Genomic DNA, 61,469 nt, shown 5'->3' on the forward strand with positions numbered 1-61,469 from the left:
AGGCTGGAGTGCAGTGGCGCGATCTCGGCTCACTGCAAGCTCCGCCTCCCAGGCTCACGCCATTCTCCTGCCTCAGCCTCCCGAGTAGCTGGGACTACAGGCTCCTGCTACCATGCCAGGCTAATTTTTTGTATGTTTTTATTAGAGACGGGGTTTCACCGTGTTAGCCAGGATGGATGGTTTCGATCTCCTGACCTCGTGATTTGCCCGCCTCAGCCTCCCAAAGTGCTGGGATTACAGGCGTGAGCCACTGCACCTGGCCCAAAATTTTTTTTTTCAGACAGGATCTCAAAAAAAAAAAAAAAATCTCGAGGTTGCAGTCTAGACTTGAATGCAGTGGTGTGATCACGGCTCACTGCAGTCTCCACCTCCCTGGCTCAAGTGATCCTCCCACCTCAGCCCTCCCAGTAGCTGGGACTATAGGCATGTGCCACCATGCCTGGCTAACTTTTGTATTTTTTGTAGAGGTGGGGTTTCACCATGTTGCCTGGGCTGGTCTGGAACTCCTGGGCTCAAGTGATCCTCCCGCCTCAGCCTCCCAAAGTGCTGGGATTACAACTGTGAGTCAACGTGCCTGGCCCCACATCAAATAATTAATGTATGATGGAGCTGAGACCTGAACCAAGCATTCTGGCTCCAGAGTCCATGCTCTTTTTTTTTTTTTTTTTTTTTTGAGACGGAGTCTCGCTTTTTCACCCAGGCTGGAGTGCAGTGGCGCGATCTCGGCTCACTGCAGGCTCCGCCCCCCGGGGTTCACGCCATTCTCCTGCCTCAGCCTCCCACGTAGCTGGGACTACAGGCGCCTGCCACCTCGCCCAGCTAATTTTTTTGTATTTTTTAGTAGAGACGGGGTTTCACCGTGTTAGCCAGAATGGTCTCGATCTCCTGACCTTGCGATCCGCCCGCCTCGGCCTCCCAAAGTGCTGGGATTACAGGCGTGAGCCACCGCGCCCGGCCTTTTTTTTCCTTTTAAGATGGAGTCCCGCTCTGTTGCCCAGGCTGGAGTGCAGTGGCAAGATCTCGGCTCACTGCAACCTCCGCCTCCCAGGTTCAAGCACTCTCCTGCCTCAGCTTCCCAAGTAGGTAGGACTACAGGTGCACCGCATCACGCCTGGCTAATTTTTGTATTTTTAGTAGAGATGGGGTTTCACTATGTTGGCCAGGCTGGTCTCAAACTTCTGAACTTAGGTGATTCGCCTGCCTCAGCCTCCCAAAGTGGTGGGATTACAGGCTTAAGCCACTGCACCCAGCCAGACCCCATGCTGTTAACATCCATACTCTACTGTCTTCCAGGGTATCTCTGAAGGAGTGCTATTATTATTTCCAGTTTATGGATGAGGAAACTGAGGCTCAGATTGATGAAGTGACTTCCCTAAGGCTGCGTAGTGTGTAAATGGCAGAGCCAGGCCTCAATTTCTGGTTCATGTGTTTTCAAAGCCCATGCTGTTCACCATTGTCTCATATTGCCTCTCTTGGTCAGTTACCAAATGGCTACTGTGAACCCCGCTCTGTGCTAGCAGCAGCTGGGAGACAATGTAGGCGAAGATGTTGGAGAAGGATGCACCTGTCTTTGCCCTGGAGCTGCCACTAATTCACTGTGTGACCTGAGGCAAGTCAGAGCCTCTCTCTGGGTCCCAAGTCCCATTTGTAAGTGAGAGGCTGAGCGATGTCCCAGACTGTGGCCAGGACATGTCTGATGACATAGAATAAGGATATAGGGCTTGGCAAAGAGCAGAAGAGGAAGCTTTAAATGATCAGACTCCCAAGGAGGACAGAAGACCTTCAGGGTGGAAATGACCTGAAGCTTAAATCAGAAAAACCCCCTTTCTCCATCCCTGTTTCCTCACTTCTTCCCAGAGGAGAAAGATCAGAAAAGGAGGTGAGAAAAAAGGGCTGGGAGAAGGTCTATTAGTTTCCTGTGACCACTGTAACACATTTCCACAAACCTGATGACTTAAAACAAGAGAAGTTGCCAGGTGCAGTGGCTCACGCAAGTAATCCCAGCAAGTTGGGAGGTCGAGGCAGGAGGATTGTTTGAGCCCAGGGGTTCAAGACCAGCCTGGGCAATATAATGAGACTTGCTCTACCAAAAAAAAAAAAAAGTCAAAAAATTAGCCCATGTTGCAGCATGTGACTGTAGTCCCAGCCACATGGGAGGCTGAGGCAGGAGGATCGCTTGAGCCCAGAAGGTTGAGGCTGCAGTGGGCCATGATCATGCCACCGTACTCCAGCCCAGGTGACAGAGCAAGACTCTGTCTCAAAAAACAACAATGGCCGGGTGTAGTGGCTCATGCCTGTAATCCCAGCACTTTGAGAGGCCGAGGTGGGTGGATCACATGAGGCCAGGAGTTCAAGACCAGCCTGGCCAACACGGCAAAACCCTGTCTTTACTAAAAATGTGAAAATTAGCTGGGTGTGGTGGTACGTGTCTGTAATCTCAGCTACTCTGGAGGCTGAGGCACAAGAATTGCTTGAACCCAGGAGGTCAAGGTTGCAGTGAGCTATGATCACACCACTGCACTCCAGCCTGGGCCACAGAGTGAGACTGTCTCAACAACAGCAACAGCCACAGAAGTTTATTTTCTCACAATTCTAGAGGCCAGAAGTCCTAAATCAAGGCAGTACTCCCTAAGGAGGCTCAAGGGGTGAGTCTATTCCTTGCCTCTTCAGCTTCTGGTAGCTGGTGGCCTTCCTTGGCTTATGGCTGCTTTGTCTCTTCTCTGTCTTCACATGGCCTTCTCCTCTGTGTGGCCAACGTCCCTTGCCTTTCTCTTATAAGGTTACTTGTGATTGGATTTAGGGCCCACCAGGATAATCGAAGATAATCTTCCCAATCTCAAACCCTAAACTTAATTAAATCTGCAAAGACCCTCTTACAAAATAAGGTGATATTCACAGGTTTTCAGAATTAGGTTATAGTTTTTTTTTTGTTTTGTTTTTGTTTTTGAGACAGGATCTCAGGCTGGAGTGCAGCGGAGCGATCGGAGCTCACTGCACCCTTGAACTCCTGGGCTCAAGCCATCTTCCTGCCTCAGTCTCCTGAATAGCTAGGACTACAGGCATGCACTAACATGCCTGGCTAATTTTTAAATTTTGTAGAAATGAGGTCTCGCTATGTTGCCCAAGCTGGTCTGGAACTCCAGGCTTCAAGCGATCCTCCTGCCTCAGCTTCCCAAAGTGCTAGGATTACAAGCGTAAGCCACTGTCTCTGGCCTGGATGTATTTTGAGGGACAATTTTTCAACCTACTACAGAGGGGAAAGACAGAGAGAGAAATGAAGTTGAAAGATGGGGAAGGGCACCATGAGCACTGATTTAGGAGCTGCTCATCTCTGCCAAAATGCTGAGTAATTGCCCTCTACTACTTGGTCTTGTTCCTCAATCAACCCGTACAAATCTGTAGGATGCTCCCAGCTGGAAGGTCCACATTCTGCTCTTCTGAGTCTCCCAGTGCTTAGCAGCAGTTTTACAACACTGGCTGGGCTTGCTGCGGCGGGAATCCTAACAGACAATGTGGGATAGGTATAGGGGTTTGGAGACCTGGGTTCTGGGTCTGGCTGTACCACCAGCTCTCTGTCGGCCCCGGAGCCAGACACTGCTCTTCTCTGCACCTTACTCCTGTCCACACACCGTTGCCCATGCTGCTTTTTTGTCTTGGGTCTCCTTTCCACCCTCTCTCCCTTCTCCAATCTCAGCTTACCTATGTCTTCCGGAGATCTTTTACCTAACTCCCAGGGTGGGGCTAGCAGCTGACACCCTGACGACAGGCAAATGCATTTTGTTTTGAGTGGCTTAGAGAAACTAAATCTATAATATCCCTGAAATGGCCTGTTTCCTTGTCTGTCATCCACAGAAACCCACCAACCCATGAGCACCTCAAGTGGCCAAGAGCCTGGAGTCTGACTGCTTGGGTTCAAATCAAGGCTCTGCCACTTACTATCTATGTGGCTTTGGGACAGTTACTTACCTTTTTTGTGCCTCAGTTTCCTCATCTGTAAAATGAAAGTAACAAGAATAACATCTGTCATCCAGTGTTATAATCATAACTAAATGAGCTGTTATCTGTAAAGTGCTTAGGACTGGGCCTGGCATGAGGTAAGCACATATTTAATACTAATTATCATCATCATTATTTGTATCCTCAGGGTCAGGCACACGACGGGCACTTGTGAAAGTGTTGATGGAAATCAGGTGATTTCCAGGTTCTTTCCAGTTCTTTTTTTTTTTTTTTTGAGACAGAGTTTTGCACTTGTTGCCCACGCTGGAGTGCAATGGTTCAATCTCGGCTCACTGCAACCTCTGCCTCCTGGGTTCAAGTGATTCTCTTGCCTCAGCCTCCTGAGTAGCTGGGATTCCAGGCGTGCGCCACCACAACTAGCTAATTTTTTATTTTTAGTAGAGACAAGGTTTCTCCATGTTGGTCAGGCTGGCCTTGAACTCCTGACCTCAGGTGATCTGCCCACTTCAGCCTCCCAAAGTGCTGGGGATTACAGGCTTGAGCCACCGCGCCTAGCCTAAGTTCTTTCCAGTTCTGCACATGCTTTTTTTTTTTTTTTTTTGAGACAGAGTTTTGCTCTGTCGCCCAGGCTGGAGTGCAGTTGTGTGATCTTGGCTCACTGCAACCTCCGCCTCCTGGGTTCAAGCGATTCTCCTGCCTCAGCCTCCCAAGTTGCTGGGATTACAGGTATCCTCCACCACGTCCAACTAATTTTTGTATTCTTAGTAGAGATGGGGTTTCACCATGTTGGCCAGGCTGGTCTAGAACTCCCGACCTCAGGTGATCCACCTGCCTCGGCCTCCCACAGTGCTGGGATTACAGGCATGAGCCACTGCACCTGGCCTAAGTTCTTTCCAGTTCTGCACATGCCCCAAGGTTGTGCCAGTGGCAAGATGGAACAGGGAAAGCCAGGCAGCAGCTACAGTGGCGTAGACAGTGATTTGAGCACATGCAAGCTCGGACTGGTGGGGAGCGTGGCCAAGCGCCTCATCTGCGATCCTGGTTCTTTGCAGAAACCATCCTGCCTCCTCTCTTTTCAGCCTCAGCCATCCCCTTTAGGGGTTCGCTGAGGATCCACTGTCTGAAAGCTGTCATGAGTCTGAGCAGGTCAGCAGCTGACCAGCCCAGAGGAAGCCCTTTCTTCAGTTTCCTCAGGTGGCCACAGTGGTAAGTGGCACAGGAGGAGAGAGGCTGGGCCAAACAAAATGCCCGCAGCCTTGCAGGGAGACGTGGAGTCTGCTATGAGTGAACAGTTCCCTCCTTCCCATGTCCCTCCCCACACACGTTTGCCCACAGGTTGCAACCTTTTTTATTTTTATTTTTGCCTTCATGGACCAGTCTTAGGAACCTCTGGCATCAATGGATGGAGAACTAGAAACACACAAGATTTGGGAGGCCTAAAAGATGATTTTTGTTATTTTATTTGTATATGCTCTGCTTTAAAAAAAAAAATTGATTCAAAACACCATAAGGTTATTCTGAGTGACCTAGCCTAGGCTGGCACTGGGCAAAGTTGTGTTTCCATCTTCCTGCCCCCAGGACATACATCTTCCTAACCCAGGTCCCTAGATGGTGGCCTCTCTTAGCTGCGCACCAACCAAGCCCAGCTGAGGTTGGCTGGTCTAGTGATCTTTCTCAGAACTATTTGCATTTGAGAAGCATGGGAAGCCCCAGCTCCCCACTCCTTCCAGGCCACAGTTCCCAAGAGCCCAATGCTCTGGGAGATGGTACCAGATAATCTTTCATACATTCAGTCAACAAATGTTTGCTGGTGCCAGGGCTGGAGATACAAAAGAGAAAATAAGGATCTTGCCCTCAAAGCCTCACCAATTATTGGGGAGATGTGCAAGCTACAAATAAGATAATTATGATAATAGAAAAGGGAATAAAATGCCACAGAAGGCCAATAACAGGAACTGACATTTGCTGAACTCCCGTGGCTGGGAGCTCTGCTATGTACTTTTATCATCCATGAACACACTGAAACCTCGCAATGACCCTGTGAAGCCCCCATTTTACACATGAGCAAATTGGGGCTCCGAGAACTACAGAAATCTGGCACAGGTCCCACAGCTCATAAGTGACTAAGCCAGATCTGTTAGGCTGAACTCTGTCTGAAAAGACAGGGAAGCTTCACAGAGGAGGTAGCTTTTAAATTGAGACTTGGAGGATGAGTAGGAGGTGGCCAGATCGAAAAGTTGAGGGAGAGGAGAGAGAAAGATGAGTACTACAGTCGGTGAGAACCAACGTAAGCTCAGCAACTTTAAGGAGTAGGGGAGAGCGACTACTCCTTCTCTTCACCTCCCATGGTCCAGAGTTGCTCACCCCTGGTCCAGAGCCTGCCCAGGGCATTCACACCCACACCTGGAAGCCCATGTCATCTGCTGAGGTATGTTCTCTTCCTTGTTTCCCTAGCTGGGAGAATTTCTGGGAGGCAAAGTGACAAGAATACCTGTTCTGGGACAGCCATGATCTGAATGTTTATGTCCCACCCCCTCAATTCCTATGTTGAAATCCTCACTCCCTATATGATGCTATTAGGAGGTGTAGCCTTTTGGAGCTGATGAGGTTTGGGGATGGAGCCCTCATGGCTGGGATTAGTGCCCTGATGAAAGAGACCCAAGAGAGACCCCTCACTCCTTCTACCATGTATGAACATGTTAATGCTCTATTTAATAATATATTAAGATACATGCAGTTAGAGCAAGAACTAGTTTAATGTTAATAGCCAGGTATCATAATTATTATTACTTGTTACTTCTAGGCTTAACCTTGACTGAGGGCTCTGGCTAGGAGAGAAAATATTTCTTAACCCATTTTTCACCTCTTAACAGTCTAAAACTTCCTGAGATGTATCTCTAAATATCTCTGTGGGGATTAAAAGCACCTTAGCAATGAAACTCCTTATACGTGGCTTTCCTAAGGAGCCAATGGTGTCCTCATAGCCATAAAGTCTAATCTGAAGATATAAAGGAGGCATGATTGGGGCCTCCTTGCTGCATTCCCATCTGGGCACTCACCAGACACTGAATCTGCCAGCGCTTTGATCTTGGACTTCCCGGCCTCCAGAGGTGAGAGAAATAAATTTCTGGCTGTTTGTTTGTTTGTTTGGAGACAAAGTTTCCCGCTTGTCACCCAGGCTGGAGTGCAATGGCACAATCTCGGCTCACTGCAACGTCTGCCTCCCGGGTTCAAGTGATTCTCCTGCCTCAGCCTCCCAAGTAGCTGGGATTACAGGCTCTTGCCACCACGCCTGGCTAATTTTTGTATTTTTACTAGAGATGGTGTTTCACCATGTTGGTCAGGCTGGTCTCAAACTCCTTACCTCCAGTGATCCACCTGCCTCGGCCTCCCAAAGTGCTAGGATTACAGGTGTGAGCCACCTCACCTGGCCAATTTCTGTTGTCTACAAAGTATCCAGTCTGTGGTCTTTTGTTATAGCAGCCAGAACAAACTAAGACAGGGACCAAACCCGCCTTGGTTCAGATCCCAACTTTGCAACTTCCTAGCTGTGTGAGCAAGTTGCCTTCCCTCAGTGAGCCTCAATTACTTCATCTGTAATAGGGGATAATAGGATCTCCTAAGCTTGTTCTCATGATTAACTGAGATGAGGTAGGCACATCTCCAGGCAGTGGACATAGCACAGTAAATGGCAGCTGTTATTGTTATTAGGAGGTATGTGTAAGAACACTTTGACTCTAAGTAGTTAATTTGGAGACTGAAACATTTTCCATGTGAGCAGATGCCCAGTGGCACTAATGACAATCTGTGGGCAAAAAATCTCCGCAGGATACATCCAGGATTAAATCAAATGAGGTAATTCATGGATAGAAAGTGCTCAGACCAGTGTCTAGCACGGACTGGGTGGTGCTCCAAAAATGAGAGCTCTCCCTGATATTTGCAATTCAATAAGCTTTCTTATGGAGACTTAAAATGGCTTGAGCACAATGTAAATAACCATGGTTTACAGGAGATATTTTTTCAGGAATTCATCTCATGTTCTCCATCAAGGGACCCCTATCTTGTGCAACCAATTTATCTCTCTTTACAAACCTTATTAGGTTCTGTCTGTGTACTTTCAAGAAAAGTTACTTTTTGGCAAGCTTGAATGGGAAAAGGGATATGATTGCTTTAAAACTAGAGATCTGGTGTGTAAGGTTGCCATGGAGACGATTTAATGTAAACTTTATTTTACAGCATGCCCAGCTAAGTAATTGGTCAGGAGGGAAGGGGAGAAGCTACGAGCAATTTCCTCCAAAAAAAGAAGAGGAAAAAAAAATCACTGGAGAAAAGCTAGCAGATGAAGAGAAATCTTTTTCCACTCAGGGAATGGCAATTAAAAGGTTCACACTTCTGGTAAGAGCAGAAACTGCATGATTTGGCGCTTTCTTTCCTTTCTTGTTTTTTTCGTCTTTCTGTGGATTGAAATACAGGGGGAAAATAGGAGTAGAGAAAGAAGAGGAAATAGCAAAGCTGATTAGTACTCCCAATTGAAAGGGTGTAGTATTTACAGCTATGAATAGGATAGCATTGGCTCCTAAGGAAAGCCATGTATAAGGGCTTTTATTGCTAAGGTGTTTTTAAGCCCCATGGAGATATTTAGACATACATCCCAGGAAGTTTTAGACTGTTAAGAGGTGAAAAATTGGTTAAAAGATATGTTCTCTTCTGGCCAGAGCTCTAAGTCAAGGTTAAGCCTAGCAGTAATAAATAATAGGTAAGAATTAGCGATACCTGGCTATTTATATTAAATGAATTCTTGCACTAACTGCATATATCTTAATATATTATTATATAGAGTATTAACATTTTACTAGTGTTTTATTGGTCTTTTAAAATTCTTTATTCTTTATTTTTTTATTTTTATTTTTTAGAGACAGGGTCTCATTTTGTCACCCAGGCTGGAGCACAGTGGCACGGTTGATCAAAGCTCATTGCCGCCTCAAATTCCTGGGCTCAAGCGATCCTCTCGCCTCAGCCTCCTGAGTAGCTGGAACTACAGGTGAGCACCATTATATCTGGCGAATTTTTTTAATTTTTGGTAAAGATAGGGTTTTGCTGTGTTTGTTGCCCAGGCTGGTCTTGAACTCCTGAGCTCAAGTGGTCTTCCCACCTTGGCCTCCCAAAGTGTTGGGATTACAGATGTGAGCCACTGTACCTGGCTAGTCTTTTGCTTTTTATTTATGTTTTAGAGATGAGGTCTGTCTATGTTACCCAGGCTGGCCTTGAACTCCTGGACTCAAGGGATTCAGCCTCCTTAGCCTCCCAAGTAGCTGGGACTGCAGGCACATGTGACCACACCCAGCTCATTAGTCTTCTTTTTTTTTTTTTTTTTTTTTGAGACAGAGTCTCGCTTTGTCGCCCAGGCTGGAGTGCAGTGGCCCAATCTCGGCTCACTGCAAGCTCCGCCTCCCGGGTTCACGCCATTCTCCTGCCTCAGCCTCCTGAGTAGCTGGGACTACAGGGGCCCGCCACCACACCTGGCTAATTTTCTGTATTTTTAGTAGAGACGGGGTTTCACCATGTTAGCCAGGATGGTCTCGATCTCCTGACCTCGTGATCTACCCGCCTCTGCCTCCCAAAGTGCTGGGATTACAGGCATTAGCCACCACGCCCAGCCTCATTAGTCTTTTTAAAAAGCAAGTTTTCTCTATTCATTAACCACTCCATTCACTAACTAATATTCTGCTAAGCTTTTGAGCCATCAGTCAATTGAAAAATATTTATTGAGTGTTTAATGTTTGCCAGAGCCAGTGCTAAGCCTATGGGTATAATAGGAGGTAATCAAAGTAGGCAGGGGCCTTTCCTGAATGGATTTTATAGTCTAGAAAGGAAGGAAAATCATCGATGAAAAATTACATAATTGTATTATATTTGTGGTAAAGGCCAAAAAGCACAAATCCAATGATGTGCAATCCTGTGTGAGCAGAATGTGAGAAGTATGAGTCTAAAGGCAAGTATGAAACATCACTCTTTCCAAACGTGAGTCTCAGAACTAAGAACTGGAATCCTGTGCACATGCTTTCCAATTCTGCACATTTATTTATTTATTTATTTATTTTTATTTATTTTTGAGACAGGGTCTCACTCTGTCCCCCAGGCTGGAGTGCAGTGGCACGCCCTTGGCTCACTCCAACCTCCACCTCCCAGGTTCAAGTGATTTTCGTGCCTCAGCCTCCCGAGTAGCTGGGACCACAGGCGTGCCCGGCTAATTTTTGTATTTTTTGTAAAGACTGGGTTTCACCCTGTTGCCCAGGCTGGTCTCAAACTCCTGATCTCAAAGTGATCCACTGGCCTCGGTCTCCTAAAGTGCTGGGATTACAGGCGTGAGCCACCATGCCTGGCTTTTTTTTTTTTTTTTCAGACAGGGTCTCATTTTGTCACTCAGGCTGGAGTGCAATGGCACGATCATGTCTCACTGCAGACTTGACCTCTTGGGCTCCGGTAATCCTCCCACCTCAGTCCCCCGAGTAGCTGGGACTACAGGCATGCACACCACAATGCCCAGCTAATTTCTACATTTTTTTTGTAGAGATGGGGTTTTGCCATGTTGCCCAGGCTGATTTTGAACTCCTAGGCTCAAGCTATCTGCCTGCCTCAGCCTCACAAAGTGCTGGGATTATAGATGTGAGCCACCCTGCCTGGTCTAGCAAATTTAAATTTAAATTGTTTGTTTATTTTAGTGTCCATTATATGCAAGGTACAAAACAGACATGATCCTTGTCCTCAACAAGCTTGCACTCTAAGTGGGGAGACAGATATTGAGCCCTTATTATGGGCCTGGCACCAGGTGAAGCACTTACATATATTATCTCATTTAAACTGCACGCTAACTTTATCAGATAGGTATTATTATCCCCATTTGTCTTTTTTTTATTTTTCATTTTTTTAACAAGGAAACCAAAGAAGCCAGCCCATTTTTCTTTTTTCTTTTTTTAATTTTTTTGACGGAGTCTCACTTTGTCATCCAGGCTGGAGTGCAATGGTGCTATCTCGGCTCATTGCAATTTTCGCCTTCCAGGTTCAAGCGATTCTCCTACCTCAGCCTCCCGAGTAGCTGGGATTACAGGTGCTTGTCACCACACCCGGCTAATTTTTGTATTTTTAGCAGAGACAGGGTTTCACTATGTTGGCCAGTCTGGTCTCGAACTCCTGACCTCAGGTGATCCACCCACCTCGGCCTCCCAAAGTACTGGGATTACAGGAGTGAGCCACCGTGCCCGGCCACCAGTCGATTTTTCATATGGGAAATGGAGTCACAGATTAGTGAAGCAACTTGCTCAAGGTCACACAACTAGTTAGTGGTGGATCGGAGATTTAAATCCAGACAGTGAGGTTTCAGGGCCTCGCTGCCAGGCTGCATGCTGCCAATCAGGCTGTGTGAGCCGCTGTTTGAAACTTCTTAGGCTCTTGGTCAGAAATTTGGAAGCATCATACTACGGAAGTGGTGGGAATAGCTTGAATTCAGGACAGAACTCCCCAAGGTTCAGAGGGGTTCCTGGGCAAAAGGAAAATCCCTTCCATTCCCCAGTGTTGGAGTTTAGCATGTCTTACCCCATCATTTTTCAGATGAGCCCACCATTTGGACCTACTCTGGGAACTCAGAGGAAGCATTTAACAAACTTCATGCACTGGAGGGGAAGGACAGTTATGGGGCACCCAGATTAGCTGGGCAGTGCCAGGCCTGTTTCCAGGATCACAGGAAAAGAGCAGCCACCAAGCACATATGGCCCATGGGGATGGGCCTGGGAAAAGGAGAGAACCATAGGAGGCCGTGAGAAAGAGGTTACAGAGGCTACAACCCTGGGCTGGGACTCTTGTGGGTCCTGCTTGGAAGTCACTCACTGTGTGGCTTCAGGCAGTCACTGTGCTTCCCTGAACCTCAGTTTCCTCTTCTGGCTATTCCCACTGCTTCCACAGTACAATGGGTTGTTTTGTTTTTAATTGTTTATTTCTTATTTCTATAGGTTATTGGGGAACAGGTGGTATTTGGTTGCATGAGTAAGTCCTTTAGTGGTGATTTCTGAGATTTTGATTTAGTGGTGATTTCTGAGATGGGCCTGGGAAAAGGAGAGAACCATAGGAGGCCGTGAGAAAGGTTACAGAGGCTACAACCCTGCGCTGGGACTCTTGTGGGTCCTGCTTGGAAGTGACTCACTGTGTGGCTTCAGGCAGTCACTGTGCTCTCCTGAACCTCAGTTTCCTCTTCTGGCTGTTCCCACTGCTTCCACAGTACAATGGGTTGTTTTGTTTTTTAATTGTTTATTTCTATAGGTTATTGGGGATCAAGTGGTATTTGGTTGCATGAGTAAGTCTTTTAGTGGTGATTTCTGAGATTTTGGTGCACCCATCACCTGAGCAGCATACACTGCACCCAATTTGTAGTCTTTTATCCCTCACCTCCTTCCCACCCAAATGCTTTTTTTGTTTGTTTGTTTGTTTGTTTTTGAGATGGAGTCTCATTCTGTTGCCCAGGCTGGAGTGCAGTGGCATGATCTCAGCTCACTGTAATCTCCGGCTCCCGGATTCAAGCGATTCTCCTGCCTCAGCCTCCTGAGTATCTGGGACTACAGGCACATGCCACCACCATGCCCGGCTAATTTTTGTATATTTTTAGTAGAGACGGGGTTTCACCATGTTGGCCAGGGTCTCAAACTCCTGGCCTCAAGTGATCTGCCTGCCTCAGCCTCCCAAAGTGCATGGATTTCAGGCGTGAGCCACTGTGCCCAGCATGATGTTTCCAAATGCCTGACCAATTGCCTAGAATGAGGAAATGGAGGCAAGGTGTTTGATCTTGCTCAAGGTCACATGGCTAAGAAGCAAGAAGCCTGGACACAAACCCAGGTTCTCATCCCCACCTATCCCAGTCCTTCCCACTCTCAAAGGCCTAGCTCTCGCACCGAGCCAGCTCCCAGAGCAGGGGACTAGCTTGTTCTCAAGTGACCTTTCTCTCTACCCCTCTAAGCCACCCCAAAAGCCCCATCAGGGCCAGAACTAGGTACCATCCCCTCACCCAGCCCAACCCACCGCTGGGCACTCAACAGGATGGGCTTGTGATTGTTGGATGCAACTATTTGCCTGAAAAATAAAACCAACCTGGCATTTGCAGCCTCAGATGTCGGGGTGGCAAGCACTGCTTCGGTTACCTCTGAAATAATTAATGACAGTGCTTGTCTAATCTCACTTGAGGTGTGAGGAGCAGAAGAACAAGGGGGAGAGTTGCTGACTATGCCCCACGAGGGACTTAGAGGGCAATCTGTTTTTTTTTTTTCCTGCCTCAGGTTTATTTGTATAAATAGCACAGTAGGACCCCAGTCCCATGCAGACAGCAGCCCAGAGGGGTCGCACCAGTCCTTCTGTCCTCACATTGGCAGACAGAGGTCTCTACTCTGAAGCCTTTGTAGGGGCCTGGGCACCTTTGGGAGCCTGAGCTGGAACTGAAGCTGGAACTGTAGCCTGGGCCTTCGTTTGATCCTTGGCCTTGGCCTTTGGCCGACACAGCCTGAGCCCCTTGACAATGCGGGCGTGAGCACGCTTCCCAAGCTTGGGGTGGGCAATGTAGGCAAGTCGATCGAGCTTGCGGCTAACACCCTTTGGGATCTTGGGCTTAACCTCCTTGGGGTTTACGAGGGCCTCGATAGCCTCAGCACGTGCACTCATGGCCTTGGCATTGTTGGCCTGCATCTTCTTTAGGACCTTCTTGTTGTGCTTCTTGGCAAAGCGCGTGTTCCTCAGGAACTTGGGGTCCACCGCCTTAAGAGATTCGTAACTTTGTGATCGGGGTTTCTTGATACCATTTCTGTGCCATTTTCAGGACTGGTTGTGTGTGGTGTGGTTCTTGGACTTGGCCATGTCTGCACCTTAAGCCGCGGCTCCCCTAGAGGGCTATGTTGATAAACTGGGCCTTAGAGCCTTGGCTGAGACAGCCCCTTGATTCTTGCTTTTCAGGCTTCAAGATGGCAGACAGTTGGCCCGCAGTTCTCACTGAACCAGCTAGTCATGTTATCACCTGGAAGAGACAACTCTAGACATGCTTTCCCTCATACTCAGGCCCACACATTCCCACACAAATGCACATGCATGCAGTGCCCATCCAGCTCACATCATGAGGTTACTTCCAGGGTTACAGCTCATTCAGGACAGAGGAATTGCTGTGACCTCACACTGCCACCTCCCACTTGCTGTGACCCCACTGAGCCTAAGGCCAGTGGCTTCAGATGTGGCATCCACCCTGTGCCAGGCTCACTAGCAGCATCATGCCTCTCACAAAATCTGCATGAAGAGGAGCTTATTCGCCCTCACCCCCAATTTCCAGATGAGGAGACTGAGGCTTAGAGAAGTTAAGTCACCTGGCCGGAATCCCATACATAGTATGTGGCAGAGATAGGGTTGAAGACCAGGTCCCAGGTCTCTGGGACTCTGATGCACATAACCGGTAAATCAATCCAAGAAAGCCAGCAGGTTAGTGGAAACCAAGCTGGCTGGAGATCCCACTGCGACTAATCATATAAGACTCAGCCCAGCCCTTCATGATATGTGGGAATGAAGCATCACAGGGATGTCACTGAGGAATGAAGCCCTATAAGTGTCTACCCCTGCCAAAATAACAAAAATGCGACTCTCAGGGGCAGAACTGACACCCAGGCAGCCGTGGGGAGCTGGAAGGGCCTCTGCCCAGTCTGCCTCCTTGAGGGCAGAGGCTGGCACTGGGTTCCAGGAGCCTCCACGTGCCTCCCCCTGCTCCTGTCTCTCCCATTCTGTTTCCCAAAACATCTCCTCTGATCTCTTTAACATCCTGGGAGGTCTGCATCTTTCTCACCTCTGCAGGAAGGTGCTTGGAGAGCCAAGGCTGTTGGGTTAAAAATACAGGACTTGAAACTTCTGAGGACAGGGAAAGCGAAGTCCAACCTGCACAGTAGGTCTCAGGGTGACAAGAGAAGCTCTTCCTGCTGTGTCTGAGATACTGAGAATTTGCATGAAAATCTTCCAGGCCAGAGTCATCAGCTCAAAACTACTAAGCATTGTGACAACAAATAAAAACAATGGCAATTTATTTTTAATACTCTTTTTTAAATTATGGAAGTTATGCATGGTCATGTGTAAAAGAACATTTTTCTTTTTTTTGTTGCTGTTGTTTTTTAGTTTAGTTTAGTTTAGTTGTTTAGTTTGAGATGGGGTTTTGCATTTGTCACCTAGCCTGGAGTGCATTGGCACAATTATAACTCACTGTAGCCCCGAACTGCTGGGCTCAAGCGATCCCCCTGCTTCAGACTCTTGAGTAGCTGGGACTACAGCCTTGAGCCACCATTCCTGGCTAATTTTTGAAGTTTTTTGTAGAGATGAGATCTCACTATGTTGCCCAGGCTTGTCTTAAACTCCTGGCCTCAAGCATCCTCCCATCTTGGCCTCCCAAAGTGCTGGGGTTACAGGTGTGGGCCACTGCGCCTGGCCATTCTTCTTTTTTTTTAATGCCTAAACAAAGATATGTGCATGTATGTGTGTATAGTGTTAGGATGTTTGTTCCTTTCTTTTGCTTTCTTTCCTTTTTCTACAAAAAGAATCATTCTATACTGTTCTGGAATATACTTTTTTCATTTAACAATACATAGTGGACAGCTTTCCAATATATTTAGATCTATTAATTAATCTACAATTATATTAAGTAATTCACATGATTCAAAACTCCAGAGGTACACAACAATATTCAAAAATGAGCCTCCCTCTCACCCCTACCCCAGGTACCCGGTTATCTCCCCAAAACCTTCCAGTGTTACCTTTCTTGTGCATCCTTCCAGGGCTGCGTTAAGCATGGATAAGCAATTACGTATATGCATTGCCCCCCACCCCCCGTTTTACATAACAGGACATACTGTATATCTTGTACATATAATACTGTTCTGCACCTTGCTTTTTTTTTTTTTTTTCGAGACAGGCTCTTAAAGGCTCATGATTGTGCCACTGCACTCTAGGCCCAGACTTAGAGTGCAGTGACACAATCATGGCTCACTGCAGCCTCGACTTCCTGGGTTCAAGCAGTTCTCCTGCCTCAGCCTCCCAAGTAGTTGGGACCACAGGCGTGTGCCATCACACTCAGCTACTTTTTGTAAGTTTTTTGGAGAGATGGGATTTCACCATGTTGCCCAGGCTGGTCTCGAACCCCTAGGCTCAAAGGATTCGACCACTTCGCACACCCAAATTGCTGGGATTACAGGCATGAGCCGCCGCACCCAGCCTGCACCTTGCTTTTTTCACTATAATACCATTTCCCAGCGGTCATTCATATCCATATGCAATATTTCATTCTTTTTAGTAGCTAGTAACATCCTGTGTGAGATATGTAGACTCATTCATTCAGCTTTCTCTCACTGGTGGCCTTGTAGCTTGGGTCCAATTTTTTTGCTTGTTGCGGTTATGAGTGCTTCAGTGAATCTCCTTGCGCACGTATCTTTAATAAAAGCACTCATAGTTTATTTCCTAGAAGTGGAATTGCTGTGTCAAAAAGTATGCATTTTAATTTGTAATAATTTAGTCATTATGTATGCATGTTTTAAATTTTAATAAATAATGTCAGATGATTTTCTCAAAGATTGTAGCAAGTTTTAAAGCATGAGTTTATGATCTGTGAATTGTATTTCAGTTTTTAAAAAAGAGCAATTTTTAAAAAATATTAGCTGGGTGTGTAGTGCATGCCCGTAGTCCCAGCTACTCAGGAGGCTGAGGTGGAAACCCAGGGGTTTGAGGCTGCAGTGCGCTATGATGGTGCCTGCGAGTAGCCACTGTACTTTATGCTGGGCAATATAGGGAGGCCCCATCTCTAAAAAAAAAAAAAAGGGTAGCAATTTGTGGCTCATTAACACTTCCCTATATATTACTAATTGTTTAAATTGTTGTCAATATTGTAAGAGAAAAATAGTATCTCCTGGTTGTAAATGTGTATTCCCTGACCTCCCTGTGAGGGTGAGCACGATCTCCTAAGTGTTTTGGCCACTTGCAGTCAACTTCTATGAATTCTCTGTGTCCTTTGCCATTTTTCTTTTCTTTTTTTTTTTTTTTTTTTTGAGACGGCGTCTCAATCTGTCGCCCAGGCTGGAGTGCAGTGGCATGATCTCGGCTCACTGCAAGCTCCGCCTTCCAGGTTCACGCCATTCTCCTGCCTCAGCCTCCCAAGCAACTGGGACTACAGGCGCCCTCCACCGCGCCCAGCTAATTTTTTTTTTTTTTTGTATTTTTAGTAGAAACAGGGTTTCACCATGGTCTGGATCTCCTGACCTCGTGATCCACCCACCTCGGCCTCCCAAAGTGCTGAGATTACAGGCGTGAGCCACCGCGCCTGGCCATTTGCCCATTTTTCTAGTGGGTTCTTTGTCTTCTTCCTATGAACTTCTTTTTTTTTTTTTTTTTTGAGACGGAATCTCCCTCTGTCTCCCAGGCTGGAGTGCAGTGGCATGATCTCAGCTTACTGCACCCTCTGCCCTCCAGCATTCAAGCGATTCTTGTGCCTCAGCCTCCCAAGTAGTTGGGATTACAGGCGTGTGCCACCATGCCCAGCTAATTTTTGTGGGGTTTTTTATTTGTTTGTTTTTTGAGACGGAATCTCACTCTGTCACCCAGGCTGGAGTGCAGTGGCGCAATCTCCACCCACGGAAACCTCCGCCTCCCAGGTTCAAGTGATTCTCCTGCCTCAGCTTCCCAAGTAGCTGGGATTACAGGCGCCCACCATCACGCCTGGCTAATTTTTGTATTTTTAGTAGAGACAGGGTTTCACCACGTTGGCCAGGCTGGTCTCAAACTCCTGACCTCAGGTGATCTGCCTGCCTCGGCCTCCCAAAGTGCTGGGATTACAGGCGTGAGCCACCTCGCCCGGCCCCTATGCACTTCTTAGGATAATTCTTTGTATGAACCCTTTGTTTTATGTGGAAAAATTTGTCCCTAATCTGTTATTTTGGCTTTGTTAATAGTGTCGTTGCCATAAAGAAAAATTTATTTTTTGCGTAGTCAAATCTATCAAGCATAATATTTTAAGAAAAATAAATTTATTTTTATCTGTAAAAATACACATTTTTAATAGTGTGATTTCTATGAATGTTGATTTTGCTCGCTAGCCATATGCTTTACTATTCTAGGTAAAGTGAAAAATAGAAAATAACAATCAGTTGATAACATCAAGCTTGTTTACATTCCTTTGTTTCAGATGACTCTCCTGCCTCCAGACGATGATGACGATGGTGATGATGAAAACATCTACCCTGTACCAGGTGCTGTGCTAAACTCTTCGCACACATTATCTCACTTCATCCTTACAGCAGCCTTTGGAGGTAGGGTTTTTTTGTTTTGTTTTGGTTTGGTTTTTTGTACCTTTTTATTTATTTATTTAGAGACAGGATCTGGCTCTGTTGTCCAGGCTGGAGTGCAGTGGCACAATCACAACTCACTGTAACCTTGAATTCCTGGGCTCAAGCGAGCCTCCCACCTCAACCTCCTGAGTAACTGGGACTACAGGCGTACTCCACCATGCCCAGCTAATTTTTTTTTTTGAGACAGAGGGGTCTCACTGTGTTGTCTAGGCTCATTTTTTTAATTGAAATACAATTCATAGATCATAAGATTATCCTTTTAAAGTGTACCATTCAGGCCGGGTGCGGTGGCTCATGCCTGTAATCCTAGCACTTTGGGGGGCCAAGGTGGGTGGATCACTTGAGGTCAGGAGTTTGACACCAGTCTGGCCCACATTGTGAAACTCTTGTCTCGATTAAAAATACAAAAAATTAGGCTGAGCGCGGTGGCTCATGCCTGTAACCCCAGCACTTTGTGAGGCTGAGGCAGGCAGATCACCTGAGATCGGGAGTTCAAGACCAGCCTGACCAACATGGAGAAACCCTGTCTCTATTAAAAATACAAAATTAGCTGGGTGTGGTGGTGCATGCCTGTAATCTCAGCTACTTGGGAGGCTAAGGCAGGAGAATTGCTTGAACGTTTTAGAGGTGGAGGTTGCAGTGAGCTGAGATCATGCCATTGCACTCCAGCCTGGGTGACAGAGTGAGACTCTGTCTCAAAGAAAAAGAAAAAGAAATAAAAAATAAAGTGTACCATTCAGTGATTTTGTTTAGTATATTCACAAAGTTGTGTAATCATCACCATTATTTAAACCCAGAACATGTTCATCACCCCAGAAACAAATCCTGTGGTAGGTACTGTTTTCATCACCATTTTACAGATGAGGAAACTGAGGCTCAGGCAAAGTAAACTGGCCAAGACCCCACAGCCAGGTCTGGGTTTGAGCCTAAGCCCCATGGCCTGGGGTGGCATCCTTCTCAGTGAGATTCATTGTTCTAGACCAGGAACTAGTACACTATTCTGTAAAAGGCCAGATAGTAAATATTTTAGGCTTTATGAGTCATTCAATAATTAGGGTTTTTTTTTTTAAATCGAATTTAAGGCAAAACAAAGACAACTCCATATAAGGAATTGATTTCTAAGTTCCTAAATATCTGAAAGTGGGTCAAGATTCCATGGGAAGTAGTCAAGCTGAGGGCAGACAGCAGAGACAGTCTTAAAGAGTTGGATTCAGAACACACTTATTGGAGCCAGGGACTCCAGTTCAAAGTCAGGAGCACCAGATGTGTGCGGCACCACCCAGCTCAGCCACCCACTTGTTTAAGAGCACACCGGGCACATAGTAGGCCCTTTAGGTGATGTGTTGTGAGGTCTGACATTCATTTGCTGCCCTGGCCTCTTTGAGCCTCATGGGGCCCCAAAGGCCAGTTTCCACCCTGCTAGTTCCCCCATCAGCCAGATGAGCTTCACCCACCTGGTCCTCAACATAGCCAGTTTCACCTTCCTGCCAGCCCAGGGAATCATTCAAACAAGCCAGTCACATCCTCTTGGAAACTGGGAGGCACCACACCCTCTTGTTTACTGCCAGGCCCGCCTCCCATGGCCCCTGTTTGTTCTGTCCCTGAGTGCAACCCTTCTGTGGCCCTGCAATCAACTTCTGTTTGTTTTCTTTTTTGGTGTTTTCTTTTCTTTTTTCTTTCTTTCTTTTTTTTTTTTTTGTTAATTTTTCTTTTATCTTTTTTTGAGACAGGGTCTTGCTCTGTCACCCAGGCTGGAGTGCAGTGGCACAATCATAGCTCACTGTAGCCTTGAACTCCTGGGCTCAAACAATCCTCCCACCTTGGCCTACCAAACTGCTGGGATTACAGGAGTGAGCCACCATGCCCAGCCTGCTCATTGGTTTCTTCTGCTTATTTTTAGTTGTCGTGTGTTCTGCCATCTTGTGCTATTTAGGGTGATGTCTTTCTGTCACCAGTGGGGTGCATAGAAGGTAACTAGATCAGAGGGCATCTGCTTCCCTTTCTCAGCATCCATTCCCTTTTCTCATGGGGTCAGCAACTTGATTTTCCTGTAGGGAGTTCCTCTCTCCCTTTCCTTCTCCCACTCAGGCCTTGTGGTTCAGGTAGAAAAAATAGAGAATGAATCCAGCTATATTTGAGTTGGTGCTATTCCTAGACATTTTCAGTTATGTGAGCCAATAAGTATTCTCTTCCCCTCCCACTTTTTTGGAATCTTAGTGCAAAAGAGTCTTGACTAACAATACACTCAAAAAATGCAGATTGAATGAATAAATGCATTCCCAGTTGCTGCTATGCTTCTTGGCACATGGTAGGTCTTAATCTAATGAAGGCCTTCATTTAGGAGAGAAGAAAACTTATCTGTTGGAAACAGAGCCAGGTCTAAGATAAGAAGTCTAAGATAGTATGAAAAAAGTTGATCTAAGAGAGTGTGAAAAAACTTGGGGCTAGGCACAGTGGCTCACGCCTGTAATTCTAACACACTGGAAGGCTGAGACAGGAGGATCATTTGAAGCCAGCAATATGAGATCATTTGGGGCAATACAGAGAGACCTATCTCTTAAAAAAAAAAAAAAAATTCCTGTAATCCCAGCACTTTGGTAGGCAGAGGTGAGCGGATCACTTAAGGTCAAGAGTTCGAGACCAGCCTGGCCAACATGGCGAAACCCCGTCTCTACTAAAAATACAAAAATTAGCTGGGCGTGATGGCACATGCCTGTAATTCCAGCTCCTTGGGAGGCTGAGGCAGGAGAATCGCTTGAACCCAGGAGGCAGAGGTTGCAGTGAGCCGAGATTGTGCCACTGCACTCCAGACAGGGTGACAGAAAAAGACTCCATCTCAAAAAAAATTATAATTATAATTAAATAATTAGCCAGGTGTAGTGGTGCACACCTGTGGTACTAGCTCCTCAGGAGGGTGGGGTTGAACCCAGGAGTTTAAGGCTGCAGTGAGCTATGATCGCGCTACTGCACTGCAGCCTGGGTGACAGAATGAGACCTTGCCTATTTAAAAAAAAAGAAAGAAAACTTTGGGCAGCATATTGTCATGTACTCAAGATCCCCAAGGAAGCCACTAAGAACCAGAAAGAATTGGTCTGCCCAGGCGGACCCTCCCTGTATCGGTATCACAGTCTCTTGGTGGTCCTGTCCCCTAGTATGGGTCATCCAAGCACAAGGCTTCCTTCCCCAGGTGTGTACAGTGGATCTGGAGAGCATCACACATTTGGTCATTCAGTCTTCAATGAAACAAGCCATCAGGAGGTTACCAAAGCACAACAAAGTCTCATTTCTAAAATAGTTCAGGCCAGGTGCAGTGGCTCACGCCTGTAATCCCAGCACTTTGGGAAGCTGAGGTGGGCGGATTGCCTGAGCCCAGGAGTTCTAGACCAGCCTGGCCCACATGGTGAAACGCTGTCTCTACTAAAAATACAAAAATAGGCCTGGTGCAGTGGCTCACGCTTGTAATCCCAGCACTTTGGGAGGCTGAAGTGGGTGGATCACCTGAGGTCAGGAGTTCGTGACCAGCCTGATCAACATGGCGAAACCCTGTCTCTACTAAAAATACAAAAATTAGCTGGGCAGAGTGGCGGCACCTGTAATCCCAGCCACTTGGGAGGCTGAGGCACGAGAATCCCTTGAACCTGTGAGGCAGAGGTTGCAGTGAGCTGAGATCATGCCACCGCACCAGCCTGGGTGACAGCGGAGGCTCTGTCTCAAAAAAAAAAAAAAAAAATTAGCTGGAAATGGTGGCACGCGCCTGTAGTCCTAGCTACTCCAGAGGCTGAGGTGAGAGAATTGCTTGCTTGAACTCAGGAGGCAGAGGTTGCAGCGAACTGAGATTGCACCACTGCACTCCAGCCTGGGCAACAGAGCAAAAACTAAAATAATAATAATAATAATAATAATAATAATAATAATAATAGGCTGGGCTCGGTGGCTCACGCCTGTAATCCCAGCACTCTGGGAGGCCGAAGCAGGTGGATCACCTGAGGTCAGGAGTTCTAGACCAGCCTGGCCAACATAGTGAAACCCCATCTCTAATAAAAATAGAAAAATTAGCCAGGCGTGGTGGCAAGCGCCTGTAATCCCAGCTACTTGGGGGGACCAAGGCAGGAGAATTGCTTGAACCTAGGAGGCGGAGGTTGCAGTGAGCCGAGATCGTGCCATCACACTCCAGCCTGGGGGGACAAGAGCAAGATTTTGTCTCAAAAAAATAATAATAATAAAATAAAATAAAATAAAAATAATAATAAATAAATAAATAAATAAAATAGTTCAATCTAGTGACCACAGTTACAGTCTAGGAAGAGGTGTTAAGCTGGGCCCATGAACCCCCACAATAGCGCCACGGAGAGAATTCAGGTGGAGCCTGGATAGGGAAAAATTACATCTGTGTTCTCATCATCATGTATTTGAAAGTTAGCATCACTTCAATTATGAATGGAGGTTATAAACCACTTACTATTAGTAATTTCTGTGGCTTTGGTACCCACGAAAAATCACAGATATTTTTGTATCACTTTATGGTTATCACAGAAAAGATATTTTATGCTCATCACTACTTTGAAATTAGAGTGGTCATTAGACCAGCCGCTAGATCTTGTTATGTAATGTGTTAATAAAGCAGTGCTTTTATTATTATGTCATGGATTTGTCAGGGTTTAAAAATATATATATTTTGACAACTGTATTTCCTTATAATTGGTTTCCTTAGCAATTCTATGTATTTTATTTTATGCATTTTAAAACATGTTCTTAAAAATAACACTACCGCTGGGCATGGTGTCTCACGCCAGTAATCCCAGCACTTTGGGAGGCCAAGGTGGGTGGATCACTTGAGGTCTGGAGTTCCAGACCAGCCTAGCCAACATGGTGAAACTCCATCTCTACAAAAAAATGCAAAAATTAGCCAGGCATGGTGGTGCACACCTATAGTCCTAGCTACTCAGGAGGCTGAGGCAGGAGAATCCCTTGAGCCTGGGAGGTTGAGGCTGCAGTGAGCTATGTTCATGACACGACACTACAGCCAGGGTGACAGAGCAATACCCTGTCTCAAAAAATAAAAATAAATAGGCCAGGCGCAGTGGCACGTGCCTATAATCCTAGCACTTTGGGAGGCCAAGGCAGGCAGATCACTTGCGCTCAGGAGTTCGAGACCAGCCTGAATAACATGGTGAGACCCCATCTCTACTAAAAATACAAAGTTAGTCGGGCATGGTGGCACATGCTTGTGATCTCAGCTACTCAGGAGGCTGAGGTGAGAGGATCACTTGAGCCTGGGTAGCAGAGGTTGCAGTGAGCCAAGATGCTGCCATTGCACTCCAGCCTGGGTGACAGAGCAAGACCCTGTCTGAAAATAATAATAATAATAATAATATTAAATAAATAAAATAAAAAACTAAAAGAATGTTCTGAGGAGGAGTCCATAGGTTTTACCAGATTGCCAAAGGAGTCCACAGCATAAAAGCAGGTTAGGAATCCCTAACTAGCCCTGCTGTTATTCCACGATTCTAATTCTTAGCCTCAGTGAACCTCAGCCTGCCCATCTATAAAAATGGGAACATCAATACCTATCTCATAAGATTGCTGCAGTGTTTAGATGAAATATGCATAGTGTCTGCCTGCTTAACATGTGGGAAGAAATAGGTACGTGCTGACTTCTCTTCCTCCATCTCCAGCAATTCCCAACTAGTGGTGCCTTGGAAAGCACAGGAATTTGACACCAGATCTTCCTGGGTTCAAATTCCATTTCTGCCATTTTAGCTGAGGGACTTAACCTCTCTAAATCTGTTTCCTCATCTTTTAAAAGGGGTCATTTCTTTCTAGCAGTATTACAAGGATGAAGATCTTAAATATGTAAAATGCCCTACATAGCCTGGCACCGAGTGGGTTTCAAAAAATAGAAGCTGCCACCATCATCGATGGTCCCATCAGTTCCTGGACACCGCCTAGCACACACCAAGTCTTTTTTTTTGCTAGAGAATCACTCTCATCCTCAGCCCATCCCTAAATGGTCTCAGTCACCCTCTTGTAAGTGATAAGCAAGGGTTTAGGGGTCCCTCCTCCCTGATCTGCTGTCCCCCTGTCACCCCCTCAACATAAGCTCTGGAGGCAGCCCAGCAGGACAAACTTGGTGCTGTCATTATGCATAAAACACCAGGTGAGCCAGGCACAGTGGCTCACACCTGCAATCCCAGCTACTTAGGAGGCTGAGGCAAGAGGATCTCTTGAGTCCAGGAGTTCCAGTGAGCCGTGATCGCACCACTGCACTCCAGCCTGGGTGACAGAAAGAGACCTGCCTCTTAAAACAAAACAAAACCAAAAGGCCCACCAAGTGGTCAGAGCTGAAATGTCCTCTAGACCTTGTGTTATAAATGGGGAAACTGAGTCCCAAGAGAGTGAAGGCACTTACTCAAGGTTGTGTAGATTTCCTTCTGGGACATGGATACAGTTGCTGTCCTTTGTACAAATTGCCTCATCTCTTCTCTGCATTCTTCCTGCCTAAGAAGCAAGAAATGAGACAGAAAGACCATGCAGGGTCAACTCTAGGCTTTTCAGGAATGGATGGGTGAATACAAACAGAAAATAATAACAAGAGCCAGGACAGGCGCGGTGGCTCACGCCTGTAATCCCAGCACTTTGGAAGGCTGAGGCAGGTGGATCATCTGAGGTCAGGAGTTCGAGACCAGCCTGGCCAACATGGTGAAAGCCTGTCTCTATTAAAAATACAAAAAGGGTATGGTGGTGGGTGCCTGTAGTCCCAGCTACTCGGGAGGCTGAGGCAGGAGAATCACTTGAACTTGGGAGGCGGAGGTTGCGGTGAGCTGAGATCATGCCACTGCACTCCAGCCTGGGTGACAGAGTGAGACTTTGTTTCAAAAAAGATAATAATAATTTAAAAATAACAATAACAATAGCCAAATATTAAGCATTTGATTATGCCTGGCCTCAAGAGCTGTACACATATCACCTCTCCGCCCCTGAATGAAGTAGGTATGACTATCCCCATCTTACGGAAGAGGAAATCCCAGAGAAGGTAACATATCTTACCCAAAGTCACATAGCTTGCCAGGGCCAGGGTCTGAATCTAGAGCTGTCTGATTTAGCACGTATACTGTTTCCTCTATGAAAACCCAAAACTTTCATTGGAAAGTTCCAGTGGGTTCCAGTGCTGCTGTGACTTTTTTTTTTTTTTTTTGAGACGGAGTCTCGCTCTGTTGCCCAGGCTGGAGTGCAGTGGCGCCATCTCGGCTCACTGCAGGCTCCGCCCCCTGGGGGTTCACCCCATTCTCCTGTCTCAGCCTCCCGAGTAGCTGGGACTACAGGCGCCGGCCACCATGCTGGGCTAATTTTTTTTTGTATTTTTAGTAGAGACGGGGTTTCACCGAGTTAGCCAGGATGGTCTCAGTCTCCTGACCTCTTGATCCGACCGCCTCGGCCTCCCAAAGTGCTGGGATTACAGGTGTGAGCCACCGCGCCCAGCCTGCTGTGACTTTTACAGCCTTGCTGTTGCATGGGGCCAGCACTGTCCTAGCTGGGGCCCCCACTCCTGCAGCTCTCCCCAGTATAGCACTGTGCTCTCCACTCCCCAGCCCCCATTGTTAAAAGTCGGTGTCCACTGCGGCCCCAGCATGCTCCAGTGAGAACCCAGTTTCAAGAGGAGCCCTGGAGCTGACCTGCCACCCACCCCATGGGCACCCTGCTCCTTCTTTTTCAAGATTATGAGGCAGGCATAGACCTAATAATTGTGTTTGTATTGGGGTTGATTTATATTTGTGCTCAGCATGCATCCACACCCCCTACCACGAAAGGAGATGGGCACGTCTTGCCTTCGAAAGAAATATAATTAAGGCAATTTAGCATCTTTCTCAAAGGATGCTCTTCCTCCACATGGGAGGAAAAGTTTTTGGAGCTGCTTTAGAATATTTGAAGTTTAATTCTGTGATGCTCACAGCTGGTCCAATCTGGAGGAGGCTGAGGGGTAAAAAGGGGGAAGCTTTTTTTTTTTTTTTTTTTTTTTTTTTTTTGCCTAGCTCCTGGGGCAGGAGGGGAGGAGCCACTAACTCAAGGGATGACTTGCTTTGTGATTTTGAGAAGGTCTCCCCCATTTTGAGCCTCAGTTATCACATTTATTGAAACAAAAATAGCCGGGCGCGGTGGCTCACGCTTGTAATCCTAGCACTTTGGGAGGCCGAGGCGGGCGGATCACGAGGTCAGGAGATCGAGACCACAGTGAAACCCTATCTCTACTAAAAATACAAAAAATTAGCCGGGCGTGGTGGCGGGCGCCTGTAGTCCCAGCTACTCGGAAAGGCTGAGGCAGGAGAATGGCGTGAACCCGGGAGGCAGAGCTTGCGGTGAGCCGAGATTGCACCACTGCACTCCAGCCTGGGCGACAGAGCGAGACTCCGTCTCAAAAAAAAAAAAAAAAAAAAATTTTTTTTAGGCCGGGCACAGTGGTTCACACATGTAATTCCAACACTTTGGGAGGCAGAGGCGGGCGATCACCCGAGGTCAGAAGTTCAAGACCCGCCTGGTCAACATGGTGAAACCCCAGTCTCTACTAAAAATACAAAAATTAGTTAGACGTGGTGGCGAGCAAATGTAATCACCGCTACTCGAGAGGTTGAGGCAGGAGAATTGCTTGAACTTGGGAGGTGGAGGTTGCAGTGAGTCAAGATGGCGCCATTACACTCCAGTCTGGGCAACAAGAGTGAAACTCCATCTCAAAAAAAAAAAATTTTTTTTTGTAGAGACAGAGTCTCCCTAAGTTGCCCAGGCTGGTCTCAAACTCCTGGGCTCAAGTGATCCTCCTGCCTCAGTCCCTCAAATATGTTTATTTTATTTAAATCATACAAATTACATGCCTGTAAAAAAATGCCAACAATACTGTACATAGGAGAATAAAAGGGAAAGTTCCTTGCACTAGCCCCATCCCCTTCTGCCTGCAGCTGGCCACTGTTAGCAATTTGCTATGATTCTTTTTAGGATTACTTTTCTAGCTAAATGCTAGAAACTTACCATACTTAGCACAGATAATTATCATATCGATATATAGAAATCTACCGAGTTATTTTTAATTTCTTTATGGTTGTTCGTAATGTAGATACAGTATCATCTATTTAACCAAAGGCAATTCAAAGGCATTTAGGGCATTTTCGGTTTTTTTCACTATGATAAACATTCAGCTGTGTGCATTTAGGAGGGTATTTTTCTAAGATGATATTTAGCAATAAAATTACCAAACGGCATGCTTACTTACAATTTTGATAGATGCTGCCAAATTGTTCTCCAAAAAAGACTGCCTGGATATGCATTTCTGCCAGTAGTTAATCTTGGGGCATTTCCTTGCACCCTAGCCAATACTCAATATTATCAATCTTTCTTAAATTCTCCAGTCTGACTGGTGAATATCAACTCTAATTCAAAATTATCCTTTTTGTTTGTTTGTTTTTGAGATGGAGTCTCACTCTGTTGCCCAGGCTGGAGTGCAGTGGCTTGATCTTACCTCACTTCAACCTCCGCCTCCTGGGTTCAAGCGATTCTGTCTCAGCCTCTCAGGTAGCTGGGACTACAGGAGTGCACCACCACACCCGGCTAATTTTTGTATTTTTAGTACAGACGGGGTTTCGCCATGTTGGCCAGGCTGGTCGCAAACTTCTGACCTCAGGTGATCCACCTGCCTTGGCCTCAAAGTGCTGGGATTGCAGGCATGAGCCACCAGGCCTGGACCAAAATTATCTTTTGAATTTTTTTTTTTTTTTTTTTTTTTTAGAGATAGGGTCTCACTCTGTTACACAGGCTGGTCTTGAACTTCAGCTCACTGCATAGCTCACTGCAGCCTCTAACTCCTGGGCTTGAGCAATCCTCCTGCTTCTGTCTCCTGAGTAGTTAAAACTATATAGGTGCATGCCACCACACTCAGCTAATTTTTTATTTTTTGTAGAGACGAGGTCTCCTTATGTTGTCCAAGCTGGTCTTGAACCCCTGACCTCAGGCAATCCTCCCCGCTCTGCCTCCCAAAGTGTTGGAATTACAGGCGTGAGCCACCGCGCCTGGCCTGAATGTTTACTTCTACATGGAATTTGGAGGTTCTTTATGTTTTGAAAAGAATACCTGAGATTTTGAAAGGATGCTCAGGAATCTCAAATGTGTCTGTTAATTATCCATTCCAGAAAGTTCCCTTGAATTTCAGAGACTGTCAAACTGTCTTGTCTTTGGAGAGATGAGAGTTGCTCTTTCTACAATATCTGAAGGTTAAATTTAGAAGCAGCATTCATGTATTATTATTATTTTTTTCCAAGCCACTTTTTAGAATTCAGTCCTGCTTTTCAGCTTAGCCGGGTCCCTGTGGGAGTGGTATGATGAGACTGCAAGGTGATGAGACTGGTATGTGTGTGGGTTTACCACATCAGCCCTTTTTCTCTCTGCTCAACTCAACATAGAGAAAGAACCCACTCCTTACCAGATTCCTCTCTATAATGAGAATGTAACATGCATGCACTCAGCAGGAAAACCCTTCAAGAACAAGGCCCTTGTGCACTTCAGGGGTACAATGAAGAGAAAGGCAGGGAAGTAAATTTTCAGAGCTGTCAGTGGCGCCAGGCACACTGCTGGCTACTCTCCCTAAGCTCCTTTAACCTCAATTTTATAAAGGTAGATGTTACTATTGCTTTTTTTTTGAGACAAGGTCTCGCTTTGTCACCCAGGCTGGAGTACAGTGGCGTGATCATGGCTCACTGCAGCCTTGACCTCCTGGGCTCAAACAATCTTCCCACCTCAGCATCCCAAATAGCTAGGACTACAGGTGCACACCACCACACCTGGATAATTTTGATTTTTTTGTAGAGATGGGGTTTCACCCTGTTGCCTAGGCTGGTCTCAAACTCCCGGGCTCAAGCGATCCACCTGCCTTGGCCTCCCAAAGTACTGAAATTACAGGCATGAGCCACTGCACCCAGCCTACGATTCCTATTTCATAGCTGGAGAAACAGACTCAGACCAAGCGATGTGGGCCCCAGAGCCAGCTCCCTACACTGGAATCCTGGCAATGTCATTTATTTGCCATGAGACCTTGGGCAAGTGTCCACCCTTCTTGTGCTATTTCCTCAACTGTAAAATGGGGATTACAAAGTACACAGACCTCACGGGTGGACTGGGAGACTTCATATGCAAAGTACTTCTGAAGACAGTTCCTGGTATCCAGTAATCCCCTGTTAATAGGTGGCTCTTTTTTTTTTTTTTTGCAGCTCCCCAAGATAATCTGGGGAGAGCTTTTTCAGTCCTCTGAGGCTCAGATTGTTCATCCATAAAATGGGCATGATAATCCCCACCCCAAAGGCTGTTGTGTAGATTAATTAAGGAACTACTTAAGTGCTGTGCCTGGTGCGGAAGAACATAGCAGAGAGGGAAGCAGTGCTTGTCACCTTTCCAGCTTCCTCTGTTTCCCTGTTTGCCTTCTCTTATTGATTGAAATGTTCAGAGGAGTGTTGTCCTGGAATACTCTGTTAGCCCAATACATGGGGGGTGACTTACAAGACTGGTAGGTGGTGGGGTTATCTGAGGATGCTCTCTGTGTCTCTCCCTAAGTCTGGGATCAGTCCTGTTAGAACCTAGTGGACTTCAGCCAGGCATGGTAGCTCATGCCTGTAACCCCAGCACTTTGGGAGGCCGAGGTGGGAGGATCACTTGAGGTCAGTAGTTTGAGACCAGCCTGACCAACATGGTGAAACCCCATCTCTACTAAAAATACAAAAATTAGCTGGGCATTGTAATGCACACCTGTAGTCCCAGCGACTCGGGAAGCTGAGGCAGGAGAATCGCTTGAATCCGGGAGACAGAGGTTGCAGTGAACCGAGATCACCCACTCCAGCCGGGGTGACAGAGCAAGACTCTGTCTCAAAAAAACAAAACAAAACAAAACAAAACAAACAAACAAAAAACTAGTGAACTTCTCAGAAATAGTCCTAATTTTTGTCTCCTCATCTTTTTCCCCACACCACTGCCTGGAGTCAGGACCTACACCTCTCATGACAGCCTCCTGCCTGGACTCCCCCATTGCAGACCCTTGTCTTCCTGCATCCTATACCTGAGTTCTGGAGTTTTCTCCATATCACACACAAGTGTGGAGTAAACCTTTACTGTCTATTCAACCCCCTGATTTTTCTGGGGCACTCACTATGCACCTGGCCCCATGCTAAACACTTTATCGGCATGGTTTCACACGCGCCTGCCAACACAGGTAAATACTTTTACTATGCCCATTTCGCAGATGAGCAAGGGAGGGAGGAGTTGGGATGTGAACAAGCTGGAAACCTCACATAGTTCTGTGAGGAAACTAATAAGCCTGCTTTATATTATTTTATTCATTCAGGAAACAATACTTACTGTGGGTCTAATGTGTGCAGGCCTCCTTCTAGGTCCGGGGGAACCAGGTGTGGTGTGGTGCATGCCTGCAATCTCAGCACTTTGGGAGGCCCAGGTGAGAGAGTTTCGCCATGTTGGCCAGGCTGGTCTCGAACTCGTGACCTCAAGTGATCCACCTGCCTCGGCCTTCCAAAGTGCTGAGATTACAGGCATGAGCCACCGTGCCCAGCCCACCATTGCCTTATTATTAATAAGAATAATTTTTTCTTTAACAGTGTGAGTGGGAACAATTGGGAATATCAAACTTTGCCTGTTTCCTTGACTGGTTTAAATGTTTTTTAATTTGCACCACAGAATCTAAAACTTACAAGTTCCTATAGGAGAAGAGTCTTGTTTTGGGATTAGACCAAAAGACCCCTGTGAGCCAAACTTCTCTGCTGCAGCTTAAGCCCATCACAGTTCAATCTGAGTCCAAAGAGGCCCCTCCCTCCCTTCCCCTCGGCCACCGGCCTCAGCTCTGCCATCCCCTTGGATTCCTATTCCCCAGGAGAGGCAATCGAGCTCTTAATTAAATTCTCTTGTTAGAAGTCAAGCCCAAGGAAAACAAACAGCAAAACCTCTCCTGCAAGACTTGTCTCTTCCTGGCTCGGAGACTCGATGCTGGAGATAGTATCGCTGACTGCCCTTGGACATCCATCCCTTGCTGCTCCCTGGGAATTTCCTGTTGGTTCCTTCCCAGGCTCAGCCTCACCCCATCTGGCCCAGAGGAAATTGCAATGGGAGGTGAAAGGATGTTATCAGGCATTTCATTGCGTGTTTCATTTAGGGGTGAGTCTCTGGACTCTGGTCAACAGGGGAGAACGGAGGAGGCTTCAAAGACAGGGAAGAGGCATGGCGAGAGGCACTGAGATATGGGCTCGGGGTCACAAGGCACTTGTCCCCAAGGACAGCGGACATGTGATCACACACATACCACCCCCACACCTCCCCTGATTATACTCCAGTAGATGCAGGAACCTTGGGGAGCTGTAAAGAGCACTGGACTGGGAGTCAGGAAGCCCTGAGTTACTAACTCACTGTGTAATTGTTTAATAGTAATCAGAGCAAAATGTATTGTGGGATTGTGTGCTAAGTGTTATGCTAAACCCCACACATGCTGGGTGTGGTGGCTCATGCCTGTAATCCCACACTTTGGGAAGCTGAGGTGGGAGGGTCTCTTGAGTCCAGGAGTTTGAGACCAGCTTGGGCATAGGGAGATCCTATTTCTACATAAAATTTAAAATTTAGGCAGTTGTGGTGGCATGTGCCTGTAGTCCCAGCTGCTTGGGAGGCTGAGGCAGGAGGATTGCTTGAGCCTGGGAGTTTGAGCCTGCAGTGAGCTATGATTGAGCCACTGCATTCTGGCTTGGATGACAGAGTAAAACCCCTTTGTTGCGGGAAGTCAGGGTCCCCGAATGGAGGGACCAGCTGGAGCCGTGGCAGAGGAACATAAATTGTGAAGATTTCATTTTGATATTGACATATATGAGTTCCCAAAATTAAGAGTTTTATAATTTCTTACGCCTGTCTTTACTTCAATCTCTGAATATAAATTGTGAAGATTTCATTTTAATGTGGACATTTATCACTTCCCAAATAATACTCTTATAATTTCTTATGCCTGTCTTATTTTAATCTCTTAATCCTGTTATCTTCGTAAGCTGAGGATGTACGTCACCTCAGGACCACTGTGATAATTGTATCTAACTGTACAAATTGATGGTAAAACATGTATGTTTGAACAATATGAAATCAGTGCACCTTGAAAAAGAACAATAACCAGCAATTTTTAGGGAACAAGGGAAGACAACCATAAGGTCTGACTGCCTGCGGGGTCGGGCAAAAAGAGCCATACTTTTCTTCTTGCAGAGAGCCTATAAACGGACGTGCAAGTAGGAGAGCTATTGCTAAATTCTTTTCCCAGCAAGGAATATTGATAATTAATACTCTGGGAAAAGAATTGCATTCCTGGGAGGAGGTCTATAAATGGCCACTCTGGGAGTGTCTGTCCTATGGACTGAAATACACCCTGGTCTCCTGCAGTACTCTTAGGCTTATTAGGGTAGGGAAAAAACCCCACCCTGGTGAATTTGAGGTCAGACCGGTTCTCTGCTCTGAAACCCTGTTTTCTGTTGTTTAAGATGGTTATCAAGGCAATATGTGCACAGCTGAATGTAGACCCTCATCAGTAATTCTAATTTTGCCCTTTGCCTTGTGATCTTTGCTTTTGTCCTTGCCCTGTTTCCTCAGAAGCATGTGAGCTTTGTTCTCTTTTTGCCCTTTGAAGCATGTGATCTTTGTGACCTACTCCCTGTTCGTACACCCTCTCCCCTTTTGAAATCCTTAATAAAAACTTGTTGGTTTTACGGCTCAGGTGAGCATCAGAGACCTACTGATAAGTGATGTCACCTCCAGTGGCCCAGCTGTAAAACTCCTCTCTTTGTACTCTTCCTCTTTATTTCTCAGGCCAGCCAACACTTAGGGAAAATAGAAAGAACCTATGTTGAAATACTGGGGGCAGGTTCCCCGAATACCCTTTCTCAAAAAAATAAAATAAAATAATGATAATAATAATGGGCCAGGCATAGTGGTTCACACCTGTAATCCCAGCACTTTCAGAGGCCAAAGTGGGCAGATCACTTGAGCTCAGGAGTTTGAGACCAGCCGGGGCAACATGGCAAAACCCCATCTCTACCAAAAATATAAAAAATTAGCCAGGCTTGGTGGCATGTGCCTGTAGTTCCAGTTACTCAGGAGGTTGAGGCAGGAGAATCACTTGAGCCCAGGAAGTGGAGGTTGTAGTGAGCTGAGAATGTGCCACTGCACCCCAGCCTGGGTGACAGAATAAGACCCCATCTCAAATAATAATAATAATAATGAGGATGATACTAAACCCTATGCATGGATGATCTCACTTAATTCTCACAACTTTATTCCTCTTTCTTGGACAAGAAAGCTGAGAATCAGAGAGGTTAAGTGACCAACTCAAAGTCACACAGCTAATAATTGGTAGAGCTGAGATTCAAACTAAGTAGGCTGGCTGCAGAGCCCAAGCTCCTCTCCTAACTGTGTTTTCCAGGTAGTTCCTCCTTCTAGGTCTCAGTTTTCCCAATTATAAATTAACAGGATTAATACACTCAAACTCCAAAGACCCTTCTAGCTCTAACAACCTGTGCTTTATTCAACAGTCACTGTATTGCCAGGCCCTGAACTGGGAATACAAAGATAAGGAAGCCTTCATCTCTGTCTTCAAGTTAGAAACTTCTTCAAAGTAGAAATCACATCTTACTTATCCTTACTGGCCCACCCCACTTGCCACAGCAATGTGTAAAGAGAAGATGCTCAAATTATTTGTTGACTAGACAGACACCTGATTCATGGGGAGTCCGATGTAACTGAGGACCTTGTCCTGTCACTACCCTTGCAAGAGAAATTTACTTAATCTGAGTCTGTTCCTTCATCTATAGAGCGGAAATACACAATAGTACTTTCCCCACAGGGCAATGGAGAGGAGAATGCATGTAAGGCCCTTAGTGCAGTGCTTGGCACACATACACGCACACACACACACAAAGGCCAGGCATGGTGGCTCACACCTGTAATCCCAGGATTTTGGGAGGCCTAGGCGGGTGAATTACATGAGCTCAGGAGTTCGAGACCAGCCTGGGCAACCTGGTGAAACCCCATTTCTACTAAACTACAAAAAATTATCCAGACGTGATGGCACGTGTCTGTAAATCCCAGCTACTTGGAAGGCTGAGGCATGAGAATCCCTTGAACCTGGGAGGCAGAGGTTGCAGTGGGCCGAGATCGCACCACTGCACTCCAGCCTGGACAACACAATGAGACTCTGTCTCAAAACAAAAACAAAAACAAAAGCAAATAAAAAACTTTACCCTGTTGCTAGCTAGTGAGGGGTTTGCTGTACCCCTCTTTGTCATCCTCAGGTAAAAGCTATGAACCTATTTCCACTGCTAGGGGCAGGTAGCAAATTTTCTCAGCCAGATCCTGAGTGATGAGGAAGAAAAAAAGAGCGAGAAGCCTGGGCTTCCTATTCCCTGAGAAGCCCTCCCCAGGATCCTGATTCCCATGCAGTCCTTGTTCCTCCCTTCTGTCTAGACAGCTCTCCCCTGAAGAAACTGCAAACCACAGACTGTCTAATGACAAATCTTGCCCCAGACACTTGTCCCTAGACACATGATTCATTTAACCCTCTTTAAAAAAGAACAAGGCTGACTCCCACCTCTGAAGCAGAGGGGGACTCTATGGGCATAGGAGTGGCTGGGTGTCTTCTTTTTTCATTAATTCACCCATCCATCCATCCATCCATCCATCCATCCATCCATCCACCCACCCATCCATCCATCCATCCATCCATCCATCCATCCATCCATCCATCCATCCACCCATCCATCCATCCATCCATCCATCCATCCATCCATCCATCCTTGGTTGAATGCTTACAATGTACCAGATTCAGTGCTAGGCACTGGGGATACCTAGGTGGGTAAGACACAAGCTGGCCTCTACAAACTCATAATATTAGGGGAGGTAAACACAAAATCATTATGAAAAGTGTGGCATCCCAACTGTAAGTAGAGTCATAGGGAACACTCCTGAAGAGCTTCCTGTGTGCAAGATCCTGTGTTGTGTACTTCAGATGCATGATTTCAATTTGGCCCTTATGATAACTAACCCCATGAGATAAGTATGCTTAATTGTGACCATTTTACAGATGGGCAGAATGAGGCTCGCAGAATTTAGATAACTTGTCCAGGATTGCACAGCTATTAAACAGCAAAATTGAGATTCAGACCCAGTCTGATCACTGGATTTATACTTTTTTTCCCCCAATAGTGTCAAGTTTATTCAATGGTGAGTAACTTGAAATATTTTATTTCTATTAAACATTGATAGAGTAAAACAAAAAATTTTGTAGATTTTAAAAATAAAAATGAGATTTCAAAATAATTCTGAGCTTTTAGTGAGCCACTTTGTTTCACACATACAAGTTCCTAGAGTTTCGTGCTTTTCCTCTGATGCTGGAGTACGGCAGTACAAATTTTTGAGATGCATATATAGGGTAAGAAACTGAGAAAAACCAAGCTTTCAAATAAATAGATTGGGTATAATTTAAGAGGGATCTTGGGCAATTGATAGGAAAAATTGGGTATTAAGTTTCAGGGCATCAGGGATTAGCAATCTGTCCTGTCTAATCATGTTGTTCCCTTGCTCAAAGCCCTTCCCTGGCTCCCATCACTCTAAGGATAAAGTCCAGCTCCTTTTTCTGGCATTCAAGGCTCTTTATATGCTGGCCCCTTCCTACTCCTCCAGCCTCATGTCAACCACTCTCCACAACTCTAGTAATACCAAAAGACTTGCAGTGGCCCTAACTGAATTCTCTTTAGCCTCTGTGCCTTTGCACAAGTATTCCTTCTGCCAGGGAACTTCTCCACGTCCCTTGCTCTTTCTTTGCTTAGATGCCTCCCACTCATCCTTCAAGACTCAGCACGGGGTACCCTTCCCAGCTGCTTCCTGACTGCTTGCCCACCTCCCAGGTGCTCCACTCTGAGCCCCATGCGCCCCCTGCTACCTCTCTCCTGGTCTTCCCCACTGTGCTGTGCTTAACTGTGTGTGTGTGTTTTCCCTTGGGGACTGTGAGCTTCTTGAGCAAGGACTGTGCTTAACACATCCACGGGCCCAGGGTAAGGGCTCAGAAGCTGAAGTGAACCCTCTCCAGCAGACCCAGCCTTTTCCTTCAGCCAGCTTTCCAGTGTCATTTACCATCTCCAGTGGCTTGCATCGTTCAACGTTGTTAGCAGATGTTTTGTTAGAAGGTGCTGAGATGCCATACAAGGTTTGCCCAAGGTTCGCCCTGACCAGGGCAGCTTCTGGGGCTGTCAGGGTCTTTTCATTGAGGACACACACCCAGGATGTGTCTGTATTTACTCTGCCATTTGGATTTTTCAACTGCAGGATCTTAGGCTAGGATCCCAGCAGCAGCTGCAAGTGCTTCTTCGGCTGTGTAGACAGGACCCTTTCCTCCTTCCTGACTTCAACCTGGGGGGTGAGCCGCAGTGCCTATTTTGGGAAATGCCTACATTTGTCATTGCTCAACCTTCCTATTTCCTATTTGGGAAAAGAACCTAGGGCCTGAGTAGAGTGGAGGCCGAGGTGTGGTTGCCGATAACTCCTATTTGCCAGTGATTTATTTGCCTGGGATTTGTGCTAAGACGAAAAGAATGTTTGCATTATTAATGATCATTGATCACAGGCTTCCAAAAAAGAGAGAGATTGAGAGAGATGTAGGCTCCAGGCCAATCGTCAAATGGTAAACCAGGAGGGTGGGGCGTGAAGAAAGGAGGGGAGGGCTAGGTTTATAGAGAGTTATGCGGAGACAGAAGGACACAGAAGGACACAGAATAGAAAGTCTAGATGAGCTGCCGAGGTTTGGGTGTGCCAGATGTCCAGCAGTTGTGTGAGCTGCAAATAACCAGTGCTGGCGGGTGCTGCTGACCTCTCCCTACACCCAGCGAAGGAGACTTCAAGACAAATAATGTTACCAGGGACAGAGGGTCATTTTGTACTGATAAAAGGGTCAATTCATCAAGAAGAAATAACAGGGCTGGACACAGTGGCTTACGCCTGTAATCTCAGCACTTCGGGAGGCCAAGGCAGGAGGATCACTTGAGCCCAGGAGTTTGAAACCAGCCTGAACAACATAGCAAGACCCCGTCTCTAAAAAACAAACAAACAAAAACAAAAAAACAAACAAATATAACATAACAATCTTAATGCCCCTAAGTAATAACAGTCTTCAAAACACATGAAGAACAAGCAGATAAAGACCCGGTAAGGACCTGAGCGCGGTGGCTCATGCCTGTAATCCCAGCACTTTGGGAGGCCGAGGTGCGCGGATCACGAGGTCAGAAGATGGAGACCATCCTGGCTAACACGGTGAAACCCCGTCTCTACTAAAAATACAAAAAATTAGCCGGGCGGGTGGCACCCTCCTGTAGTCCCAGCTACTCAGGAGGCTGAGGCAGGAGAATCGCTTGAACCTGGGAGGCAGAGGTGGCAGTGAGCCGAGATCGCGCCACTGCGTTCCGGCCTGGGCGACAGAGCAAGACTCCGTCTCAAAACCAACCAACCAACCAACCAACCAACCAACCCAGCAACCAACCAACCAACAAAAAACCCAGTAAGGATAGAGAAGGCAAGGCCAGTTCCGTATGAGCTGTGAGAAACCTGGACACAAGCCATGGCTGGTGTTCGTGCCTCTTCACTGTTTTCAGTGGAAGCCTCTTGCTGGTCCTGTCTTTGTACTCAAGTCTTCTCTCTCCCCTGGTTCTCTGCAACCAGGCTGGTTCATCTTAGCATTCCAAACACCTGCTGGTGGCTGGGGACTGGCACTCGGAATCTGTCCTTTGAAGGACGCTGGGAGCTGCCCCTCCCCTACCTCTCTGACACCCCCCCTCCCGCCCCATTCATCCAGCTTGGACACCATCCGGCCCAGGGTCTTTCCCAAGACCCACTCCTTCACCTCTTGACTTTGCTCAAATGCTACTTTTGCAGGGAGGTGCCCCTGAGCCCTCACTTCCACTCCCTACCTTCTTTCTCTGCTTTCTTTTCCTCCCTACCCTTTACCTCTATAAATATTTTATGCGTTTTGCGTATTAAATGTATTGTCTCCCCACAACAGAACGGAAGCTCCCTTAGGTCTACCTGTTTTGTTCGCTGCTGTATCCCTAGTGCCTAGAACATGCCTGACACAGTAGATCAATAAATATTTGTTAGACGAAGAGAACAAAAATCCAACTAGGAATGAACACCGGGAACCCGGACGGATAGGGGAGGCTGGACTTTCACCAAATGTCTCTGGGCATGTCCCACCTCACTGCAGACCCCTACCCCAGAGCCAGCCCACCTGCCCTCCTACAGGTGGGGGCCGGAGAGCACTGGCCCGGGGCCTTTTCCACCTCCCTTCCGCTGCGCGTACCCACCCCGGATGCTGGGCGGGGGCTGCTACGAGTCGCAGGCGGGGGCTCGGAGCTCCGGACCATCCCGAGCGGGGAGGCCGGGGGCCGAGCCTTCCTCCGGGCGGGCGGGGGACCGAGTAGGGAGGGAGCCCGGCGAGGGAGGAGCTGGAGGAGGGAGCGAGGAGGAGCGGCGGGCGCGGGAAGGGGAGCGCGGAGAAGGAGCCGCAGGGCGCTGGGAGGGGCGGAGGCAGGTGCGGGATCGCGAGGGCGAGAGCCGGGAAGGGCCCCGGGGCGGCCGGGCGGGCGGCCCCCGAGCTCGGCGGGGGTCGCGGCGGAGATAAGGCGGCCGCGGCGGGGAGACGCCGCGCGAAGTGGATCGGGCGGGTACGCCGCGTGTGCGCACCTGCCCTCCGGGCAGCGGGTAAGCGCCTGGGGCCGCGTTTGCAGCCTGGCCCCAGCGGCCGTCCGTGGGGAACTGAGGCCGGGAGCGGCGCCCCTCCTGGGGCCTCGGGGGCCCGGGGCGTCCCGCCTCTCTGTGCCCTCGGACGGGCGCGCGCCAGGAAGAGGGCCCCGGAGTACCTGCCCGGCCGGAGGGAGGCCACCTGGGGTCGCCGTCCAGAGCCCCGGGAGAAAAGGGAGGATTGAGGCAGCGCCCGGGGAGGCTGCGGGATCCCACGCGTGCGTTGGGGGTGCCCAGCGCCCAGGCGAGATCTGGAGGGGCAGGAGGTACCCCCGGGCCGGGGACTGCGACGCCCCCCGAGGGGCCCCGGGCGCCAAGGGAAGCCGGGCGCTGCCCCCTGCTGGCCAGGTTCGGGCGCGGCGCCGCAGAGGGACCTCCCCTCTCTGGAGGGAGTTGAAGGGGGTCCGGTGTGGAGCCCCGGCTGGCTCCGGGCTGGGGCTGACAGGCTCTGTGACCTTGGGCAGGTCACTGCATCTCTCTGAGCCTCAGTTTGCACGTCTATCAAATAGAGGGGGATTCTCTCGCCTTGCAGGGTCCGTGGAAATAAGTGAGATCCCCGCTAGCTGCTTTTTTTAGAAACTAAAGTTCTGTATAAATCCTAGCTAATCACATAATGCCGGAACTGGAAAGGCACTAAGAAATCTGCTTTATTACAAATGGGGAGAGTGGGGAATCCGTCTTGCCCAAGGTCACACTACCAGTAGAAGAATCTAAGACTGAAGTCCCCAGGTCTGCGAAAGTTCGGGATTAACAGCAGGGCTCTCAGTCAGGGTGGTTGCATTAGCAAACTGGCCTTGGCCACCTACTAGCTGTGTGATCTCAGGAAAGCCCTTACCTTCTCTGAGGTGTGGTTTCCTCCCATATGAAGTGGGGACAACAATTCTCACCCCACAGGCTTACTGTACAAATCTAATGGGATTGTCACTCAGCACAGCCCCTGGCTCCAAACAAGAGCTCAGCCACTAGTGGCCATCATTTCTCTGAGTAGCAGCAGCAGCAGCAACCCCTCCACTCTTGCTTGCAACCAGCTTCCAGTGTTTTCCAGCTGAGCCTGCAGTGTGGGTCTGCGCTGTCCTCTGGATCACACAGCCACTGGCTGGGGTCTCAGCCCTCCTCACAAGGACATTTGGGGACACTTTATCAGCAGCAAGCGAGGCCACTGGGGTAGCCGGCCTTTTTCAGTCTTTAGTCCTGCTCCGCTGGTGGGGAGAAGTAGGCAGGCTTTCTCATTGAGACATCCAGGAAGCTGGGACCTAGAGGGTGGCTAGGAGGGAGGCACCAGGCCAGCTGGAATTGACTGGCAGGGGCTAGGGCCTCTACCCCCTACAACAACCTCTACAAGCACTTCAGAGCCCTGCTCTCAGACCAAGGCTTTGATCTCATGAACAAGTAAGTCCCAGTGCAGCCCGTGGGTGGGGGATGGAGATCATGTCTCTGCAGCCACAGAAGCCCTGAGCCCTAGTGCTGCTTCCCAGTCCCAGGCCTGCCTGCTGGCTCACCACCTTCCAGAACCTAGTACGGGGACAGAAAAACAGAGATGCTTCCTTAGAGTTTGTCAGTTACCTGATGGATCAATAATGAGGGCGGGTCCACTGGGTCATCCCTTCTCTCCTAGGCCACGGATGGATGACTATTCTTTTTGGTGAGAGTGATGTGAATGTGAGCAGAAATACAGATTCTCAGAGTATGGAGTTACCAGACCTGAGAGGTCTCTTTCATTGCACAGATGGTTCCCGTCTAAGGCCCATAGAGGGGCAGGGGTCAGCCATGTCTTCCAGGAAGCTGAATTCAGCAGATACCACTCAGTCTTTTTATTTGTTTTTGTTTTTGAGACAAGGTGGTGCTCTGTCACCCAGGCTGGAGTGTAGTGGTGTGATCATGGCTCCAAAAGAGCGGCCAAAAGAGGCGCTGGCCAGGTATGGTGGTTCACTCCTGTAATCCCAGCACTTTAGGAAGCTGAGGCGGGTGCATTACTTGAGGTCAGGAGTTCGAGACCAGCCTGGCCAACATGGTGAAACCTTGTCTCTACAAAAATACAGAAATTAGCTGGATGTGGTCCTATGCACCTGTAATCCTAGCTGCTTGGGAGGCTGAGGCAGGAGAATTGATTGAACCCGGGAGGCAGAGGTTGCAGTGAGTGGAGACTGAGCTGCTGTACTCCAGCCTGGACAACAGAGTGAGACTCCTGTCTTAAGAAAAAAAAAAAAAAAGAGGCACCCAGGAGGGCTTGCTGTGAGTGAGGTGGCTTGAGTTTGGAGCCCCTGTGGGACATCAAGGAGGGATGACCAAAGGATATTTGGGGCCAGAGGTACAGAGAGAGGGGTCAAAGAAAGGTAAAACTGTCAGTATTCTTTTTTTATTCATTCTTTGAGTAAATCTCAGCATCTGTAAGTATTAAGCCTAAAATATATAGCTATGAACAAAGCCGTATCCCTGCCTTGGGAATGCACCATCTTGTGGGGAGACAGACCACAGGCATTGGACTGCAGGATAATGAGATGTGTATTACAAATCCTAAACACGACGCACTGTGTTGGCACAGAGAGAGGCTGGCTCCACTTGGGCAGAAGGAGGAAGACAAGTTTCAGTAAAGAGGGGAGAGTTAAACTTGGTCTTGAGAGTGAAGTTGGAGCTGGATGGTAGGTGAGAAGGACAGGCACCCCACACACAGGGCATTGGGCTTCATAGCATGAGTTGCCCCTTCCTTCCAGAACTCAAGTCCAGCAAGGAGACAGGGGTGGGGTGGGCAAGAGATTCCAGTCCAGGGGAGTCCAGTGTGATGTATACATTAGAAGACCAGTGGGGTAGAGAGAAGGGAAGTGATCAGGTCCCTCCCTAGTTACCAGGAAACTTCCAGAGAGGGTGGGGGAGATGAGCAGATAGAGGGAATAGCCTGTGCAGAGACTCAAGGAAGTGACAGAACTGCAGTGTTTTTGCAGCCAAAGGTCTCAGCCAAGAGGTGGGCTGGAGGTGGGGTCTTTTGTTCAGTTCAGGTGAATAGGAGGATGAGAGGAAATGACAAGAGCTGAGACCTTCATCACTAGAGAGCGAGCCTGCCTAAAAATACATACATACATACATAAAAAGGATTTGGAGTGTATTGCAGGGAAGAGTTCTCCAAGGTTCAATCCTGTGGAATAGGTATCATTGGACCCAGCTTCTCTTCACTTGCTAATTCCTTGGTTTTTTTTTTTTTTTTTTTTTTTTTGAGACAGAGTCTCGCTCAGTTGCCCAGGCTGGAGTGCAGTGGCGCAATCTCGGCTCACTGCAAGCTCCGCCTCCCGGGTTCACACCATTCTCCTGCCTCAGCCTCTCCGAGTAGCTGGGACTACAGGCGCCCGCCACCGTGCCCGGCTAATTTTTTGTATTTTTAGTAGAGACAGGGTTTCACCGTGGTCTCGATCTCCTGACCTCGTGATCCGCCCGCCTCGGCCTCCTAAAGTGCTGGGATTACAAGCGTGAGCCACTGCGCCCGGCTGCTAATTCCTTGTTTTTAACTCAAGACATGGTATAAAATTTCAATTTCACTTGTTAATTTTATTTGTCCTCCCACGCTCAGCTTCAAAGCCACTTTCAGAGTGAAACCTCAGGGTTGCAGCAGGCTACCTGTCCCTCTACTTTCTTTCCCATAGGTCCCTGCATGCCCCACCGTTGTCCTCATCATATCTGTGGTCCTCATTGCAGGATCGTTTCCCCAGGGCCATTGTAAGTCCTCCTAAGAGGAGAGTCCGCATCTGCATTGCTCATGCCAACATGTGGTAGGCTTTAAGTATATTGTAGTTGAATAGATGAGGAAACAGAGAGGTTGAGTAACTTGCCCAAGGTCACAAAGCTAAAAAAACGGCTGAGCTGACACGTGAGTTCAGTCTACCTGACTCCATAGCTGTATCTAGCTCCAAAGCTTGTGCTCTGAATCACAGCTGTATTGTGGCTCCCAGAAGAGAAAGCAGATGATGAATAGCAAGTTTGTATCCTGTAAACACTAACAAATTTGGTGTTTGGTTTCAAGAAAATGAATTCCTGTTGTTAGTACCTTGTTTATCTAGTCTAGAGAAGATAGCTTCTCCTCTGTCCTGGAAGTATTCACTCCATCAGCTCGAAGTGTTCTCTGCGGACCCAGGTGTGCAGCATCTGGGGGAGAAAAGAAGAGAGAGGTTGGGCTCCAGTACAGGTGGGATGCAGTTCTAAAGGCTTCTTGCAAAGTACGGTCAGCCCTGCCAGTTGGCTCCCAGGATTACTCACCTGGTGTGGAAACTCAGATGAGAGCTGGGGGGAGACTTGAAAATGCCAGAAGCATATAGTGTGAAATGGGCCTGAGAGCCTCTGGATACTTCTGTCTTTCATCTCAAATTCCTGTTCCAAGCAGGAGCCAGTAGAAGGAGCCCTGGTGGGAGTCTGAAGACTTGGTCTCAGCCTGTAACACACTGTGTTACCTTGAGCAAGTATCTTGCCCTCTCTGAGCCCAATTCCTGTCAGCATCATGAGGGAGTCAGACTAGATGATTCCTAAGAGTCCTTCCCATCTGACACCCTGATACCCTTCTGAAATCCCAGGGCTGACACTACTGCTACCCCTCACACAACCACCGTGTGGCAGGCATCACCTGAGAGCTTGTCAGAACTGCAGACCTGGCTGGGCGTGGTGGCTCACGCCTATAATCCCAGCATTTTGGGAGGTCAAGGCGAGTGAATCACTTGAGGCCAAGAGTTCGAGACCAGCCTGGCCAACATGGTGAAACCCTGTCTCTACTAAAACTACAAAAATTAGCCGGGCATGGTGGCACATACCTGTAGTCCCAGCTACTAAAGAAACAGAGGCAGGAGAATCACTTGAACCTGGGAGATTGCAGTGAGCTGAGATCACATCATTGCACTCCAGCCTGGGTGACAGAGTGAGACCCTGTCCCAAAACAAACAAGCAAACAAAACCCTGCAGACCCACAGAATCAGAATCCTCATTTTTAATAAGATCCCTAGGTCATGCATGTACACATTCAAGTGTGAGAAGCGCCACAGTCACCATTTCCTTCCCCTTCCTTTGGGTTGTGCCAAGCTGCCGTCACCAGGCCTGTGAGAGAGAGGGCCTGCTCAGGTGATAGTGATAGAGCCTAGCATATCACAGGTACCCAGTACAGATTTCTTGAATGTGTGGGGTAGGTATTTTTGGAAAGAAGGAAGTGGAATTGACTTTACCTGGCACCTTTTATAGACGGTGGAGCATGGAGTCAGGTAAGCCCAGATTCCAATCCTAGGTCCACAGTGCCCTATCTCCAGGGTCTTAGGCAAGCCATTTCTCTGAGCCTCACTTTCCTCCCCTGGGAAGTGGGAATAATTGATAATAAGAATAGGATTGACTACAGAGGGTTGCGGTCAGACTTAAATGAGTTAATACATGAGAAACTTAGAACAGTGCCTGGCACATAGTAAACTCTCAATAAATGTTGGCCACTACTTTACTACTGGGGCCATTCCGACCCCTCCTCATCCCTATGCCCACATAGTGCCCCCCCACCCCCTCCCTACTGTCCCAACCCCCTCCCTGGAAATGCAGTTCCCTGAGGACAGACTCCTGACGTGAGCCCTAGGGAGCAATATCACTCCTACTGAGAGCCACTGCTAGAGCAGGACTGACCAATAGAAATATAATGTGAGTGACAAATGTGATTTTTCAATTTAGGAAATTTCAAAGTAACCACATTTTTAAAAAGTGAAAATAGGCTGGGTGCGGCAGCTCACGCCTGTAATCCCAGGCACTTTGGGAGGCCGAGGAGGGCAGATCACCTGAGGTCGGGAGTTGGAGACCAGCCTAGCCAACATGGTGAAACCCTGTCTCTACTAAAAATACAAAAATTAGCCGGGCATGCTGGTGGTGCGCACCTGTAATTTCAGCTACCCAGGAGGCTGAGGCAGGAGAATTGCTTGAACCAGGGAGGAAGAGGTTGCAGTCAGCTGAGATTGTGCCACTACACTCCAGCCTGGGTGGCAGAGCAAGACTGTCTCAAAAAAAAAAAAAAGTGAAAATTGTATATATTCTATTAACCTACTACATCCAAAATATTACCATTTCAACATGTAACTGATACATTTATTAGTGAGATATTTTACATATTTTTTTGAACCAGGTACATCTCAGGGTCTATATTTCAAGCGCCCAATGGCTACACATGGCCAATAGTGGCTATTTTATATCTGAACGTTGGCTCTCAATCCCAGCTGTGCCATATACTACCTGTGTGGCTGGGAGCCAGTAATTTTACCTCTCTGGACCTCAGTTTCTTTGCCTGTAAAATGGGCGCACTAATTCATTTCCCCCGCCCCCAATTAGTAATAATAGGAGCAGTTGGTGATTTTTCTTTTTCTTTTTCTTTTTGAGACATCCTGCCTGGCTAATTTTTTTTTCTTTTTCTTTCTTTCTTTCTTTTTTTTTTTTTTTGAGATGGCGTTTCGCTCTTGTTGCCCAGGCTACAGTGCAATGGCATGATCTCGGCTCACTGCAACCTCCGCCTCCTGGATTCAAGCGATTTTCCTGCCCCAGCCTCCCAAGTAGCTGGGATTACAGGCATGTGTCTCCATGCCCAGCTACTTTTGTATTTTTAGTAGAGACAGGGTTTCACCATGTTGGTCAGGCTGGTCTCAAACTCCTGATCTCAGGTGTTCTACCCGCCTCGACCTCCCAAAGTGCTGGGATTACAGGCATGAGCCACCGTGTCTGGCCACCTGGCTAATTTTTGTATTTTTTGTAGAGATGGGTTTTTGCCATGTTGCCCAGGCTAGTCTCGAACTCCCGGGCTCAAGCAATCTGCCCACTTCCACCTCCAAAAGTGCTGGGATTATAGGCATGAGCCACCGTGCCTGGCCAGATGGTAAGAATTTAAAATCTCTTTACCCACTTTCCCACAGCATGGGCGAATATAGTGAGTTGTTAACTTCAAAGGCTCACGCCTATAATCCCAGCACTTTGGGAGGCCGAGGCGGGCGGATCACCTGAGGTCAAGAGTTTGAGACCAGCCTGACCAACATGGTGAAACCCTGTACAAAATTTACCAAGGTGTGGTGGTACATGGTGTAATCCCAGCTACTCAAGAGGCTGAGGCAGGAGAATTGCTTGACCCTGGTGGGTAGAGGTTGCAGTGAGCCGAGATTGCACCACTGTACTCCAGCCTGGGTGACAGAGCAAGACTCCGCCTCAAAAAAAAAAAAAAAAAAAAAGGCTCTTGCCTTTTAACAGTGTGTTTGTTTGAGGTGATCTCTTGCCTGTTGAAGGCTTATAGAGATCCAGTGCAAGGCTGAAAGCAGGAAGGCATTGGGGGCCTCTTATTTCCCTAAGCATTGCAAAGGCCTTGAAAACAGGTTTCACCTGTCTGACTTTTTTTAAGGTAGCCAAATTGTCAGTGATGAAGATAACTAGGTATCATCCAGGCCAGTGGTTTTTCATCTTGGTTTCACCTTAGAAGCACTTGAGAAGTTTTCAAAAATCAGTGCCTGAGCTCTGCCCCCTGGAGGGTGAGGCCTAGATATCTGTTGTTGTTTTTAACAGATTTTTTTTTTTTTTCTTGAGACGGAGACTCACTCTGTTACCCAGGCTGGAGTGCAGTAGCGTGATCTCAGCTCACTGCAACCTCTGCCTCCTGGGTTCAAGCGATTCTCCTGTCTCAGCCTCCTGACTAGCAGGGACTACAGGCACATACCACCACACACCACACCCAGATAATTTTTGTATTTTTTTTTTAGTAGAGACAGGGTTTCTCCATGTTGGCCAGCTGGTCTCGAATTCCTGACCTCAAGTGATCTGCCTGCCTTGGCCTCCCAATGTCCTGAGATTACAGGTGTGAGCCACTGTGCCCGGCCTGACTTGTATTTTTAAAGCTCTTCCAGGTAGGTGATTCTGATGCTCACCAAGAGAATCTCTGATCTGGTCCAACTACCTCATTTTCAAGTTGGAGAAACTGAGGCTCAGAGGAGGAACTGACTTATCTTAGGTCACACAGAAAGTTAGCAGCAAAGCCAAGCTAAAGCCCAGGGCCTCTGCCTCTCAGGCGTGTGCTCTGTTCTCAGGGCCCATTCCCCACCAGTTTCTGGAGCCTTTCATAGACAGATATTGAGCCCTTGCTCTGGGCCAGGCGTCAGGGCTATAGGGGTGAATGAGACATGATCCCTACACTCAAGGAGCTCCTGTTACTGTGTCAGAGTCAGTCCAATATGGTGAGAGCTAGGGTGGTGGGCTCTCAGGAAAGGGGTACCTGAGCCAAGCTGGGCTTGGGGGGAGGTTAGGGAAAGCTTCCTGGGGAGACACCAGAGCCTAGCTCTGAAGGGTGACTTGGAATTAGGCAGCCAGAGGACTGAAGAAAGGACATTTTCCAGTCAGAGGACACAGCAGGGACAACGGATCAGCAGGAAACAGCACTGGAGCCTGGGAAATGGCAGGAGGGTACTGGTAGAAGAACAGGCAGGTCTGTGCTGCTGGAGCGTGCAGGTCACAGCTAGCTATGCTGGGAGATGGGGTTGGAGATGGAAGGAAACACCAGTTCACGAAGAGTCTCTTAAACCAAGCTGTGAAGCCTGGGCTTAATCCCAGGTGCAGAGGGAGCCGCTGGAGGATTTTAAGGGAGTGACCTGGTCAGATTTAGTTGAAAGGAAGATTCTGGGCCGGGCACGGTGGCTCACGCCTGTAATCCCAGCACTTTGGGAGGCCGAGGTGGGCGGATCACGAGGTCAGGAGATCGAAACCACGGTGAAACCCCGTCTCTACTAAAAATACAAAAAAATTAGCCGGGCGTGGTGGCGGGCGCCTGTAGTCCCAGCTACTCGGGAGGCTGAGGCAGGAGAATGGCATGAACCCGGGAGGCGGAGCTTGCAGTGAGCCGAGATTGCGCCAATGCACTCCAGCCTGGGTGACGGAGCGAGACTCCATCTCAAAAAAAAAAAAAGAAAGGAAGATTCTGGGTGGGATATGGTTAGAGAATGGAGAGGAGCCAGGGATGGAGGCTGGGAGACTGCTGAAGCCAGGAGGGATGGTTTCACTCTCCTGAAACAGAACAGTGGCAGTAGGAGTGGAGAGGGGAGAGAAGAGTCAAGGCACAGTTAGGTGTGGGCAGTAGAATGGACAGAATTCAGTCATTCAATGAATGAAGAGGCCAGGTGTGGTGGATCATGCCTGTAATCCCAGCACTTTGGGAGGCTGAGAAGGGTGGGTCACCTGAGGTCAGGAGTTTAAGACCAGCCTGACCAACTGATGAAACCCCATCTCTACTAAAAATACAAAATTAGCCGGACCTGGTGGCATATGCCTGTAATCCCAGCTATTCGGGAGGATGAGGCAGGAGAATCACTTGAACCCGGGAGGCGGAAGTTGCAATGAGCTGAGATAGTGCCATTGCACTCCAGCCTGGGCAACAAGAGTGAAACTCTGTCTCAAAAACAAAACAAAAACACACACTTAATGAATGAAGGGACTTTATCAATTGGCTATTGCTGTGTAACAAGCTACCCTCAAACTCGGTGAATTAAAACAACAGCATTTATTACTACAAATCATGTATTTGGAGGTTGGCTGATTTAATCTGAACCTGGCTGGGTATTTCTTTTTTTTCCCATAGGTTCTTGGGGAACAGATGGTATTTGGTTACATGAATAAGTTCTTTAGAGGTGATTCATGAGATTTTGGTGCACCCATCACCCAAGCAGCATACACTGCACCCTATTTGTAGTCTTTTATCCCTTGCCCCCCTCCCAACCTTCCCCCCAAGTCCCCAGAGTCCATTCTATCATTCTTATGCCTTTGCGTCCTCATAGTTTAGTTCCCATATATCAGTGAGAACACACAATGTTTGGTTTTCCATTCCTGAGTACTTCACTTAGAATAATAGTCTCCAGTTTCATCCAGGTTGTTGCAAATGCCGTTAATTCAATCCTTCATTCCATCGTAGAAATCACAGTTGCTTTATCCACTTGTTGATTGATGGGCATTTGGGTTGGTTCTATGATTTTGCAATTGAGAATTGTGCTGCTATAAACGTGCATGTGCACGTATCTTTTTTGTATAATGACTTCTTTTCCTCTGGATAGATACCCTTGGCTGGGTATTTCTGCTGATCTTAGCTGGGCTCACACGTGTGTCTGCTGGTTGTGTGAGAGGCTCTGTTCTAGGCCGGGTTTGGCTGGAACAGCTCTGCTCCATGTCCTTGTCTCTCCCTGCAGGGACCAGTGCGCTAGCCCAGGGATGTTCTTCTCATGGCAATGACAGAGTGCAAGCCGAAACATACACAGTCTCTAAAGAACTACATTTGGCACTGGCTTACTGTCACTTCTGCCTCATTCTGTTGGCCATAGCGAGTCCATGCTGAACCCAGAATCAAGGGACAAAAAAAATACTCCTTTTGATGGGGGCAGGGAGAGGTGGCACAGGGCAGTAGAAGCATTGAGCTGAGCTGAGAGGGACACCAAACTGCCATGTGGTCTTGGGCAAGTCACCTACCTCTCTGTCACTCATGTGACAGTCATGTGACATTGGTGCTGTTATTGTTTGCATTTTCCACATGAAAAAAATGAGCGCGGCCGGGCGCAGTGGCTCATGCCTGTAATCCCAGCACTTTGGGAGGCCAAGGCGGGTGGATCACGAGGTCAGGAGATCGAAACCATCCTGGCTAACACGGTGAAACCCCGTCTCTACTAAAAATACAAAAATTAGCCGGGCGTGGTGGTGGGCGCCTGTAGTCCCAGCTACTCGGGAGGCTGAGGCAGGAGAATGGCGTGAACCTGGGAGGCGGAGCTTGCAGTGAGCCGAGATTGCACCACTGCACTCCAGCCTGGGTGACAGGGCGAGACTCTGTCTCAAAAAAAAAAAAAAAGAGAGATTGGGTAATTTATAAAGAAAGAGGCTGAATTGACTCACAGTTCCACATGGCTGCGGAGGCCTCACAATCACGGTGAAAGGCAAAGGAGGAGCAAAGTCATGTCTTATATGGCAGCAGGCAAGCGCTAATTTTTTTTAACATTTTTTTCTAGAGACTGGGTCTCCCTGTATTGCCCAGGCTGGTCTCAAACTCTTAACCTCAAGCAGTCCTTCTGCCTCGGCCTCCCAAAGTGCTGGGATTATAGGTATGAGCCATTGTGCCTGGCCCCGTTCTACTGTAGATGTTTGTTTAGGTAGTTTGCAGTTTGGGGTTGTTATGAATAGTGCTGCTATGAACAATTCTTGCATATATCTTTTGGTGGACGTACATACATGTTTTTCTTGGGTGTACAGCTAGGAATGGAAGTACTGGGCTGGAAGTTTGGTGGCTTTTTATTTTCTATGTTTCACAGAGGTTTTTGTTTGTTTGTTTGTTTTAAGACAGGGGCTCACTCTGTCACCCAGGCTAGAGTGCAGTGGCACCATCATAGCTCACTGTAACCTCAAACTCTTGGGCTCAAGCAGTACTCCCACCTCAGCCTCCCAAGTAGCTAAGACTACAGATGCATGCCACCATGCCTGGCTAATTGTTAAATATTTTGGAGAGATGAGGTCTCGCCATGTTGCTCATGCTGGTCTCAAACTCCTGGCCTCAAGTGATCTCACTTCATCCTCCCAAAGCACTGGGATCACAGGCGTGAGCCACCATCCCCTGCCCATTTTCCAGATTTTATGATTAGAGAAACTGAGGTGCAAGACTGATTTGCTTACACCTCAAGATAGTGATTAGATTTTAAAACTGGCACTCAGATATAGGTAGAAAGAGAGAGCATGAGATGGGGGAGATGCATACACGTACACACACACCCATACCCATGTTAAAACTTTCCAGATTTGGCCGGGCGTGGTGGCTGATGCCTGTAATCCCAGCACTTTGGGAGGCCGAGGTGGGCGGATCACCTGAGGTCAGTAGTTTGAGACCAGCCTGGCCAACATTGTGAAACCCCATCCCTACTAAAAATAAAAAAATTAGCCAGGCATGGTGGCCAGCTACTCCAGAGGCTGAGACAGGAGAATCGCCCGAACCCGCGAGGCGGAGGTAGCATTGAGCCGAGATTGCCCCACTGCACACCAGCCTTGGCGACAGAGTGAGGCTCCGTCTCAAAAAAAAAAAAAAGAAAGAAAGAAAGAAACTTTTCAGATTCTTCCCCACACATATTCTATCCAACCCTCATTATATCTCTGGGAGGTAGACTTGATACCCTGATTTTTGCAGAGGAGAAAACTGAGGCTGTAGGAGGTCCCATGCAGGAGAGAGAATGAGATGAAATAACAGCTGTGGGTGCATTTTGTAAAATATAAAGCCCTGTCCAGATTTGCGCAGAGTGGTTTCTCCACAGAGCTCACTCATCTGTATACACAGCTTCTACAGAAAGAACAGCCACAAATTACTCTGTGGGGGATGTATTCTACTGCAACAAATCTTTTTATCACAGAGCCTTATTTTTTTCTTCCAAAAAGATGAGACTGGCTTCTAAGGACACATTAAACCCATACATCCTTTTTGTTCTGGCAAGGTTTTATGACTCACTTAGTTAAAGAGCCCTCAGAAAGTGGAGGTGACAGATCTTCCTGCAGGCTGAATGAGCCCTGGATAGGAAGCTTTTGTAAGAGGCCAGCTTTTGCTTTTGTAAGAGGCCAGCTTTTGCTGGCCGGGTGCGGTGGCTCATGCATGTAATCGCAGCACTTTGGGAGGCCGAGGTGGGTAGATCCCCCAGCACTTTGGGAGGCTCAGACGAGCAGATCCCTTGAGGCCAGCCTGGCCAGTACGAAACCAGCCTGGCCAACATGGTGAAACCCCCTACTAAAAATACAAAAATTGGTTGGGCGTGGTGGCGTATGCCTGTAATCTCAGCTACACAGGAGGCTGAGGCAGGGGAATAGGCTGAACCTGGGAGGCAGAGGTTGCAGTGAGCTGAGACTGGGTCACTACACTCCAGCCTGGGCAACAGAGTGAGACTCTGTCTCAAAAAACGAAAAACAAAAAACAAAAAACGAAAAATAAAACAAAAATTAAAGCCGGCGTGGTGGCTCACGCTTGTAATCCCAGCACTTTGGGAGGCCGAGGCGGGTGGATCACGAGGTCAGGAGATCGAGACCACGGTGAAACCCCGTCTCTACTAAAAATACAAAAAATTAGCCGGGCGTGGTGGCGGGCGCCTGTAGTCCCAGCTACTCGGAGAGGCTAAGGCAGGAGAATGGCATGAACCCGGGAGGCGGAGCTTGCAGTGAGCCGAGATCGTGCCACTGCACTCCAGCCTGGGTGACAGAGCGAGACTCCGTCTCAAAAAAAAAAAAAAAATAAAATAAAATAAAATAAAACCCTTTATGATTATATTCCTTCTTCCTTTTCCCTCCAGGAGTAACCACTATCCTGAATTTTATATTTATAATTTTTTTGCTTTTCCTTATGGTTTTGCCACATATATTTATCTCCCTAACAGTTTGTTTCTTCTTGCATGTTTTTGACTTTGGCACTCTGCCTTGTTTGTGACAATCACCATTTTGGTATGTGTAGCTGTGGTTTACTCTGTTTTGCTTCTCTGTAGCCCTCCATCATAGGAATACGCCATATGCTACCATTCTGCTGTTGATGGACGTTTGGTTGTTTTTAGTTGTTTGCTATTTCATGCTACTAAGACCATTCTTGTTTCTGTCTTCTAGCGAACACAGAAGAGTTTCTCTGCCATGCATACCCAGCAGTGGAATTGCTGAATCATGAGGTAGTCATCACATCTTTAGTTTTATGAAATAATACCAAATTGTTTGCTTATGAAGTTTCTCCAATTTTTACTCTACTAGTGGTAGAAAATTGCTCCACACTTTTTTTTTTTTTTTTTTTTGAGTCAGAGTCTCGCTCTGTCACCCAGGCCGGAGTGCAGCAGCGCGATCTTGGCTCGCTGCAAGCTCTGCCTCGTGGGTTCATGCCATTCTCCTGCCTCAGCCTCCTGAGTAGCTGGGACTACAGGCGCCCACCACCGCACCCGGCTAATTTTTTTTTTTTTTGTATTTTTAGTAGAGACGGGGTTTCACCGTGGTCTCGATCTCCTGACCTCCTGATCCGCCCACCTTGGCCTCCCAAAGTGCTGGGATTACAGGTATGAGCCACTGCGCCCGGCCCACACTTTTTTTTTTTTTAAGAGACAGGGTCTCACTGTGTTGCCCAGCCTGGTCTTGAACTCCTGGGCTCAAGCAATCCTCCTGCCTCAGTCTCCCAAGCTCCACACTCTTATTAACTGACATGATGTGATCAGATTTAAAATGCTGTACTTTTCTACTAGGTGAAAATGGTATCTTGTTGTCATTTTGATTTTTCTTTCTTTTTTTTTTCTTTTGTATAAAATAGATAGTCTTGCTATGTTGCCCAGGCTGGTCTTGAACTCCTGGGCCCAAGCCGTCCTCCCACCTGGGCCTCCCAAAGTGTTGGGATTACTGGCATAAGCCACCACACCCGGCCTTCATTGTCATTTTAATTTTTTTTTGTTTTTAGGTGGAGTCTTGCTCTGTCGCCCAGGCTGGAGTGCAATGGCGTGATCTTGGCTCACTGCAACCTCTGCCTCATGGATTCAAGTGATTCTCCTGCCTCAGCCTCCTGAGTAGCCAGGTGCCCACCACCATGCCCAGCTAATTTTTGCATTTTAGTAGAGATGGGGTTTCACCATGTTGGCCAGGCTGGTCTCGATCTCCTGACCTCAGGTGACCCACATGCCTCAGCCTCCCAAAGTGCTGGGATTACAGGTGTAAACCACCACGCCTGGCCTGTATTTTTTATTTTATTATTTGAAGTGTGATGGGAAAGAGATAGTTGCTTATAGACTACAGTCCATGTCTCCAAAGGTAGCTAGATTATGAGAAATTCTCCTACCTTTGTTCACAATGGGGAGGGATAGCAGACAGGAGAGGAGACAGCCTCTGAATTGTGTTACTTCTTGCAAAGCTACAGCCTAGCCTTCCTAACCAAGTCTGTCTGCTCCTGTCCCTGTGTCCCTGTCCTTCTTCCCAAGATGTTGCCAAGGGCTGGAGGGCTTGCACGCACACCAGCCCCTTGAGCCTTTCTGAACCCACGCCATTCGCTGAAATGAGGTCACTGGAATGCTTGGAACTCAAGGAGTGACCGCATGAGTTTGTGGGGCAGGCACACCAGGCTTCCGTGGGAAATGACGCACCTCAGTCACCCAGACTGTCTGCAGGGGAGAAAGTTTCAAACGAGCCAACCAGAATTCACATTTTCCATGTGAACCAAAATGGGAGCAAAACTTCAGCCAGAGGCTTTTGGGGTGGAGCCTGGGGCGAGTGGGGGCAGGAGGGGGTCATCACACCAGCTATACACGCATGCCTTAAGGCTTTTCATCCTCAACTGAGGCAATGTAGGCAAGGGTAGAAATTTCTTGAGGGCTCTGGACCTGGTTTTTCCACTTCCAGCCAGGTGGCCTTGGGCAGGTAGCATCACCTCTCTGAGCATTGTTTGGGCCATTATAAGTTGGGAGCCATGTTGCCCACTTTACAGGTTGGGTGACTGTTAGCCCCAAAGCTAGCTCAGTGCCTGGAATATAGCAAGAGCTCTTCAAAAGATATTGTTATAATATCCTTTAAATTGTAATATATGTTTTGGAGTTGGTGGCTTAGGATTGGTTTTCTTAAATTGAGGCTTTCCCCTCTCCTCCAGGCAGATTTTTTTTTAAATGAAGCACCCACAAATTTGGGGAGTGGGAGGGAAAATACTGCATTGCAGGTTTAGCTGCTGCTGCTTCTTTTTTTTTTTTTTTTGGCAGAGTTTCACTCTCATTGCCCAGGCTAGAGTATAATGGCACGATCTTGGCTCACCGCAACCTCCACCTCCTGGGTTCAAGCAATTCCCTTGCCTCAGCCTCCTGAGTAGCTGGAATTATAGGCATGCACCACCACGCCTGGCTAATTTTGTATTTTTAGTAGAGATGGGGTTTCTCCATGTTGGTCAGGCTGGTCTCGAACTCCCGACCTCAGGTGATCCACCCGCCTTGGCCTCCCAAAGTGCTGGGATTACAGGCAAGAGCCACCGTGCCCAGCTGGTGATTGATTTTTAAAACATTAAGAAGCTAAAGCCGCTCACACCTGTAATCCCAGCACTTTGGGAGGTCAAGGCTGGAGGATCGCTTAAGTCCAGGAGTTTGAGACCAGCCCTGGCAACATAGCAAGACCCTGCCTCTATGAAAACAAACAAATAAAAAATAATTAGCTGGACACGGTGGTGTGCACCTGTAGTTCCAGCTACTTGGGAGGCTAAGGTTGGAGGGTCACTTGATCCAGGAGGTCGAGGCTGCAGTGCGCTGTGGTCATGCCACAGCACTGTAGCCTGGGGGACAGAGCTAGATCCTATCTCAAAATAAATAAATAAACAAATGATTTTTTAAATTACTGGTTTATTATATAGGATTCAAATGAACAACCAGAAGAAAAGGTACATAGGACAAGGTCTGAAAAAAGCTTCAAGGGGCCAGCCACAGTAGTTCATGCCTGTAATCCCAGCACTTTGGGAGGCCAAGGCAGGCGGATCATGAGGTCAGGAGTTTGAGACCAGACTGGCCAACATGGTGAAACCTGGTCTCTACTAAAAATACAAAAATTAGCTGGGCATGATGGCATGTGCCTGTAGTCCCAGCTACTTGGGAGGCTGAGGCAGGAGAATCGCTTGAACCCAGGAGGCAGAGGTTGCAGTGAGCCAAGATTGCGCCACTGCACTATAGCCTGGCAACAGAGCGAGACTCCATCTCAAAAAAAAACATTATTCATGCTCACTATAGGACATTTGGAAAATTCAAATGAGTAGAAAAAAGGCCACCACCCCCCATACTGTGTAGAGAAATACATTGTAACAATTTGGTTTCTTTCCTGATGGCCTTTATCTTTCCCTGGGTACAGTTTTATTTTGTTTCCATTGTTGCTAAATAAATAGAATGATGCTTTCTGATTCACAACTTACAGAGCTGATTTCATGTACTTCTAACAAGCTTGTGATGATTCCAAAAACTACGACACTTTGTCCCCTCTGGGAATTGCATGGGTGGGGCACATCACCCTCCCCTGTATTCTGCTACTTTTTAGAATGCCAGTTTCACAGCACTATGGCCAGCTTTAAGTAGTATCTTTTTAATCATATAGTTCATTTCAGGCTTCCACATTGTCCTTCTAGAAACTAACTCTATTTTTTTTTCTTTTTTAAACCCCAGATCTTCTGAACGTGTCCCCGCTCCGTGAACCCACAGTGATCTGTTTGTTTTGCCTGGTCCCAGCTTATGCATTCTTCGAGTCTTGGTAACCAGGATGTTTTGTCTGTTCAGGCTCTAAAACGATCAGTGGGATAGGAACCAAAGTTAAGTAGCTTAGGATGCGTCAAGATGAACCTGGGAAAACTGCGAGCTGCCGTGCTGACTGGACTGCTTCTCTGAATCAGCTAGAACTTCTTTTTGTGTCTAGTTTTAAAAGCTCCTCAGAAGCAACCCTAAATCCAGAATCGTTTCAATTATTATGAGAGGAATTCTGAAGTTCTCATTAAACACACGAATGTCTCAAGCTTTGAACAGAGCCAGATGCCAAAGGCAAGAATCCCAGGGCATTGCCCACCTGGGTGTGATCCCCTGATAATTGTCTAACAAATTCAGCATGTGTCCCCTGGGCATGACCATCTGCTGGGAAAAGTTCCAGAACCCTGAGACATCTTGGGATTCCTGTGGTTTAGGAAAGACCTTTAACTACCAGCTGGTAGTTGTCTCAGCGTTCTTCAAATAGTCCGGTCTTGTTTAATATTTTTAATATTATTATTTAATTTTATTTTATTGCAGCTGTACTTAGAGAATAGTCCAGTCTTGAGACCTCTTCACTGTGGTCTGTTCTGGTGTACGGCTCCCACCAGTGCGAAGCAGAAGGATGACTTTGCTCTGTTGTCAGGACAACCTTGAAGGAAGGTGCCAAATGTGTGGAGGTCTGTGGGAAGAGAGAGCCACCTAGCATGTCCCCACTGAACCAGTCAGCAGAAGGCCTTCCCCAGGAGGCCTCCAACAGATCCCTGAATGCCACAGAAACCCCAGAGGCTTGGGATCCCAGGACCCTCCAGGCGCTCAAGATCTCCCTTGCCGTGATCCTTTCCATCATCACACTGGCCACAGTCCTCTCCAACGCCTTTGTACTCACCACCATCTTACTCACCAGGAAGCTCCGCACCCCTGCCAACTACCTGATTGGCTCCCTGGCCACCACTGACCTCTTGGTTTCCATCTTGGTCATGCCCATCAGCATCGCCTATACCATCACCCACACCTGGAACTTTGGCCAAATCTTGTGTGACATCTGGCTGTCTTCTGACATCACGTGCTGCACAGCCTCCATCCTCCATCTCTGTGTCATTGCTCTGGACAGGTACTGGGCAATCACGGATGCCCTGGAGTACAGTAAACGCAGGACGGCTGGCCACGCGGCCACCATGATCGCCATCGTCTGGGCCATCTCCATCTGCATCTCCATCCCCCCGCTCTTCTGGCGGCAGGCCAAGGCCCAGGAGGAGATGTCGGACTGCCTGGTGAACACCTCTCAGATCTCCTACACCATCTACTCCACCTGTGGGGCCTTCTACGTTCCCTCAGTGTTGCTCATCATCCTATATGGCCGGATATACCGGGCTGCCCGGAACCGCATCCTGAATCCGCCCTCACTCTATGGGAAGCGCTTCACCACGGCCCACCTCATCACAGGCTCTGCAGGGTCCTCCCTCTGCTCGCTCAACCCCAGCCTCCATGAGGGGCACTCGCACTTGGCTGGCTCCCCTCTCTTTTTCAACCACGTGAAAATCAAGCTTGCTGATAGTGCCCTGGAACGCAAGAGGATTTCCGCTGCACGAGAAAGGAAAGCCACTAAAACCCTGGGCATCATTCTGGGGGCCTTTATCATCTGCTGGCTGCCCTTCTTCGTGGTGTCTCTGGTCCTTCCCATCTGCCGGGACTCCTGCTGGATCCACCCGGCGCTCTTTGACTTCTTCACCTGGCTAGGCTATTTAAACTCCCTCATCAATCCAATAATCTACACTGTGTTTAATGAAGAGTTTCGGCAAGCTTTTCAGAAAGTTGTCCCTTTCCGGAAGGCCTCCTAGTCTTATTCGGTGATGACTCTTGTTATCTTTTGTGTCCTGTAACCTCATCAGGATTGTCTTTTTTTTTTTTTTTAATTATTTTCTGAGACTTGGATTAATTAATCATATCTTGAGTCTTGGTTCAATCAACAGAATTGTTCTTTTTCCTGTTGTTTTCTTAACTTCTGAAAGAGCTGTGGGTGGTGGGGGGTGGGAGGCAGGACTGATTTCACTACTTAGCATAATATTTTCTTTCTTTTTTTTTTTCTTGAGACAGAGTCTTGCCCTCTCACCAGGCTGGAGTGCAGTGGCGCAATCTCGGCTCACTGCAACCTCCGCGTCCCGGGTTCAAGAGATTCTGCCTCAGCCTCCAGAGTAGCTGGGATTACAAACGTGTGCCACCAGGCCCAGCTAATTTTTGTATTTTTAATAAAGATGGGGTTTCATCATGTTGGCCAGAGTGGTCTCGATCTCTTGACCTCGTGATCCGCCTGCCTCGGCATCCCAAAGTGCTGGGATTACAGGCATGAGCCACTGTGCCTGGCCAACATAATGTTTTCACAGTTCCTCTTTGTTGGAAGAAATGTGACCTACGAGATTCCCAGTTGATACAGTTCAGGTGAGAAGCTGTATCGACTTAACTATAGAAAAGACCCCAGGCTCAAAGGGAAGGCTCTCTGGTCTACCTGAGATCTATATGGAGCTTAAAGGAGGGTGGATAAGATTAATGACCTGAATTGAAAGAGAATTTGGAGCCAGGATGGGTCTCCATTCTGTGTGGCACCTTGATTGGAAAATAATTTCCATGCGTTTCTTCCACTGAGTCTTTCTTAGATTAAATCTCTCCCAGTTGTCCGTGAAGAGAAAGTCAGTATTTGCAGTGCCAGTGATATAGAGTGACTTGGAGAGAGATTCAGAGGTTAGCGGTAGCGGGGGTAGGATGGTTGGGACCAGACTGACTACCCTGTACCCTTCCTTCTTCCCCAATATCCCTGCACCATCTTCACATTCTGAAGTTGAAACCCATGATCACCCCTTTGAGGTAGATTGACGGGCTTTAGACACTTGCCCCCCAGCCCCCGCTTTGCCTGGGACACCATCCTGAATTTTTTTTCTGAATTTTTTTTACATCTCTTTCTCATTAGAGATCTGGAAACTCATTAGAGATGTTGAGTCTTATCAAATAAAAAGCACGAGACATCATGGCCAGTAACGTCTTTGGGTTATTTTTCCCACTCTCCCTGGATGAGAAACCATTCAACTCAATTCAGTCTCTAGCATTTGTTGAGCACCTACCACATGCCAGGTCCCACGCTCCAGCCTTGGCACTTGTTATCTCCTATCAGGATGTGAGGAAGTAAGGACAGCGTGATGATTAAGAGCTCAGTGGCCATGCTCAGTGGCTCATACCTATAATCCCAGCACTTTGGGAGGCTAAGGTGGGAGGATTGCTTGAGCCCAGGAGTTCAAGACCAGCCTGGGAAACATGGCAAAACCCTGCCTCTACAAAAAAATACAAAAATTATCCAGACATGGTGGTGTGCACCTGTAGTCCCAGCTGCTTGGGAGGCTGAGGTGGGAGGATTGCTTGAGCATGGGAGATTGAGGCTACAGTATGCCATGATCATGTCACTGTACTCTGGCCTGGGTGACAGAGCAAGATCCTATCTCAAAAAAAAAAAAAAGGGCCGGGCGCGGTGGCTCATGCCTGTAATCCCAGCACTTTGGGAGGCCGAGGTGGGTGGATCACGAGGTCAGGAGATCGAGACCATCCTTGCTAAAATGGTGAAACCCCGTCTCTACCAAAAATACAAAAAATTAGCCGGGCGTGGTGGCGGGCGCCTGTAGTCCCAGCTACTCGAGAGGCTGAGGCAGGAGAATGGCGTGAACCCAGGAGGCGGAGCTTGCAGTGAGCCGAGATTGCGCCACTGCACTCCAGCCTGGGAGACAGAGCGAGACTCTGTCTCAAAGAAAAACAAAAACAAAAACAAAAACGGCTCAGGACCTGATGTCTCAGCTCAAATCTGAGTGCAACCAATTTCTCCTGGGTGAACCGGGACAAGTTTCTTTTCTTTCTTTCCTTCTTTTTTTTTCTTTTTTTTAGACAGAGTTTCGCTCTTGTTGCCCAGGCTGGAGTGCAATAGCCTTATCTCAGCTCACTGCAATCTCCACCTCCTGGTTTCAAGCCATTCTTCTGCCTCAGCCTCCCAAGTATCTTGGATGACAGGCATGTGCCACCACGCCTGGCTAATTTTTGTATTTTTAGTAGAGATAGGGTTTCACCATGTTGGCCAGGCTGGTCTCGAACTCCTGACCTCAGGTGATCCAGCCGCCTCAGACTCCCAAAGTGCTGGGATTACAGGCGTGAGCCACCAAGCCCGGCCCTTTTGTTTTCTTTTTAAGACAAGATCTCATTCTGTTGCCCAGGCTGGAGTACAGTGGCACAATCAGGACTCACTGCAGCCTTGACCTCCCAGGCTCAGCCTTCTGAGTAGCTGGGACCACAGGCTCGCACCACCATGACTGGCTAATTTTTTAAATTTTCAGTAGAGATAGGGATCTTACTATGTTGCCCAGGCTGGTCTCAAACTTCTGGGCTCAAGCAATTCTCCCCCCTCGGCCTCCCAAAATGCTGGGAATACAGGCCTCAGCCACCACACATGGCCTAAAAAAGTTTCTTTATCTCTCTTTGTCTCATTTTCAACTATATAATGGGGATAATAATAGATATGTTATTTTATAAGTTACTACAGTGCTTGGCACAAGAGCTCTCACACTGACCTACTCAAGGTCGAACAGCAATATAAAAATAACAGCTACGATTTATTAAGTGCCTATAATGCTCCTTGCATACACTTTCTCATTTACTTGTCATCTTGATTTTATAGATGAGGTAAAGAAACCTGCTTATGGGCTGGGCATGGTGGCTCATGCCTGTGATCCCAGCACTTTGGAAGGCTGAAGCAAGAGGTCTACTTGAGCTCAGGAGTTTGAGACCAGCCTGGGCAACATAGGGAGACCCCGTCTCTAACGACAACAACAAAAATTAGCCAGACATGGTGGAGTGCACCTGTAGTCCCAGCTACTCGAGAGGCTGTGGCTACAGTGAGCCCTGATCATGCTACTGCACTCCAGCCTGAGAGACAGAATGAGACCCTGTCTCAAAAAAAAAAAAAAAAGAAAAATAAAAGAAACCTCCTTATGGTTAGGTTATATTAGGGAAGGTTTCA

The 61,469-nt window shown here is 47.6% G+C and overlaps 1 protein-coding gene and 1 pseudogene across 19 annotated transcripts; one reads left to right on the plus strand and one right to left on the minus strand.

Annotated features, from left to right (window-relative positions):
* The first annotated feature begins 5,983 nt into the window (after window positions 1-5,983).
* On the plus strand, window positions 5,984-59,444 carry HTR1D (5-hydroxytryptamine receptor 1D). Of its 19 annotated transcripts, XM_063631574.1 has the most exons (9): window positions 6,111-6,385; window positions 6,831-7,067; window positions 8,194-8,352; window positions 8,871-8,998; window positions 18,188-18,311; window positions 52,806-52,864; window positions 53,632-53,745; window positions 56,348-56,432; window positions 56,960-59,444. In XM_063631574.1, exon 9 carries the CDS (start codon window positions 57,127-57,129, stop codon window positions 58,258-58,260), a length of 1,134 nt encoding a protein of 377 aa, XP_063487644.1. In that variant the 5' UTR covers window positions 6,111-6,385; window positions 6,831-7,067; window positions 8,194-8,352; window positions 8,871-8,998; window positions 18,188-18,311; window positions 52,806-52,864; window positions 53,632-53,745; window positions 56,348-56,432; window positions 56,960-57,126; the 3' UTR covers window positions 58,261-59,444. The 19 variants fall into 19 exon arrangements, with proteins under 19 accessions (XP_063487652.1, XP_063487648.1, XP_063487649.1 ...); XM_063631578.1 differs by lacking the exon at window positions 53,632-53,745 and having other exon boundaries at window positions 6,088-6,385; XM_063631580.1 differs by lacking the exon at window positions 53,632-53,745 and adding an exon at window positions 53,158-53,239 and having other exon boundaries at window positions 6,091-6,385; window positions 18,188-18,251; window positions 56,348-59,444.
* On the minus strand, window positions 13,348-13,863 carry LOC129472441 (large ribosomal subunit protein eL29-like; annotated as a pseudogene).
* Window positions 59,445-61,469: the final 2,025 nt, after the last annotated feature.

Source organism: Symphalangus syndactylus, chromosome 22, assembly GCF_028878055.3.
Source record: "Symphalangus syndactylus isolate Jambi chromosome 22, NHGRI_mSymSyn1-v2.1_pri, whole genome shotgun sequence".
NCBI classification, from domain to species: Eukaryota; Metazoa; Chordata; class Mammalia; order Primates; family Hylobatidae; genus Symphalangus; species Symphalangus syndactylus.

Excerpts from the sequence above, each read along its gene's own strand:
- HTR1D (XM_063631582.1), top strand. The coding sequence starts at position 57,127 with ATGTCCCCACTGAACCAGTCAGCAGAAGGCCTTCCCCAGGAGGCCTCC.